Here is a 71,390-nt window from a genome sequence, read left to right on the forward strand (position 1 = left end):
GCTGTGCAAAAACCAATTCAAGTCCATTTTGGTGGCTTTTTGGGCCATCATCTTTTTGTCTCATATTTGATTACCACTTTTTGAGCAGCCATGGAAACTGGTCAAGGAGTAGCTTCTCTGTCTTCTAGTCCCACCTTTGCCTTCAGCCATCAGCTTTTGTTCTGGTCAACTGTTTATTTGTTTGTTTTTCCTGCCTTTGTTTGGACCGCAGATTTCCTGTGTAAACTCAAGGAAACTAGATCTCTTTGCAAAAAAAAAAAAAAAAAAAGAATTCCCCTTCCAAGGTGTTTGAATGCATCTTATTGTGATTTTTTCTCTCTCCATATGTTTGAATAATGTACCAGGAATAAGTGATTAAAAGATATCTCAAATTGAAGTTGAGGGGAATATCTGCATGCGATATGTTTATGGGGCACACAGTTTCCTTCTCTGTCTCTTATTCTCATGTATTCTAATATGTAAACATCCCAGTAGGTTGCAGGAAGTCATAACTTGCATCTCTGCAAAATAATTTTGCATAAAATAGACAAAACATGAAAACGTGAGCCACTTGATTAAGACCGTGCTTACACTACAGCAAATCCTCTCCTCAGCCATTCTTGCAACCGCACAACAACTATAATGCTGTTGACTTGTGGTCGCTCTAAATAAAAACTTGTACTTTTTCAGAAACTTAATTACTGTAATTTCAGACCAAAAATCAAATAAATCTAGTTTTATGCTCTTGAAAGTATGCCACTGTTTACTGCTCATCCAAATGCATTTACCCCTCAAAAAAACTATGCATGCAAGTGGGATTCACTGCAGCCAAACACAGAATTCCTGCAAGCATATAGAGCTGGATCTGTGGTTTGATTTTGCGACATGTTCAGTTATTATTTGTCCACTGAACTGAAAGTAAAGAAAAACAAAATATAAGTGGCTGCATATTAACAACATGAACAGTATGAAAGATCTGAGGGCTTCAGTTTCTTTAGTTCCTAAACTTGCTGATCCTATCGACACATGAACTGCTCCTCCATCACCCAAAAAAGGTTTTACATTACGAAAAAGTCAAATGTCACATCATCTGAGATAGTACCTGGAAAGTATGACAGGCATCTTTATGATCCACTTAATAAAGTAATGCTCCCTAAAGTGTTTTGTTTTAATTTTTTTTTTTTACAACACCACCATAAATATCTCATTATCCTCTAAATGCAAAGAGATATGTGACTGAAACAGGCTTGAACATTCAGGTCTAGCCAGTCCAACATTTTTGAACTCAGGCAAAAAGGCACTTCAAAAACAATTAGTTGGCTGAGATTCTATCGATCGGCTCTGGTGCCGGGCTAACAGTGGAAACGTGCACGCTGTCTTCCTCTCACGTGTTGTGCTGTAACTTGTGCTTTCTTGCTATTTTTTCCTTCGCTTTTTGGCCTATTCTGTCCTATTTTCAAATCAGTTTTAAATGAGGGAGGAAAATATGGACCAGAAATAGATCAAATATCTCTAAATACATCTAAAACTCTTAAAATGAGCACTGATGCTAAAATGAGACACATCACAAATAAAGATAAGAAAGAAAAGTATTTTAAGGTTTCTTTTGTATAGGGACTAATTGGCTAGAGTGAGATCATGTGATACCTCATTTAGATAAGCTTCAATCTATAATATGAAAACACATGCAGCTCTGATGGACAGACAAGCGACTGTGGAAAAGGGTGACATGAGTGTGATCCACTTGAGCTCACTGTGTTGTGAGAAGAAAGGTTGACCCGCTTTGAGCTCCCTAAACCTGTTCTTACTTTAGATGCTGTCAACTGTCAGAGCTACGTGCTGGTCACTGGGCCATAACCCTGGTTAGCCAAATATATAGTGTCAATTTGAATAAGAGCATGAGCCATAAAGGTGATAGGGCATGGAATTAAATTGATACAAGCTGTTGCATTTGTGTGTCATGTTTCCAAAGCCTCTCTAAAATATGAGCACTTTTAAGATTCAAATCTTTTTTAGGACTCATCAGTTAAAAACCATGTCATAGTTCATGCATTAACATGTGTGAAACATAAGTATACTTAAAATTATTATTACAGTGATCAACCTTTTTGCATACTTTGAGCAGCACAAGCCTGAATTATTTACTGTTGTTTCATGCGTGTCCAAGCACCTGTGCATGGTTGGATGGCTAAGCAACAGCTTTTTGGGGTTATTAGGCTGATAGACTTACCTTCCATAAGTCTTTGTGGCGAGAAGGACAAACGAGTTTGTATCTACACCAACTTAAAGCTTGTACTTTTGAGTTGACTTACTTAATTATGTGCAGCACAGAAGTAGAGAAATTTAAAGGTGAGCTTTCTTGATTACTTAAAATAAAGACCAAAGTAAACTTTAGGTAAAGTCGACAAATCTTATTCAGTAGGTTTCACCCCCTAAACTAAGAGTTAAGGTAAGAGTTAAACTCCCAGGAGCATTTGTCCACCATGCTGGAGGGACTAGCCCGTCTCTGCTGGAATGGTGGGGGCTGCTCGTTTAAGCCAATAAGCAGCAAGCAACGCTAATGTCATTTTACTGTGACCGCTGAGAGGAGCACCGCAGCGCACCGCGCGCCGCTGAAACGACTGGGATGTGGTGACAGAGAAGTCAAGACCAAGCTCTCTCAGCGCTCCTCTCCAATGCATTCAGTATCTGGGGTTTAAGCTTATCGCTCTGCGCAGCTCTCGGTTCAGCTTTCCGGGACATCCTCTCTGGACTGTGCATCTAATACCAATGAGACGCAGCTTTTCTAACTTCGGGAATATTGGTTGTGGATACTTGGTTCACTGCGACTGAGCAATTTTGGAGGTGAGCAGACCAAGTCATTTAGAGCGTTTAACTCAGGTCTACCTAGTTTGTAAACAATCCCACCCACTCTGCTTGTTTTTTTGTTTTTGTTTTGTTTTTTATGATGGCTGTGTTATTTTTGCAGTTTTACGCTAATTACTCTAAATGCATCGGTGGAAAAGCTGACGATACTTTAATTTCAAACAAACAAACAAAAACTCCAACAACTTTTAAGCATTTGTGAAACACACGCACATACTCTGCAGAGACTATATGCCACTAGTGTCATCCACATAAAGTCAGCAAACCTGTTTTAATTTCCCTGCGCAGTTTTGGGGGCTTTTACGCAGCGACATCTCCAAAGAGACACGTTTCACTTTCCCTGCGCGTACAGTCACAGTAACCTCGTTTCTCTGACGCTGAAAAAACTTGACCAGAGACACTCGGACGTGGCGTCCCTTGGGCCTCCAGATGTATAGATTCAGCTGTCGCCTGTCACTTCGGTGACAACTGGTCGGCGCACCGTGACCGCTGCCTGTCCGCCGCCACAGGCTTCGCATAGCTGTCACGACTGTTGTTGAGTGAACCAGAACTTAGTCACACATGAGAAGTTAGTCCCACTTTTTTTTAAACTCCCCCCTCTTCTTTACCATGATGTATGAGGTGAGAACGTCAACATTTAGGGTATTTTAACTGTATTTAAATAGCTACATGAAAACATCTGGAAACTTATTCTTGATAGCTTGTTTTGATCTGATATACTTTGTTTTGCTCTGTGTGGGTTTAAAACAGAGCCTAAAATATCGATTAAAAAAAAGCTTGAACCTAAAAAAGGGGGAAAGGACTCCAACCTTCTTGAGTGAATTCATCACTCCTAATGGACCTCTCACAGAGATAAACATGCCATAAAGCCCTTCCTTTGGAGAAAAATGACACACCCTCAAGTTTCACATATTTCCATCCTCAGCTGTGATACAAAGAGCTAAACCTACGAGACACAGGAGAGCACATACTGTTTATATTTAACCAAGGCTGCCTGAAATAATAATTTGTCCTCAATGGACCAGGGGGGGAAGCCATTAAACCCTGAGCGTGTCTTTTTGAGGAGACCCACTTTCGACTAAGTGTAAAAGCAAGACTCAAACCTGAAATCTGTCACTGAGCACAGCGGATGAAAACAAAGCACTGCTGAGCTCGGGGCAGTTAGTCATGGAGAGCTAGGTGGAAGAGAGTGGTGTGGTCTTTATTTGGACACTAAATTGTTGGTTTGTGGACGTGATTTGAGACGTTGCATGGCAATTTAAGTAAGACTGGATTTAAAAGAATGGAGCACTTTGACAACACAAAGCAGGTATGTTTACTCCAGACTCTGGACAGTATCATCACAGTATGATTTCCAAGGTCATTTCCTGCTATAATTGTACCAGAAACTGTTTTCAGATATAACCCCACCCAGCCATTATTACCGCACTTTAAATATTTTTTTTTCGCTCGCCAGTCCAGAAAAACATCAAACAAAGAAGTAGTTTGAGAGAGAACAGATATAAGTAGGAATAGAAACGGCAGCACAGAGAGTTAAGGTGGTGGTGTCACCTAGTGGCCAGATTGCAGGTTGACGGCTTCACTGCCTTCACTGGAGTCAAGAGTTAACCAAATAAGGCAAACAATCTTTTGAATTTACATATAAATAAAAGTTTATTAGCACTTTAGTGCTCAGCACATAACAAAGACATATCAGTGTCACCACAGCCCACGTTTAAAGAAATTCAGGATCCAGTAGCTAATACATATTTTCATACTTTCACATTAATGATTTACATTGTATTTCACTGCACATGGTACTTAATGTGTCAAATAATGCTGCATAGCCACTAAAATCTCTTACTTTACCGTACTGCAGGCATCAGTGTTTACTTGATTGAGAATGAAAAGGGGGCATGTGAGCTTATACTTTGAATGATCTGCTAAAGGTAAGAAGTCTCTCAGAATATTAGGTTTATTTATGGACTAAATGATTTACAAAGTGGTGCTTTTGGACCAGCACCACATGCCACACCATGCTTGTTCACGTCTCATTTGCAAAGCCTCGAGGTGCTTCAAAGGTGCCATTAATAGAATCAGAAGACTTTTAAAGTGCTTTGTGCAGGATTGTGTGTGAACATAAGGGGTGGGGGGTGTAGTTGGCCTCATCATCATTTTTGGACTCAGGAATGGGAACAGATTTGATCCTTCACAGCAAGCTTGATGTTTATGTGCACTTGCTTCATAACAGTAGATTATGTTGATGGTTTATTTTAGTACTACAATGCATTGCTAAGAAAAGGTGATGGTTTTTAGGAGAGAGAGAGATTGTAAGTAGGTGTTGGAGAGCGCTAGAGTCTGCAGAGCTAAGTGCGAAGGGGCAGAATTTAAGTCCTGGTGCCCATATGTATACGTTTCCAAATGTTGATTTAAAAGCCCAGCACTAGTGAAATTTACACAGAGGCCTGTTTGTGCGAAGCTAGAATGAATCACCTTTGCGTCCGCGTAAATTGCCTGCAAGCCAAACACTCTGGCAGCCTTTTATCCCCCAGACGTGGTCCAGCTCACCGCAGCGGGGCTAAAAGCAGAGCAGGACAGGGGCCGTGTGTTGTGAGGATCTGTCAGAGGAGGCCAGTCTTTCACGGCTCTGGATGGGGAGATGTGGCACTGGAGTCGAGTTGCCATAGACAAACTCCAGAGAGCAGAGTCTACTGACTGTAAACTGTTTGTGGTAGGTTGGCAGGAGATTGGAAGAAATATGGCTTGTTTAAACGCCGGTGGTCCCTGAAGCTGTGGTCACTGGGCTTGGCTGAATTGGACGGCGGCTCAGATGGTCAAGTTTAGGGCCCTGTGACAGTGTGATTGTGGTGTTTGGGATAACTATTGTGGATCCTGCTTCCTGTAGGACAGAATATAACTTTGTGCTTGCTATACGGTACAGTTCCCCTTGTGTAATTTTCAAACGGCATCATGTATAAGAGTGGGAAATGTGCCCGAAGCGGTGGCGCACATTGGATCCACATGTTAAGCATTATTCTAAAGTGATTAGAGGTAGTTAGTGATTTAGCGCTTCCAGGCACAACTCTGTTTATTGGGAGCTGCAGGATGATGTTAGAGGAAAACGGGTTTGGCTCGCAGACAGGAGTTTAATGCCCCAACAGATCTTTTGCAACCACACAGCATAATTGTGCGACCAACCATCAGACCACCAAGATGATGAAAGTCATACTCCACACACACACACGTTTCTTTATCATCACCATGTATAGGCATGATGATCGGCTTTGGATGTATACTGCATGATAATCATGGTGCATTGCTAAGAAGCTGATTATCATCAACATGCCTGAAGGTGGAATAACAGATGTAAAGATACCAAATGTCAGCAACTTTTGTGGCTCTGGAAATTCATCTGCGCCAGACGGGAATGCTTGCAGAATGGTGTGATTTCTCTTTGTCCTCCACATCTATAGGGATCCATCCAAGCAATCAAAGCATCGCAGGACTAGAAGCAAAAGAAAACATATTACGCAGAGTTGTCATTAAAAAGCCCAGCTCACTTCCCCAGCACACAACGGGGGATTCAGTTAAAGCTTTCCGGACCCCCGGCTGAAAATATGCAAAACACACTCCCCCAACTCAGCCCCTTCCTGTGGCTCTTGTTCCTCCTGTTGGCATTGTCACAGGGGTGTAGTCAGTGAGCGTGGATGATATGGAAAAGGTCAGCAGGGTTTAAAAATGGACGCTGCAGGGCTGGGCAAGAGATTTTTCAGCTGACAACAAAGGTATTTCCGGGGAATTCCCCCCCCCCCCCAGAAAGGTTACAGTAGGGACAATCTGCCAGAATATTCCTCTAAGAAGGTTTAGTTAATAAAAGTTGCCATATTTTCCTCTACCAGTAATTAGGTTGGAAAATAAATGCATGCAGAGTGATGTATTCCCAAATTGCATAGTGCTGAAGTTGACTATAATAACTCATTTAAAACATTTCTTACAATATATCATACAAAGATTAAAAGGGACAAAAAGCAGTATGTCAATGCACTACCCCATTCCAGCTTTAGGCCTGTTTCACTTAAAGTTTTACATATTTTTGGCTTCAAAGCCGATCGTCCATTTACTGTAGTTTCAAGCAACACTATACTTCAGGGTGTCAGGGTTAGGGATATACATGGTAGCCAATTCCTAATCAAAGCCAATACTAAATGTTTAATAACTGAAAGTTCTTTGTCAAATAAACATGTAAGGTTTGAATATGGTAGAAACCCAATTACATTGCTATGCTAGATTCAATGCACCATACAATATTTGATAGAAACATAAGTGGATTTGAGGTTGGGTACAACATAAGATACAAGTGTCACAGCAATCAATACTTGCAAGGGCAAAAGGTCACCTAATGTATTGGCCAATCAAGTGCAACATTAAACCTGCCCAATATTGTGTATAAATCTTCCCCTAGCAAGCAAACATGTCTGGGCTTGGATGCAAGACCTCTGGGTGGGGGCCCTGTGCTGTATGGCAGTGGAAGCTTTGGGTCTTATGTGTTGCAGGGGTGGATCCTCTAAGCTATTTCTGGCATATCCCTCGCATTGTGCCATTGAAACAATGTGCAATTAGTGTCGATGTAGCATGGATATAGAATCCAGGACCCATAATTTCTCTGCAGAACATGCAGACAATGCTGATATTAATACTCTGATTAATTTTTGTTCAGTAAGAACTGAATTCAGTTGAAACATTGTATTAAAATGAAGAAAAAGATCCAGTATAGTTAAGCTGTGTAGCTTTAAGGGAGAAAAAAATGCCATATTCAAAGTTAAATCAAACTTCAAGTTGTTTAGCCAGACATTGTAACCAAAACCACATTTATTTTATATTTGTTAAAGAGTAAGAGCAAGAATTGCCTGATGTACTCATCATCCTCTTTATTTTGAGTCTGACCGCCATCTGACAGCTGTCATTTACGAAAATTCGATTTATGCATAATATGTGCTACCCGAATAATTTTCAGTAATCTGTTCACACTGAGAAAATGCATCACAGTAAAGGTGAGTAAATGTGGGTAACATACAAATGGGTTAATATTGGCAAAGGCCAGCTGAGGACATGTGTTGCAGAGGAGCAGCCTGAGGCCCGCAGTGGCTTCACCGAGCTGACGCAGAAACATTTCATTTCATTTGGCCACAACAACCCGATGGCAGCTCCTAGTGAGAGGCCAGTTCAAAGAGCCGGGTTTTTGTTTGCTGTGCTCACGCTGTCTTCCTGTTAGGGGCTGGGCTCCCAAAGAAAACAGAAAGCAGGGGCTCAGCAGATGTGCGCATCTTTGTATGTGACCTGTTTGTACAGAAGCACACTTCAGAGAGCTCGTTGGACATTTTTGGATCTGGAAAAGAAACATAACAGATATTATTAAATTCCTTCACGTGTTCCATCGCTGAAGATGGTTTGGTGTCATTAGTGACCTCAGTATTAGCAGCTCCAAAAATAACACGCTGATGCTGACAGTAACAGACACATTACATGCAAGGTTTCTAGGAATGGGATTTGCCCTAGAGGATTGGGATCTGTAATTTGGAGGGTGATAATGCAGCCAGTTTCGTCCCTTTTTCCATTCCACACATTTTGCCAACACACACACACACACACACATACACACACACACAAGCTGATCCCAGCCACTAATGTCTGGTCTGTATAGCTGATAAACTGACCGAGGCTCCCAGAGGGCTTCAGATTGGACCTCTCCATGTTTACAGTGAAACATTCACACGCTCCAACTCATTTGTTGGTAAGCTGGACAGGTCATTAACTACTGAAAAGTTATACTTGCTCTAATACTCTAACAACTAATTCAAACCACAGATGTCAGCCTGACCCTAAAGACATGGCGACCAAAAATGGGTGTAAAGAATAAGAATTGATTTAATTCAGGGATTTAATCAGTGAGAGTCTTTTTATAATGGAAAGCAACCAATGGCAATTTTTTCAATGGGTCATGATGCACCAGCAAAATATCAGCCACTATCCTCAACACCGCTTCACACTTGACATAGACATTACATCACATTTCTATAAAGAAGTAGTCAATTCCTGACTCACATTAAGAGGAAAATAGAAATGTAAAAAGCACATATTGAGATGGTATAATTAAGGTTTTATGATTCTTAAAAATTAGAGTATTGGTTTGGGACGAGTATACAGTAACAGCAGAAAGCTTAACCTGGATACATGGCTGGAAAGAAGTCTTTAAAAGTTTCATGCTCATTGTTTCTCTCTCCTCCTTTTCTGCCTCAAAAATGCAATTTTCTTGTCTCGTAGACTGAAAAAGATCTGTATAGTCGAGTGATCATCTTTATGGAAAAGAGCATCTTTCATGCTTTAAGACAGCGTATGTATAGAAAGCCGGTATAGATTATGTCAACAAGCAAGATCAGGTAGAAACACAATGATCAATAATGCACAACAAGCGGAATACTAATAAAAGCAGCCCAATGTGGCAAACACATGCAAAGATACTCGTGTACAACTTTGCCTCATAGGATACAGGACCTCCAAACGTGTATAACCTCATGGTCTACTTCAGTTTTGCAACTACATTATACATGCTTAACTAACAAGCCAGTATGGGTCTTTCTGGACTGGATTTAACTTCAGCTGTACATTTTTTCCACCCCTCTTTTTTAATGTGAGTCACATGAGAAGGTGAAAGGGTCAACAACATCAGAGCAACGGGGAGCCTTACAGGGGAGATCATTGGGCCTCTCCTTTGCTCTTTCTGCTGTTTTACTACCACCTTAATGACTTAAATTGTGTCCAATTAAGCCGAGTTGGAAAGAAGCATCCCCGCTTGCAGTTGCAAGTTCCCTCTGTGCTGTGGCACTGGAGCATGTGTTTAATTAGAACGCTCTAAAAAGACTGTAACAGAGCGTTTCTTCAGGAATGTTAATCATTAGTGGGATCCTGACTGAGCAGCTCTTAACTGTTTCAGAGTATTGTTGGATTCCACGGTTTGCCTTTTGAAGCCAGGCTCAGGAAAATGCTTCCACGTGTGGGAGTTGTCAGCCACTTCTTCTTTGCTGGACCGCGTCGTCTCCTTATACACGAAAGCGCTTCATTTTAAAGTGTTGCCCGTGTTCATTCAGGTGACAGTTTGAACTGGTGGGAAGTTGGGAAGACAGGAAATAGTTCCATTTCCAGAGGAAGGATATACTATTGAACTTTGAGGAGAGTTAAGGAGAAAAGCCCATCAAGTGTGAGGGGCCGTGGTGCGTGCACGTGTGTTAGATTCTCTGAAAAATTGAGGTCATAAATTAAACCTTTTTGAAATTGGGTGCTGTTTTAAGAGGAGTAATTAAACCTTATCACGTGTCATATAAATTAACAGCTTTTAAGGTCACCAAGATCATATCAAAGCTCAGCTGAAGAAACAAGACGGTGTTAAAGCAGAGATTTTTTGGCCGAACATGCTGGTTTGAGGTGTTAATAGGACTGTTTAGCTATTTTATGTACATACTCGTCACAGTTTGCCCATGGAGACCACACATGAGTGGCTTTGCCCTTTGCTGATCCACCGCTTTTGTTAGCACAAGTGTGTAGTCTAAGAGCAGCCCATTCATCCTTAGCCTGCTCTGTGTGTAGACAGCCACAGGCTTTTGTTGAGTTATAGCATCCTCAAATAAAGGGGCTTCCTCTCTTTAACAGCCCCAGGAGCTCTGTCGCTCCACTTTCCATTGTTCCCAATGAGGTCCGGCTTTTACAACTGTGTGAGAGGGTGTCAAATTGAGGGTGAAAAACAAGGCGTCCCGATCGTGCGCGTCTGCAACGTTTGGCAAAGCACTAACGATAAAGCGGAGAAACAATGGGCTGATGCAGCATGCCGCGTACTGCTTATTGCAACTTGAGAACGTGTTGCATTACATCATACATGACACAACACCAGTGTGGCAAATTGAATAAAGCAGAAATTAATGAGTAAAGAAATAGTGTTTGTTCATAGATTGGTTCCATGCAGCCAGGCCCATTCATAGATCATCTGTTTCATCACTATTATATTATTGGTTTTAGACAATAGCATTACAGTAATCTAATAAATAAAACCAGGTGGCCTCTATTATCGACATTTTTTAAGCATCGTTAACTTTTGTGTTTCTATTTGGTTGATGAGGAAATTAGAATTTCAGCTGAAGTGGAAATGTTCACATGTAGTTGTAGCTCATTAGCAATAGAGTCCAATAAATGTTTTCCAATTCAGCACCCTTGAGAAACACGGGATCTTATGGGGTCAAGTATCAAATGAGCAGATATATCTCTTTAATTTTTACAAATGTCTCCTGTCAGAAACGAAGCTTAGATCTAAGCTTTGCCCTCAGCTGCCTCCAATGTGTCAGACTGAAACAGTAAAAAGGGGTTATGTGAGGGTTATAGGGCTAACAAGCCCACAGTCTGACCTGAGTTTGTCAGCGCCAATCTAGCTAAGTCAATATCAATGCGCTGACTGCTCCACCAGTTGACCTTTTCCTCCCTCTTTCAAGGCGTAAAAAGGATTGTTGTTACTGTAGGGTGATAGGCTTTTATTGGTCTTTATAACTGAAGCTTTTGTTGGGCCTGTGTCCTGCTAATACCCCTTGGCAAGTCATTTAAACCTTGAATGCCTACTTTTTATAAGGTGGCTCACACACTAGCGAGAGCAACTCTCAACAATAGTTCAGCAATAGCTGTGAGTTAGAGACTGACCTTCCATTTGCCTCCTTCGCTGGTAGTCCAAAACTTGACTAATACAAACAGTTAATAATGTTAATTTGTGCTAATTCCACTATAAGAATCACTAGTGGTAGATATAGCAATAATGTTTGACCAGATTCTTAGTTTTGTGTGTTCCCTGCTTTGGGATTGTGTTAAGAATGCAGATTTATCACAGGTGATGGTTCTGATGATCATCTTCCCTGTCCTGTCATTGTCAGGGCGTGCTAGTTCAGAACTACTTTGCCAGTAGCACAGGATGCTTTTCTTGTTTTGTTCTTCTTCTTTTACAGCAGTGAGAAGATACAGACCAGGTGTGAGATGCTGTTCAGGTCATTGTAAATATGACAGAGGAAAGGGCTGTAAATCCCTAGGGCCATAGATTTATGGGTCATCTGATGTTCTCACAGGTCAAGGGTCGGGGATCCGTGACTTGTCCGACTTTATATTTTTCAGCTATCTGCGGCGAACCTTGAACTGTGCAGCCGGCTACTTCTAACTTTAGAGTGGTGTAATCATAAATCGATACTCGCCACTCTGCACGTTCCTGGGTAGATGTCTTTGATGAGATGTCTGCACATTCATATCTGAGTTTCTCTCTTGTGGGAAATAAGCAGGTTATTAATTTCTGTATGTTGAGGAAATGAAAAACAATCCAGGTCTGGTGTTTTGCCCACACTAGAGGAACCATCTTAGCTTTGCATTTCATGAATCCTCCTTTTGGGGGACGGGGGTACATTGTGTTGTTCCTCTCCTAAAAGACTTGCTAATGGAGCATGGTGCTTAGGTCTTTGGATTAACACAAAGGCCTGAAGTTTGCTGTGAAAGGGCTCCTCTCCTCCCCGGCCTTGACTGCAACAATGGCTTTGTCCCAGTGCTCGACTGCAAGAGCACTGGCAGGGGTTAAATCCCGTACTTTATAAACAGAATATTTACAGATATAAGCTCCATTTTTTTCCATTGAAATGACAGCCATCATTCACCACCCAAGCTGTGATATTCTGGCACATAATGGTGTAAAGTATGTAGGCGTGTGGAGGATGGAAAAAGTGCTACTCAGATGGTGTCCATCATGTGCTAGAAATGAGTTGTTAGCCTTTTTTTAATATATGATTTATTTTTTTAAACAACTTTCTTTTTAAAAGGCCAACTGAGTATTTCGCATGTAGACAATGATTCTCCGCTTGATTAAGTTCAATGCATTACATAAAACGTTTTCTATATTAATCCTCAAAGAAAAACACCATTCACAGAGTTAGGTCCCAACATTGCATCTCCTAAGAACAAACAGCTTCTAAAATGTTTAGAAAGAAAGCAATCTGACCAGTTTAATAGATTCCTTGCTTCCTAGTAAAATGCCTTACTGCTTTGTTTTACAGTCTAAGTGTTTTTATACTCGACAGCAAAACCTCTCTGACGAGGAAGAACTTCTAGTGCTCTGGAAGTTATGTCCACCGTAAACAAGTAACACTTTGATATTGCAATTAAACAACCACAAAAGGATGCAAAAGGTGCAACTGTCCAGAGTTTGACCTGAACCAGCAACTTTTATTTTCTGAGGCAAGAGGAAGAGGATCACATTCTGGCATTCCAGCAGAGGTGAAGGAGAGGCAGAGGTCAACAGTGTCCTCTCCAGGGAGTTTCACTGCGTGGGTGGATCTGTACGTTTGGGCTTTATAGATATCTGTCATTTTAATTCCTTCTCATTTGTGATAACGGAGTAAACATTAGGGTAATGATTGTTTTCACTGACAATACATATTATATTGCTAATATATAATATCTTAATTTTGAGCAACTATTAAGACCAGTTAATTCTGTTTATCAAATAGTGACCTAATCGTTTCATCTTGGAGATAACTTTGGTTACATGTGTGTGTTTAGTTTAGACAGTGTGAGGCTTTGTGGTTGGAGTAACTTGCATGGAGGACTCGTTTTGATTCACAACCGGATGACTGGTCTCATACAGAAATGCTGACATCACATTCAGGTAGTAGAAAAAGTTATTGTGATGCTTGAAACCAATCTTTCTATAGAATTAAAATACATATATATATCATTTGATCTAACAATAAGCCTACAATCAAAACTTTTGTTAGCAGACAGCTCTCTTTAACTTTACATGTAGGCACAAAGGAAATGTCAAACCACCAAATAAACCAAATCCTGACTCAACATTCACCGCCGTCCCCACATCTTTCAGCCGTTGATAGGGAAGAAGAAAGAAGAGCGTCATGTGAAAGCTGTTGTGGATACGGGGCGGTTAGCCTGGCAAAACAAGCTCTGCCATCACTGATGTGCTGCTTTAAAGCACGGTTTCTGCGAGCTCTACCAGCGATTCTCATTTGGGAGCATGTGTTTGAAGTACGAGAGGGGGGGGCTGACTGAAGCAAGAGACGCCTCGCTCTGCCATACCCAGCCATGACTCGCTGCCTCTGAGTTTAAGGGCCGGGCTGAGGTTAAGAGGGCCGGGTTGGAAGAAAGAGGAGGGGAGGAGGAGGAGGAGTGTTTGACAGAGAGGAGGGTGGGATGACCATCTGGTTGGGCTCCTCCGTGTACACGCACATGCACACACACACCTCGCTCACTCTCTGACTTTATACAGTCTTAGCTTTGATATGGGCTGTTACTGTGCTGACAGCTCCGGTAGAGAAGCCTGGCTGCTGCTGTCCTGGATTTAGAGTTTAGAGGAGCTTACATAGATATGGAGTGCAGAACAATTTAGGACTGGATATAGTGGCGACAAGATCCGTTTTCTCTATTCACGTCAGGAGAGTTGGCCTACACTGAGGTAAGACCTGCAGGAAAATGAATGAGATGTAAACTGGTTCCTCTGAGAGCTTTGCTTTGGTTGTAGTGAGGCTGAAAGAAAATGGAAAAGTTGCACCGTAACTCCTTGATTAAATGTATTTGAATGAATGTGTGGATGGCTTGATTGCAAATGCATGTTTCGCCTGTAAAACATGTAGCACATCCCAAATACAGGCAATTTCTGGTCTTTGTGGAAGTTGTCTCTTATATACGAATCAGACTTGATTTTAGGTCTCATGCACGAGTTAGTGCATTTGAAGTCTGCTGCTGTGTGTTGAATCTTAGTCCATGCTGGCCAGCACAGTAGTGTATATCTCTGTGGGGATGTCACTCCCATCCATTTGGTCTTGAAAAAACACTCCCCGGCCACAAACAGAGGCCTCCATAAGCTGACCAAACTCCAACTCCTTATAGCACCTTTGCATTGCGTAACTTATCCTCCCGTTGAGCTCTTTTTTCAGTAGCATTTTGACCTTGACTTTTTCTAATCTGACTGGTATCAAATTTTGAGTCGCTTTTCCGGGTTTTGATTTGATGATGCTGTGTAGTTTTATTCATTTTTGAATCATAAATACTACTCAATTACAAGTTCAGCTTTTTAAAATGTGATTTATTTATTTATTTTATAGGCACGAGGCTTCTAGTTTAGCACAGGGGTGTCATTTTTCTAATGAACTTCATCTGGCCCAGAGGTTGGTTTTTTTGCTTCTTTTTTTTGACACTACATTAACGGCCAAAGGCTGACAGGCAGTGATTTTTAAATATTTGCGTGTGTGCAGGGAGATAAATAATATGCTGCATATTTTTCAATCTTGTTGGACATGAAAAATAAACTGAGTTTGTCTGACTTCAAGCTTAAGTATGCAGGGACAGTGAACAGAAATTCTTGTTTTTCTCTCCCAACTACAGCCTATCCTGCATTACCCAGCTAGCAGAAGCCAAGTTAAACAAGTAGGGCCAGCCTAAACTGACAGAGAACACTGTGTTGGGTTGTGTGCCTGTCCATCATCCACTTCCTAAAGAAATAGACAGTAATTCAGACCAGAAGTTGCTTATTTTTCCTGTGCACTCTCTCAAGGGCTGTTAATCCAAAGCTCCAGTGTCTGGATTTTTTTTGGAGGGGGGGGGGGGGGGGACTATGGTTTAAGTGTTGTCGAACACTATTTAAAAATGTCACTGTTGATTGTATTTATTGGTCAGTCGCTGCATGGGGTCCTTCAAGAGTTCTGTATTCAACAAAGCGATAAATAATGCATTGCACTGTAGTTAGGCGCACCACTGCTGTCGGGCATTACAGTCAGACAGGACGTTCTTCAGGGTGAACTCAAATAAGTGGTTGTTTTGTTCTTTAATGAAACACGTCTGAACCCACACAGTCACCGAGGTCCTGTTATGCAGCATTTGTGGGAATGTAAGCTCCATTGTCCGCTTTCCGTAGAACACGGGGCTCTTCCCTCCTTCAGTAAGTCGTGGGATGTTCTCAAATCAGCAATCACTGAAAACATTTCAAAGCAAGCGCGTCTGTTAAAGATTTCCCTCTTTCTCCTGGCATGACTTAACTTCCCTCTCCTTTGTGGAAAAAGGACATTAACATTTTCATACATGTCAGTCACCCCATTTTATCCTCAGTCTAATAGCACCCCCACTACCTTCTGTGGGTAGATCAGTCAGATATGCAGACCTGCAGCTCCCAAAGCCATGTTAACAAGCACCTTTACAAAGGAGTGAGGGGCTGTTAAACATTCGGGACTGCAGGGGTCTGGCTAGTGTGGGAGGAGGGCAGGGCAGGGGCTTGGGGGGTGGGGTGGAGGGTGAAAAGGGAAGGGGGGCAGAGGGTTAAAACTAATCTCACAAACCATAGATCCCTTGTTAGAGGAAAAAACTATAAAAGCCAGCCTGAGTGATGAGTCAGTCAGTATGAGCACGGTGAAGTTAGCTGGCTCAGTGCTTCTGTCATTCAAAATGTTAAGGAATTGTTTCGGGTAAAGCCAGAGGAAATGAACTGCATGACAGATAAAGGAAAAATTAGCATGCAACCAGCTGTAGATGTATGAGAAACTTTTTTTTTTGCTTAACACAGAGCTGCGTGAACGCCGTATTGCTTTCGAGAGCCTGGCTAAAGTTCAAGCCTGACATTCCTGTGAGTCAGGTTTGGCTGTGTGAGACATCCTTGCAGATACCCAGCCAACATGTGAAAGCAAGAATTCCAGCAAATGTAGCACATGAGTGATTTTGTGCCTGATTAAAATGTGTGGCTCTGAAGTGAGCCTCTTGCCTCCTGACTGAACCTGCCTATAGTTAGCTATCTCCCACGTGAAACCCAAGCTGTTCTCAAACAAGGGCACATTTTTGTAGGTTATTTTGGTCTCATTTGCAAGTCAATAGATATGAATAGAACAACAGAGTGCCTTATTCCATCCCTAGCTCTCTCATCTGAAGACAGGTTATCTGGGTTCGAGGGCTTCGACTGTCATATGTGACAAGATAAAACGTGGCATCTTCAGGAAAAAAAATACTTGCAAAGGGATAAACAGACTCTTGATGGATAAAACCTTCAGTGACTTGACAAAGGCACCATTGTTTAGGGCATCAGAGGCATTTTAACGGGATATGTTATAAGCCAATCCGCCTGACCTGACACTTTATGGTACAAGGCAGCCTAAATTAACCCTCCCAAAAGCCCAGGAATCCTTTAACACCATTATCATCACACCTAACACTGATAGTCTATGACTGGATAAGCTTAAGGGGGGGGGCTTGTCAGTCATTAGTAGTAGCGATGCCACAGTGGCTGACTTGTCTTTGAGAAAGATGAGCTGATATGAACAGCCAGTAGCTGCCTGAACCTGCATGTCTCGTGGATCTGTTAATCATCAGAGAAAGGTCTGACATGCTAATATATCAGTCTTCACTAACAGAGTGAATCGACACGAGCACCTGATTTTGACAAGGTATTGATAGTTATTTCTGTATTCTATGTATTTGTGTGTAGAGTAGCCTGTGTCTGCATATTCCTTACAGAGGTTAAGCAACATAAAATTATATAAAAAGCTTGAAGTACCTGCTGGAATGACCTGGGTCTACTTTTTTACAACAGAGAGCAACGTTTTTCAAAGAGGTTCTGATCATCTTTTGTACTATGATGAAACATTTCTGTCGTGATGGGAGTGGTCTCTTCTGCGATGACAGTGCTTCCAGCCTCAGGACGGATCATTGAGTGGTTTGATGGACTATAAAAATGATATGGCTTTTGAGGTCAGCCAGCACCTACGGGAAATTTGAATTGTTAGACGGTGCTCTTTTACATCATCATCAAAACAAACAAAATATCTTGGAAAGACTGCTTTTCCATCCATCCGTTAGAGTTCCAAAGTCTCCCAGAATCAGTCTCAAACCTGTTGTGGTGGCACTGGTGGTCGATCTATTTATCATTTGAGCAGAAAGCACATTTTAAGGCCCCTATGCTGTCATCTCTATGTTCAAAGGCTTGCCCTCGAGTGTATTTGGTTTTCTCAGCTGTCTCTCTGTGGCTCTCTGTACCTTTGCTGTCCATAGGGGTTCAAGGCTTGGGTAGGGGGGAAGTGGTGCAAGGGCCAGGCTGCTGGATGCTGGCTGGGCTCCCATTTGATCTCAGTTAGAGCTCTTGGCTAGTGAGAAATTACCACAACTGCACAAGCATTCATTATGACTGTGTTTTCGTGGTCCTAAATGCTTACAGGAGTCCAGGAAATAAAGTTATGGGATGACTGGAGAGGGATGAATAAAGATCAGGGCAGATGGGGTTGCCTAATGATTATTCCAAAAATTGGTTTGCTTGGAATTTACATGTCAAATAATCACTTTAAAGTTACTCTGGACATCACTCCCTCCCTCCTTCCGTCCGGGTATATTCTGAACATTAAAGACAAATTAATAAATAAATTAAGTGATTTTATTTATTCGCTATTTCTTTAATTTTATCCAGCTTTGCACAGATTTAGTTTGTTTCTGCCTCATCACAACAGTCACGTCTGCAAAAGTTTGGATTTTCCGTAAGACATTAGTAACTGCAGACACCACATATATAGAGGTCAGTACAGTTCGAGTCTTTTATCTCCCTGCTCTGTTTGTTGCCTCAGGTTATAGTGTCAGTATCAGTTAGTCCTATCCATCCATGTCAGCCTCTATTCATCTGCATTCATCCAGCTGCTTCACCTGTCTGGCACTGCGCTCACTGTCCATCTAAAAGATGAAAGAACGATCAGGCGCTCACTGTTTGTTTTCCAACCTGCTGCAATCCAAAGAAAAAGAAGAGATGAAGGAAGAGAGCAGGCTTGTGGATGCTTCCCATATGGTGGCCTCGTCTTAAAGCCAGGCTTGTGTTTATACAGACCTCGGGCTCAACTGATCAAGCTAGGATCAAATCCCATGTGTTGAACTCCACCCCCCTCCCTTGGGGCATAGCATCATCAGCTTCTCAGTAAAGTAAAATGATGACTCATACAGACATAAACCTAACAAATTATTTTAAACCTGCAGAAGATTAATAAGAAATGGTCACAGTTATAAGCAACTTCAAATAGTTTATAATTCTGAATAGTTTGTTATTGTCACTATAATGAGATAGAACATCACCTCATGAAGCTTTGGGAATTTCCTAACAATCTCTGCACCCCCAAAAACCACATGAGGAAGGCACGTGTTTAACTGCTACCATAATAGCGGTGAAAGGATGGAGTTGTCTTTATGAGTGCCTTTATGTAGTAGACTCATCACTAAAAGTAAACCAAAAAAGCTTGCTTAAATACCATTATGGGTTTTTGAGGGGTGCTGTGAGCCTCATGAAAGAGGTGGCAATGGTGTGACTCAGCAAGCGGTTAACAATCAGCGGAACAGCACTGACATGAGAGAGCTGGATTAAGATGTGAGGACGTAGGAACTGATGTCATGGCTTGATGACAAACATTTCTATTTTTTTTTCCTTTATATTTCTATCCTCTTCCCCCTTCTGTCCTCTCTCAAATCCCGGTACTTCCCATCTTGCTATCCTTTCATCTCACCTGTCTAGTAAAAAGAGAGCCCGATGAGCCTGGTGAGTGCAGCGGGGCTGGTGGCTGGCTTCCAGGGTGGGGCACGCAAGCGAGATTTCATGATGGAGCAGAAAATCAGTAAACTGACATCTGGCTTCCAGCGGAGCTCAACCTCTGATGACGACTCAGGCTGTGCACTGGAGGAGTATGCGTGGGTGCCACCTGGCCTGAGACCTGAACAGGTAAGCACAATGTGGCTTACAAATGCACCAGTTCAAGACGCTCTGAGCTAAGATTAATCAAGCCTGCTCCGTTTGGATACCGGGACACTGTTCTCTATAACTGTGGTATCAATTTCATTGGTTCGCAAATCATTTCCTCCCTAAATCAACACCACGAATAATGGTGTATCCTCCAGACAGCGAATAAAAACAGCCCTGACCTGATTTTAACTCCCTTATAGCCCATTTGCCTGGCCCAGATAAACGCTATTCACTGTGTGTTATACTGAATAACACACCAAGTCTCTGGAAAATGGCACCTATGGGAAGGACAACATATTTCATTAAGCTTCCTTGTTCTCACTGCTTGTGGCAGATTTCTCAGACTCTATGAGGTTGCCACTAAAGGGCAGCATGAGTATACCGCAGAGTTAGAAGCAGGACTTAGTGGGTCGAGCTAGGAATCGGAGTCTTCGCCTCCACAACCACAGGCAGAGCTGTTAGCCGTGTCCGTTGAGCAGTCGGTGAGATATGGCACTTTCCCAGATCCTCAGAATTTTTAAACTCTGCTCTCACCACTGCTTGGTGTTCTTTTCTCTCTCTCACTCAGTCTGTAGCTGTCCCATTGCCCTTGATCAACAACACACATGGAAGCAATGAGTGGGTGATGGGCAAGAAGGGAAGCGAATGCAGCAAAAGCCTTAACATGCAGGGTCTCTTGTTTTAGGAACCACATAGATCAACTGTAATGCCTTTACTGCTGCCAATTCCCTAAATGGGCTATGTATTACAGGTCACTACTACAGGGTTGAAACACCTAGAGCTTGGGTGCTTGCTAGCTGTTCCTCGGGCCTAGTGAGCTGGATAAGGGGTCGTAGCAGCATCGTGATGTGCATAATTTATGATGGTAGAGGTGGTTGTTGGGGTCTGAGGGTGATTGCCAGGGTAAATTGCTGTGCTGTTACCCCTCCTCTAGACAGTCAAAGCTGCTGGAAGTCCCCTAACACACAGGACTACGGCATCCCATCTCTTTATCTAGCTAACTGTGATGGGCCCTCCCTCATAAAGTTTAGTCTTTAGCAGTCGGCCCCAAGGGTCAGGGTGCTACAATTACAGCCTGCTTTGTCCTGTCCGTGTAGAGACAACCATATCACTGAAAAATATAACCCTTAAACTGATTTGACCTGTTGACCTGTCTTGGCTTGTTCAGCACAGATTTATGTAGACGATGATTCCTGCGTTTTTCATCGTCAAAGAGGATCACTGCTGTGTGTTGCACTTTTGAATTAAAGCTGATTTGGGGATTAGGGAAAAGTCTTTGATTCCACAAAGTCATTCTTCCATACATTCTACATAGCGCTATCCCAGAATGTGTCTCATCACAAATTAATGTGCTTGTTCTCTAGTTTCTTGGAAAAGAATTTGTGTTAATATTGGCATATTGAATCCGAGGCAATAATGATAATATATGGCTGCAATAAGACGGGTGAAAATTTGGGTTTAAAATTACTTTTGGGGCGGACCAAAACCAACTCTCTGCTCCTGCAAATAATAATTCTGAGCCATTGCTCAGTTGTTATATTAGTTGGAATGCATTTAGTTGTCCAACCCTAACCCTTTTTATTCAACCAAAAACATCATGTGTTTAACCTAATATTTCCCCCAGGTCCAGCTATATTTTTCGTGTCTGCCTGAGGACAAGATCCCATATGTCAACAGCCCAGGAGAGAAGTTCAGAATCAAGCAGCTCCTCTACCAACTCCCACCACATGATAATGAGGTGAGAATTTTTGGTGCCTGTGTGTGCAAATGCGTGTCTCGTAAAAATTCAGCCCTCACATTTGCACCAAAATTGCAGCAAAAACAAAAAAACAATTGTGTTTGAGTAGCTGCATTTGATGCTGCTCACTCATCCTGCAGTGCTCAAGCCTCACCATCTCCATTGCTATCCCACTAATGTGCGCCCATAGCGTCTCCATTGACATCACACTGGGGGATTTTTGTTCCGCAAGCTTGTAGACGTCCAGAGTGGGTACAATGTTACTTTTGACTTGATAATTTTATGATGTTTGCCGTGAGCCCCCACCAGCAGGATTCCTGCCATAGCAGTGGTTTTTATGAGGACCGCTCAGCGAGAGAGAGAGTGAGAGGGAGGCTGGTTGAAAGAGGCTTTATGTGATGCCACCACTGCAGTGGCACCACAGTTCGCCTCGGCTGTCTGTCTTCCTTTGTTGCCCACTGTCTTGATTACACTCTAAACACAGGCCTTGTTTGTGTAAACGTCTGCTTTCCCCCTTGTTAAGGACTGTTGTAAAAAAAAAAAAACTAAAAAAAAAAAACAGGTTCTCAATCGGGGACTGTGGGTGGAGATATGTTGGGTGGTGTAGGAAGGGAAAGCTGGGGTCAAGAGTTCCTTTTGTTCAAACTGCTCTGATAAGCACTTCGCCCTCAATCCAAAAAGGTCACTTATATATACTATTCTCAGTAGCAGATTTTCAGGAAGCATTAATCATCCCAATTCTTATATCTATATCTATATATAGATATAAAAACCTGTGGTTGTGAAACTAGCCATCATATTCCTAACCAATTCCCTTCTTTCCCAGGTGCGTTATTGCCAGTCCCTGAGTGAGGAGGAGAAGAAGGAGCTGCACATGTTCAGTGTTCAGAGGAAGAAGGAAGCATTGGGGAGGGGCACAGTAAAACTGCTGCCTCGCAATTTTCTGAACAGCATTTGTGATCATGTACGTTGCATGCAGCCCATGTATTGTTTATAACACGATGATGACTGAGAAATAGACAGTAGTCTAGAGTTTTTGTGGAACTAAGGATATAAACAGTATTCTTATATAAAAATAATTATCCATGAATGGTATTAAACAAGGGTTTGCTACGTTTCCTATTTGCATCTCATTTTTGGCTATTTAGCTAATCTAGATCAGAAAGAAAGCTGGAAACGAGAGAAATGCTGTCATGGACTAAAAAGTGTTTGCTGTCTGGGCTGGAAAGGCTCAGTATAAAGTTCTTTTTTTTAAACAATAACCAGTGAGCAGCCAAGTGGGTGCCCATAAACTGATGAATCTCTGAGACTGCTGTTTTTCCTTTTCTTTCTCCTTTTAAATGACCTCTACCACCCACTCCTGTTCTTGTCAGTCAGAAGGACAGACATAAAATATGTTCTGCTAATCTGAGAACAACCTAGTGGGATTCCAGGTGCTGATGGAAGGCATGTTTTTTTGTAGCCAGACTCAGACTTTGTGTGAAGCTAAATCCATGCCCATGTAGGACTCAAACATTATTACAAAAGTATGACAATTGTTCAGTCTTAATGTGACTTGTGTTGTTTTTAAAAGTTGATAATTAGCGCTTTCAATTACAGTGCGGCGAAAACATCAACAGTGGAGAAATGGCCGTGTTTGCTTCAAGGGCGAGCGCTGGGCTGTGCTGGCACCCATCCTGCTTTGTCTGCTCCACATGTAGGGAACTCCTCGTGGATTTGATCTACTTCTACCATGATGGAAAGATCCACTGCGGGAGGCACCATGCTGAGCTGCTGAAACCACGATGCTCAGCCTGTGATGAGGTAGTACTAAGGAGAAAAAAACAGTGTTGCAAAGATAGATATTGCATCTGAAGCTTCTAAAGGTTGATGACCATTTTGTCTCAACTAATGCACATCTTTGTCCACAGATTATCTTTGCTGATGAGTGTACTGAGGCGGAGGGGCGCCACTGGCACATGAAACACTTCTCCTGTTTTGAATGTGAGACAATTCTCGGAGGTCAGCGTTATATCATGAAGGACGGCAGACCGTACTGTTGTGGCTGCTTTGAGTCTCTCTATGCAGAGTACTGTGAGGCTTGTGGAGAACACATTGGTAAGACAGTGATCTTCTGGAGTTAAAATACTATTTCAAGCAACAGAGAAATGTTAACTTGCTCTCCCCCTTTAACAGGTGTTGATCATGCTCAGATGACCTATGATGGGCTCCACTGGCATGCCACTGAGAGCTGCTTTAGCTGTGCCCACTGTAAGACCTCGCTACTGGGTAGTCCTTTTCTGCCATACCAGGGTCGTATTTACTGCTCCAAAGCCTGCAGTCTCGGGGAAGATGTGCATGCTTCCGATTCCTCTGACTCTGCCTTCCAGTCGGCGCGCTCACGTGAATCCCGCCGGAGTGTGCGCATCGGCAAAAGCAGTCGTTCAGCTGACCAGTGCCGGCAGTCACTCCTGTTCTCACCCTCTGTTAACTATAAGTTCCCTGGCTTGAGTGGGAATGCTGATGACACCCTGACCAACAAGCTTGCCCATATGAACTTATCAGATGAACACTTCTGGAGAGGCCGCGGTGATGAGAATGAGGCACCTGACGACCAGGAGGAAGAGTGGGCTGAGCACGAAGACTACATGACTCAGCTATTGTTAAAGTTTGGGGAACAAGGGGTTTTCCAGCAAGCCAGTGACTCTAGACCTACAGATTTCTGGATTGCAGAAAAGGACACCAAGTCAAAGCAGGTATCCTCAAAAGCTGGGAGTAATGGTGGGGGAGGAAGGGGAAGCCTTGCCAGCAAGAAGTACCAAGCTGACATGTACTGGGCACAATCACAGGATGGGCTAGGAGATTCTGCCTATGGTAGCCATCCAGGTCCAGCAAGCAGCAGAAAAATCCAGGAGTTGGAGCTGGATCATGGGGCTGGAGGAGGTTTTCAGGGAGAGGAGCCACAATGGTACACCGACTCTTTGGAGTGTATCACCGATGAATTTAAGAAGACAGACCAGAATGTCCGAGACTCTATGGACTCACTTGCTCTTTCCAATATTACTGGTGAGTAGATGGAACTCTAAAAATCAGATATGGAAAATAACATGATTTTATGCTATGTCAGTAGTTGGATTTTGATGTATTTTAGTGCAGAAATGTAATAAATTTTCTTTTCCTTTCTAGGAACCTCAGTAGATGGTGATAATAAAGAAAGGTCTATGGTATATTCCCTGCAAGGTTTCCATGAACTGGAAACAGAAGACTGTGAGAAAACCAGTAATATGGGAACGCTCAACTCTTCTATGTTACACAGAAGTGCAAATTCCCTAAAAAGTCTTGCATCTGAGCAGGAGGAGGTGGAGAATGTTCTAGCAGAAGCACCCCAGGAGGACAGACCCAAACCTCATGTCCCTGCCCTCAGAAGGACACGTTCACAGTCTAGGCCGCAGCAAGTCAAATTCTCGGATGATGTTGTGGACAATGGTTATTATGGTGACATTCAAGTGCGGCAGCCACCTATGAGTGAACGGACTCGGAGGAGAGTGTACCACTTTGAAGAACAAGGCCAGGACCTTCACTCTGGTCGCCAACAGCACCACCATAGGAGGCGTCGCAGCCGCAAATCCCGGTCTGACAATGCTTTAAACCTTTTGCCTAAGGAAAGGCCCCAGATGTGCAACAAAGCGGACCGCAGAGGGAATGCCCTCGGTTCCAAGGGGCACCAACCATTCCACGGTCACCCCCATTCTGCTGCCATGTCCGACTACAGGTTACAGGGCCAAGCAATGGGAAGGTTCTTGGGTCTATATGATGATGATGATGACTGGTGTTCTACATGCTCATCTTCCTCCTCTGATTCTGAGGAGGAAGGTTTTTTCCTGGGTCAGCCCATCCCTCAGCCCAGGCCGCACAGACACTATTACACTGATGACTTGCCAAGCTCTGTAGCAGGCATGTCCTCTGCTCCTTATGGCCAATGGACTAAATCCAAAAAGAAAAAAGGCCACAAAGGGAAAAACTGTATAATTTCATAGGCTTTACTCTGCTGAGCATTGGGCAACGATTTGCCACTCACCGATGCCCCTTTGTTCATCATTTAAAATATAAACAGTTTGCTTGCTATTAAATGCTTCACAGCACTCAATTTACCAAGGTGGTTGTGTAAGACACAAGTCCATATTTGGATTATTATAGGTGTGTACACTTGTATAGCATTACAAACTGATGGTAAAGTATAATACATATTTATAAAATATAATCTAAACTGTGTTTATTTAACAGTGCAGATATATTGTATATATTGTAGAAATTTTTTAAAGTAATATTTTTCTACCTTTGTCATTCTTTATACCAAATGGCATTAAAATTAAACAATTGGCTGTTGGTACAGAGTCATTTTTAAATATGGGTGTCAGAAATTTAAAGACAAACTGACATGACCCAGGCTCTGCAGATGTTTTTTCCAGGTTTGTGCAGCACCAACATAAAAGCACTGTGTATTAATAATTAGCCTGTTGGAACAATCTATTTATGGGTCACTGTACTGTAAGAAAATCATTGCAATCTGTATAAATGTATAAACTGGAATATAAGGCTAAAATAGGTATTAATTGCAATAAAAATCTCTATATATCATGATTTGATTGTGTTTGGTGTTGATTTTTTTGTGACCATTTTCTGAAAACACATTTAATTGATGTACTGTAATTGATGTAAACAAGGAAATACGAGACATCATTTATTTACAGGTCTCACATTTTATTTGCAAAAGTTTTAACTGCAAAGCAAAAAGATATTCACAAGCAGAAAAAAAGAAAATAAATGCATATCCTAAAAAATGCACTCTCCTGCACCAGTAAAACACATCATGAACTTGGACCCTTTGATAACTGGTGGATAATGCTTGTTTTTGTGTTGGTCTTAGCTGCACTTGTAGCCATAGCTAAAGGTAAAAATCATTCTATGTGCTACATTTCATGATTTCTTATTTTTTTTAAATTTCCTTATCAGAAGATTTTAGCAGTAATGTTAACCAAGCTTCCAGCTGGTGTAAATGATGACATGTTTAGCTTTACATCAATTATAAATGCAATAACATTTTATGTTTCTGACAACACAATTCATGGTAAAAAAAAAAAAAAGCACTATGTCAGTTCACAAACTTGATTTTGACCCAAAATGCAATAGGCATTTCAGTCATTCAGTCTAGTTTTAAACATACCCCTTTCTATCACAATGATCCTGTTTGCACATAATACTGTACATGAGTGTTTTGTGTAAATAAATTGCCAGTACTGTTCTTTGAAGAACACTGTAAAAATATAAAATAGTTAAACACTTTAGATAAACTTTGCACATGGAACATTTTTCCACTTTTTTCAAATGGAAAGTGTTGAAACTCTATTCTATCTCCTCTTTGTTTTAGTGATGTGCGGCTTACGCTTTGGTGTCCGGCTGCTCTATTACTTCATCCAGCTCCTTCACAAAGTTCCTAAGAGCATCTAGGCAACGCTGTTTGATCTCCAGCAGGTTTTTGTCTAGTGGCGCTTGCAGCATTTTATCCAAGCTGGGCTCTTTTTCCACCAGCATATTCACCACCGTGCGAAACGTCTCACAGTCCTGTCTGTAATGCTGTAAACAAAACAATCACATCAAGAATGTCATTATGTATGCAATATCATAACACAACGAATAAAAAACAAAACAAAATCAAAGCCACATTATAAAGACATAATAAATTGTTCTATTTGAATGTTATAACTGTGCCCTTATCTTAAAGGGCTGATTTGTGAGAAGGATAGCTGCAAGAATGAAAAGAAAGTCTAAAAGGCAGAAGTGAATCCTGTTCTGATCTGAAACAGTGGCACTAAGAAGGAAGCTGAGCTGAGGTGGTAGAGTTGAAGATGCTCAGGTTTATACTGAGAGAGACCAGGATGGACAGGATTAGAAATATCAGAGGGACAGCTCAGGTCGAGCAGCTTGGAGACAAAATAGAGGCACAAGTCTGGTTTGAGCAAGTGAGGAGGAGGCATAGTGGATATATTGTGCAAAGGATGTTGAATATGGAGTTGCCAAGGAGGAAGAAAAGAGGAAGGTTTATAGATGTAATGAAGGAGGACATGTGGAAGGGTTGATGTGACAGAAGAGGATGCTAGCAATAGAATGAGATTGAGACAGTTTTTTGCTGTGGTGAGTAGTAAAAAAAAGAATATTATAGTCTTTGATTCTTTTTTTTCTCGTTGCCTCTTCAAAATAAAATCTTGAGTCTTTTGGCTTTAAAAGCAACGGATCTTTTTTTTTTTTCAAATTACAAGAAAAGCAAAGGATGTCGTTTGGATGTGTAGTTACACAATGAAATCAATGAGAACTAAGCAGCAGCATTCTTTCACACCACATTGCAACAAGCTCTCATGTCCCATAGAGATTTTACTGCCAACCCAAAAGCTATTAAGTTCTTTATTGGAGTCCCAGGTGCACGCTGACAACATCTTTATCACCTGAGGGAAAATGGCAAAATGCAAGGCCCTTCACTGACTCTGCACAGAGGTTTAGGGCTACACCAGCCTGTTAAGGAGGACTATGGGACATCAGAGTCTTCCAGAGTTCAGCCGCAATCACATCTACAATCACGGTCACTGGAGAACTTGAAACAGCCACTCTGCAGGTGATCAAGCAGCAAATATATATCAAAATACAGCCAGTGCAAAAAAAAAAAAAAAATTATATCATTTCCAGCTAGTTTTCAATTTTTTTTGGTTATCTCAACTATTGATAACAACTTGATCAAACAGAAGACAGTCCTTGCTCAGTTTTGCACATGTCTGGAGACGTGACCTCTTTAAAGTAATGACTTAATTAAACAGTCTCAGCATCCTTATGTTAGAAGTACTACTTATCTGTGTCATGTTCAGACCACAAAGCCATTTTAGGACTGTGGGGTGTGCAGGCATTAGTTGCTGAACTAAAATTAGCCAACTGTATCTCATCTACTATTATCAGTCTGTTAAAATACAATAAAACACACACCATCAGCTTTGCTAACTTTGAAAAGAAAAAATGCTGCCTGTCAACTTAAATCAGTGTCCGTGCTTAAACAGAAAGTGAGGTTAACCGGTTAAACACTATATTCCAGGGTTCAGTCAGTGCTGGGGAAATTAAAAACCACAGCTGCTGTTTCTTTGCCTAGATACATATCATGTAATGTCAGGCTAACTCAAAATTGTGTATCCATCAGTCTGAAGCATTTAGAAATTTACTGCCATAACCTAACCTTACCCGCTGAGAAAGTTATGTGTCTCCAATATGTAATTTGCTAAATCGTTTAACTGTCATTATTGTAAATCTAGAATATTTAAAAAATATAAATTTACCACAGTCAAAATCTGAGAGGGAGTTGAGCCAGGTGGGGCTTTAAACACGCGGAAAAGGTCAAAGAAACAAGAATAACATTCACTCCTGAACAATATGGATGGAAACAGATCACCACATGGGAGCCATTTACTGTGTTTTCAAGCAAAAGAGGCTACTGAGCGAACCTGTTAGAGAGGGGAAAAAATCCCAGGCGCTGGGTCTGGTTAAAACGTTATGTGAAAATTACACACAAAACTTGGAGAGTGAAAATGAACGGTCTTCATTGTATGCTGTTCTTGATAATTACAATTAAGTTAAAAAAAAACTGCCTACAGCCTCTTTAGTTATCCTTTTTATATCATTCCTCTCTCACTTCACAGCTGAACCAGCCACAGCATGTTCAGATGCCTAATTCTCGCTTATTTGTTCATTCTCGCATCTTTAACACACCTTCTTCGCTTTAGACCATTTGAAACAAGGTTAAAGGAAAAATTAATCAAATATTAGGTGAGTAAATAACTATTATGAATGAATGTTGATGCAATATAGGTTATTATCACTGTATTTCAATATGCATTGTACACATACACACAAAGGGAAGGCTGTTTAGAATGAATCTGACAGAAATATCCCAGACTGTGGGAGATGTTTGGACTGCGGCGGATGTCTTAATGTCTGCAGATCATGTCATGTGAAATTTGCAACCCCACATAATGATAGACTTCAACCCGACCACAAGGAAGTGAGCGACTCACGACACGTGTGGCCACTAAGCTGAGGGTCAGCTTCATACAGCAACGCGTGGGCCCCTTTTCTCTGTCGACCTACAAAACCATTTGTCCTTCTAACAGTTGCAACTATTTTCTACTAACAAATTTATCTCCTAAGAAAAGATCTGTCCTCCTTGAACATTTGCACAAAGTAAAAATCATTTAGAAAAAAAGCCTGGTCCAAATGTGAGAGGAAACATGGGCTAAGTGAGACACAAACATGTGGTATAATGCCCAACGCACCAATCCCACCCCTTTAATCGCCTTCGGATTGATTTTGTTTGCCATCTTTCAAAACAAAGCCATGTCTGAGCTCTTCCCAAGTTACAGCCTTTCGTGGCAGTAATTACATTTTCACTTCATTATATCCCACAGACACTGTTTTCATGCTTGAAAGAATCAAAACAGACTTGAGAATGCTTCATTTGCTTCATTTTTCTGAAGGATTAACAACCGATGTATATGTACAACATACTGAACAACTGTGGGGAGACTATTATTTCTATAAGAAATGTTTCTATTTCGCATGAACTAATAGGAAGTGTGTTTCTGACCTCAGCATGCTCTTAATGTTGTGAGTAAAGGTTGCGGTGAGGTTCTGCCTAAGTTCCTTCTCTGGAGTGGGCGCTATGGGCTGATTTTTAAGCCTGATACTACGGGCCCACACAGGACGGACCGGAGCCCCAGGAGAAATGGCAACACTAGGGGCCTTAAGGAGGAGCCTTAAAAAGCAGGCTTCTGCCCAAATCGGATGTTTGTGGAGGTCCAGATTGTGAACATACAGACAGGAGTGTGCAGTGGAATAGTGTGTGGGGGCTGGGAAGTAAAGGCTTTGAGTGAAATTATACATACGGCTCTCACATGGATGTTTAGTGAGGCTCTGTTCAAATGAGCACTGATGCAGGCAGGGGTCCTGCATAATAAGGGAAGTAGGGTAATGACTTGAGGGCTGGTACACATTAGGGGATATTAAAAGAGCCATTTTAATCACTCAAGCTGCAAACCGGACCTCTCAATGGAGGGGCTAATAGTTGAAATGGATATGTTTCATTTGGGCTGATTGAGATGATGAATGTACTTCTAGGGAAAATCACTCCCAGGCACTTAGCTTTGGTGTGATATTGAAATATGGATGTTTTCTAAGTTTCTACTCTGTTGTTGTTATTTTACATGTTCAGACTTGTTCTGTGGTCACTTTAAAGAATAATAAACTGATCCTCTGCCCATCCGTTGCAACAGAAAAAAAAGAGAAGGAGTTATGCACTTTTAACTTAATGTTCACACACTCAGACTCTGATGGATGCAACTTGGTGTCCAGTATTTTGCTCAAGGATACTTCGACATGCAGGTTGGAGAATCCAGGGTTCGAACCACCAACCTTCTGAGAAGCACATTACCCACTCTACCTCCCAGGCCATCGCCTCCCTATGATGGCTTCAGACAGTATGTTATGGGATGCAATGAGTCACTGCATTAAATCTGTCTGTGACTGAATGAGCCTCATGCAGGGATGTCCACAAATGATTAAAACTTGTAGGAAAAAAAGCTCATTTTGAAACGACAAACATTTTTATAAAAAGAACACATTTTTTTAACCAGTGTATTGACTCAGTGGCCCGTCTCTGCTTGCTACCTGATCGGCTCATTTCGGCATTCCTTCAGAGTGACCGAGCACTATGTGGTTTTGACTGCGCCTGTGGCAGATGTTACAGTAAAGGCGCAGTTGAGGTTGCTGCCTCTCACCACGTCTTTAAATGGCAGGGTAAGCATGTGTGTGCTAATGCCAAGAGATGTACCACACTGTGTGTGGGCCGCCTGCATCCTGCAGGGCAATTCCTGCACTGCTTTAACTGGAATAGATAAGTAGTACTGTAGTGTAAAGTGATGAAGGGGATGGAAAAAGTGCAACTCCAAATAGCAGGCCGCGAGAGGCATCGCAAACTGAGGTGCTAAGCATTTTTCTGCTTACTCATCCTCTTTTTCTACAAGAAAAATATGATTCTCACATATAAGCTACAACAAGCCGAGGCATAGCTTGTACTTATTGCTCCATGACTTACAGTGATACATAAAGTCAAGCATAAAGTCACTCAAACATGTACAGCAACAGGCCACCACACATTGAGATGAACCTATTAGCACGTCCCAGCTAAAAAAAGTGGTTCAATACGTTTGGTATTTAATAACTTAAGACATCAGCTTAGTTTCTTTCCTGAACCTGTGCCTATGTCCTCTGTAACTGGCTGATCTGAGTGGTGTATAAGTCAGTCATGAGTTGGCCTTAAAAAAAGTGAGAGAAACGAGTTACAGTGAGGCGAGTCTGAAGGTTTCACTGGCCAACAGGCGGTTCAGTACCCTGAAACAATACGCAATTAAGCTAATTTCTCTATTTCCTGTAAAATCTCAGAAATATAATCTCACCCTTTTAAGGTCAAAAAGATTTTAGTTGATGTCGTATTAAAGACCCAGTGATATGATGAATGAATAATGAAGGGTCAGCCTGAGCAAAGAGCCATATAGGTAGTTGTGGTTACCCTTAGTTACATTATCCAAAGCAACATATAAAGTAAAGTGAATTCACAGAAGGTAGACAGTTTCATGGAGGAAATTACTACCGTCTCAATTTCCAGAGCCTTCGCCTTAATGGCCTCCAACCGGCGAGCCTTGATGTCCTGCTCTGGTGTCAGCTTTGGCTCCATGCTGGCAGCCGCCGCCTCTTCCGACTCCGCTGCAGATGCTGAAGTTTTTTCCTGGCGGGCCAAAGGTTAAGGGGTTAGAGCCGAGGGCACCGCGCTTAGAAACTGGCTCTGATTTCAAAGTCTTTCAAATGGAGACAACTTTGCTCTCTTACAGGTGTTGAGTTCTTGTTTTCGTGTGTGTCTAATTATGCATGCCACATGTCAACAGTAAACAGAAATGAGGTTACCAGACAGGGTATATCGCTCTGATTACAGAGATAACCTAAAGGAAACCCAACCTTAATGTCCGTGAACCAAAGAGCAAATTTTGCTTATTATTTTTACAGTAACATGCTGATGGAGCTGCCAGATTTTTGCACAATATGTTTCACCCATAATAATCCAGATGCACACTTTTTGAGTTTTCTGTTAACTGAATTGAAATCTATTACTAAAATCATCATTTATATATTCTTTATCCTCCTTATCTGAGTAATGCATCCTTAAGATTGATAGGTTTCATTAACGCATTCACAGAACTTTTATTTGGCTCAATGTCCAAGATAAACCAAAAGAATATGTAGATCGTAATGGATATAAATTGTGAAGGATTACAGCCCCGAATGCAAATATTTTCCTCTTCTGTATTTGCAATGCAATAGTACAAGTGATATTCTGTAACATCTTCTCATAGCTTGTGTTACCTGCACTTTTTCCAGCTGTTACCACATTTGTCAGTGCATTCAGTTTAAGAGCACAACTATTTGAATCTTCTCAAAAATGTTTCTTTTACCTTTGAAGAGGCTGAACTGTGAGGGGACCCTTCCACAGAGCTGCTGGGAGTGTGGCTTGTCACCAGATTGGGTTTATCTGCAGAGAAAAGTAAAATTAGAGTAAGAAAATAAGCAGATAAGCATCCTGAGATAACTATCATACATCTGACTAATGTTACACAGAGGGACCCAAAAAATACATGTTAGTACCCATAAATACATGATTTAAAATCTGGTTTTTGTTGTTGTTTAGTCTTCTTTTTCTAAAGACACCAAACTCTCCCTACTATAATGCCCAATAATGGTAAAACACCACAAAATATTTTTAAAAGATATCCTGGAGGAAAATTTGTTTTTACAGTGAGACATGAGACAGTACCTCACTTATCACAGTGAACAATTTACCACAGCCTTATGAAGCAGCTGAAAAGTATAAGTCACAGTTTTTTTAATACTCCCTTGTTGGAGCCTCCTACACAATAGTGGTCATGGAGTTCAGCTGTGCCTAAACTGAAATATTGCCGTCTTTGGCTCCAGTGTGTCTAGAAAAAAAAACAACAAAAAAACAAATAGAAGCTAGCTGTTTATTTTAATGAAGGATACTTCTCATTTTGATTTAATTGATCTGAGATGAAAGCTAATTGGTGTTTTGCTGTGGGACTATGGAGTCTCCAGATGGCACCAACTTTCGCCGCAAAAAGGTTAGATACTGCGATAATGTTGCTCAGAGCAAACAGAAAAACTACAGTGTGAAAGTCAAGCACTTATAATAATAATGAACCATGTTAAGTGCAGAGCTAGTTATAACAGCCTAAAGCTATTGTGGGCTATTACACACTCTTACATGAGCGCCAGTCTGCCATAATCCATATGCAGTTTAATGTTATAACTGCTCATATAAAAACACAGCACAAACATTCATGTAATGGAAGTAGTTTAATGCAGAATAGTTCTCATTTTTAGACTCACAGCCAAATGCTACATAAAGTAAGTGTACTTGTATTGCTTATTTCAGAATGTGAGAAAATTTGTTATATGTACCTGACAACAATTGACTGTAAAAATGTACTTGAACTAAACCTTTTGTGTTCATGACAAAGCCCAGTGTGCCCTATAATCAAACACACTTTTTGAGTACTTTGCTGTGCTGCTCTAATTAACATCCCAGATGGTAGTGGAGCAGGGAGGTGCATCTGTTTTCTCACTGTTTTATTACATTTTCAAAGGGCTGTAGAACATGAAGCTCAGCTTTTAACACATAAATACATTTAAGCCTCTCAGAAATCAAAGAAGTGGAGAAATTATTGTCCACACTTCTTGCTTTAAATTAATAACTCTGCTTGTGTCAGATCTCTTTAAAACATTCATAAATTTCACTGGCTCAGCACTGAAAATGATATTTCTGAAGCCTATAAAAGTCACAAAAGTGAAACTGAGTAAAATGACACACCCAGTGTGATTCTGAAGACAGTTTTAAGCTAGTGTATTTAATACATTCTGACTAAAAAAAGAGGTCAGGGTAGAGCCAAAGCCAAACCACCCCAAGCTAAGGGTACCCTTTTCCCAGCCTCTGAAAGTGTGTTTGGTGTTAGCCTAATTACCACCCTAACATTTTTCAGCACACCCTGACCCCACACATTACACACCACCTCTGAAAAACAGATGTTTCACCTGAAGCGGCTTAATTTGTTTAGACATTTTAATTATCTTTGTAAAATTGGGAGTGATTTCTAGTTTCACTTCAAAGGATATAACAGTTGCACAAAAAGTGCTGTATTAGGTAAAGCAACTTCACAACTCTCAACCTATCAATGGGCTTTTAGGTTTTTCTCATGCAAAATCAAAGAATGTGCTTTGTTATTAGATGTCCTACTATCTGCTGCCACACCGGGTCACACGAGCAAGTTCAACTTATAGGTCGAGGAGAAGAATTGATGTTGGACTATACACATAAAGTGGACTATGAGAAAGAGTTCAAATGCAAATGTGACGTTGAACAACCGGTGATCATCCATGTGAATATCAAGGTATTGTTTTCATAGACTGACCCTTGGTGACCAGTTCTCTCTACACACACTTCCTTTGGCATCTTTTAGCTAATCCCGCTGTGAATCGGTATGCGGGCATTATCAAAATCATTAAAATGAGCTATTTGGCATCCTCAGAGGATTTTACACTTACGCTTTTGCTGTCCCTGCTGATATGTGTAGCTTTTGTCCCCATCAGGTGAGAAGTTTTTGATGTTTGATCCGGAACGAAGAGGCGGCTGGCCTTCCCTTCTTCCAGGAGAGCGATCTCGCACAATAACTGTAGGCTGAGGGTTCCTGTACTCATCATGGTCCTTTCTATGGAGAGCAAACTAATGCCATAAATACTGGTGACCAAACAAACTGCTTACTGTATGCATAGAAAAGGATTACACAAAAGGCAAACTGGATTTCTCTTTATATAACTGATTGTAATGTATCCCACAAAGATATCCCAGATTGTGTTCATCTGGAAGTAGCACTTGGATAACAAAAAAGAAGCCACTTGGAAGAGTGACAAAATGTTTTTCCCACTGACAATGTTACATCCAGATGAACAGAATCGACTTTCTGTGGTTTCCTTATCTGAATAACTGAACATGCATCAAGACTGGATCGTAATTCATATTCCAAATTCAAGCTTTGTTTGCAAACAGTTAAGAGGATGTCAACACCCAGAAATGCACGTGAGGGCACTGACTTGGCTTTTCTGTCGCGCACTGACCTTTGAGTAGGGCCTCCCCGACCTCTGTTGCGAAAAGGGTGTCCTCGACCACTCTTTCTAAGACAGAACACAACAGGAAAAAAGGCAGATTTAAGCACTAGCAAATGAAGCAGTTTAGTTAGAAGCACATTTAACGTAATCTATGAAAGTTGAGTTCAAAATGCTGTTTTAGTTACGATTGCTGGTATTAAAAACAAATGTGCAGGTTATGCATCAGTGACTCCGTCAGATTGGTGATGGAAGCAGGAAAACTAATGAAAAAGACTTGAAAGACTCCGTGGGGTACTGATAAATTTCTGGAACTAAGGCAATCTTCCACTTTGGCAAAAGCAACTGTTGGCTGGAAAATGGACTGATTATGGTCTTCCCTCACTATGATCTGTCCTCAATTTCATGCAGCCTGTAGCTACGGTAAGAACGCACTGACACTAAATCTGTTCTTTATTTACCATTAAATACAATTTCGGAGCATTTTTGCAACATTTGATAGCCCCAGCATAATTAAATCACCATAGTTCCTTACACATCGACTTCACAATTCTCCAAACTCAAAGCTTGTGTTCAAATAACCTCCAGAACAATTTAAAGGCACCTGGCTGTCACGACCTCTGCTTGAACCCAATCCTCATCTCAAACAAAAAGCAGGTCTAACAAGGGCTCAAACTTTTACGACTCATGGCCTGTTTGAAGTAGCAGACTTAGCATGCCATTTGCCAAACACTGTCATTTTATGCCGTCCAAAACAAACATTAAAGGTAGAAAAAAGCTTGTGTATCTTATTTAGAAGTCAGAAAACAACAAAAGAGAGTAAAGCGTTTATCAGACATGCGTTCACAGACAAATGACATACATTCAAAGGTTCATGTCTGCACATGAGTGCTCTTCATTCTTATAGTCAAGAGTTAAATGTATAATTTCCAGTAAGTAATAATAGTAATTTGTATATTTATCCACGCAGGCAACTTTTAATTTAGAGAGCGACTAATTAGTGCCTGAGCTGTGTCTTTATTTCCCGTCTGCATGAGTCCTGCTCGGTCTTACGGAGCAAAGAGTACCTAGAGTTTATATCTTGTGCTGGGATTGTAAGAGTAATTTTACATTTGTCAGCTTGGCCTCGTTGGTAATGGCCAAGCTGACTGGTAATGATGAAATGACTCAAAAAAAATGAGCTGTACCTTGGCAGAACAACCAGAAGCATAAACTTTCTCTAAACTAAACACTTCATTTACACAGTTCTGATTGTGGAGCAATATTACACCAGTGCTGCTGAGGAACTGACAGAACTCTTGGCTATGCATTGTGACACAAATAGGATCAATACTGAAATTTTTAGTCATTGCAATCTTTGTTTAAAATACCCTCCTTTTCTACTCACAGAAACACCTGACAGATCCAAAGTTCACATAAAGGCTCAGTAATTACACAAGCAAGTCAAATTAAATGGGCGTCTTCGTAATTTTACAGTTAAACAGTACAGAATTCCTTCTTTAGTTGTTGTGCAGTGGGTGAGACTGATATAGGTGGGGAATCTGGTAATTAACTGTGAAAATATTCACTTGATTTTAAAGTATTTTTTCATTAAACAAAAACTATAGATTTAGTTTAGAATTACACAGAAGGCAGGTTGTACTACATACTGTATGACCACTCTGTGCATTCTGGGTTTTTACAATTTTACCAAAATGCCTCATTTTAAAGTTCATCTACAATGTCACTGTCAGCATTTTACAAATTATGATAAATCTAACGTGGCAATCCAGCAGTGTCAGCATGAAAAAAACAGAAGGGGCAAATTTAAAAATGTGATATATGAGCTTACAATTTAAGCTGGCAAAATGCTTTTTTAATGCCAGGCATTCCTTCACAAGCTTTAAATAATATGCACCTAACAGAATTACTGCATCATACATATTCAAGATTAAATGACAACCTGAAATTATCTAATATTCATTTAGGAATATTAGGAACTTTAGGAAAATAAGGCCAGAAATTAAATAAGACCTGCTGCTCAGAGTGTCAGAGACATGTATGTGTATATGGGTGTGTGTTTGTGTGGGTGGGTGGGTGTTTAACTGTGGACAGAGTGTCCAGCTGTTTTTCCTCTCAGGGTGGGGTTGTCTGACTTAGTGAGTAGACACTAGTGGCCTTTGTCCCCTTCTGTAGCCTGGTATGACTCCTTGAAAGTGAGGCTTGGGCCTATAAACTGGTGGTATGTCGAAGTGGCCAACGAGAAAAGAGTGTCTGCTGATGTAGCTGCTAAGAAACCACTTTTAAGGAAAAGCAATAAGCAGGAGAGATTTGTTTGGGCCAAGAAACACAAAGAAAGGACATTAGACCAGGGGAAATCTGTGCTTTAATCTTATAAGTCCAAATTTGAAATCTTTAGCTCTACCCACTGTGTCTTTGTGCGACGCAGAAAAGGTGAAGGGATGGTCTCTACATGCATGGTTTCCACCATGAAATATGGAAGAGGAGGTGTGATGGTGTGGGGGTACTTTGCTGACGACACTGATGGGGATTTATTCAAAACTGAAGGTACACTGAACCAGCACGGCTACTACAGGATCCTGCAGTAATATGCCATCCCATCCGGTTTACGTTTAGTTGGGCCATCATTTATTTTTCAACAGGACAATGACCCCAAACACACCTCCAAGCTGTGTAGGGCTGTTTGACCAAGTAGGAAAGTGATGGAGTATTGCACCAGATGTGCTGGCCTTCACAGTCACCTGACCTAAACCCCATCAAGATGGTTTGGGATGAGATGGACCGCAAAGTGAAGGCAAAAGGGCCAACAAGTGCTCAGCGTCTCTGGGAACTCCTTCAAGACTCTTCGAAAACCATTTCAGATGACTGCCTCATGAAGCTCATCGAGAGAATGCCAAGGGTGTGCAAAGCAGAAATCAACGCAAAGGGTGGCTATTTTCAAGAAACTTTTTTGATGTTTTTCAAACTTTTTGTTTACTGCATAATTCCATATGTGTTCATTCATAGTTTTGATCCCTTCAGTTAGAATCTCCAAAGTAAACAGTCATGTAAATAAAGAAAAACCATGAAATGAGAAGGTGTGTTCAAACTTTTGATTGAGCTTACTTTTTAAAAGACAGAACTCTGCCACCATCTAGTGGTCAATAGAATGGATTACACAAAGAATTCATCAGAGTTGAGATCTGACACAAAGTAATGAAGACGAAATATAAAAAGCAAAAATTGTTGACAAATTGAATACCTTAAAAAAAACAAAAAGAATGAACATACTACCTTGAGCTTAACTGATGCCTCAAATCATCTTTGCTATAACACTGCTGAGAATACGGTGCCTCCTGAAAAAAAGAAAAAAAATCACAATTTCAGTAACTTTAATGGCGAAAGGCCACAAATGCAGATTTAACACAACACAGATTCAGGTTTCTGAACCACACTTGCAAATCAAGTTTATCGTACACTTTGGTGGGGAGAGGAATTTCTACGGAAATTGCCCAAGTTGAGATTTTCATCAAAGCCTCGTTGATTGTTCGCTGGATAACTGCCGTCCTCAGAATAGCCTCTTCCATCATGGTAATCACGAGGACTTCCATACCATGGATCATCATTAAATCTTCTGTCTAATTCCACTCCCGGCCGTGGCATGTGGGACCTCTTTTCGACAATATTTACAACCCGCTGAACTGTCACCTGAAATAACAGCACAACACATTTGATATTTCAGAGCATACTATCCTTAATGCAGCATCAAATAGAATAAGAGAAACATGTCTAAAATTTCTGAGTGTCAAAAGACTTGGAAAGAACACTGACCTCCTAAAAAGTGGTCAAATACTCATCAACACATACATACTCTGTCTACAAGACTATAGTAATGATAACATCATAACACCAGAGATTCCTACTAATAAAATTCTTTTCACTAAATACAAATGAATTAGTCATGAAAAGCACATTCTCTCACCTCTCTTCCATCCACTGGTAAGAAGTGTTCTTCATATGCTTCTCTAATAAATGATTTTCGGCCATGTCGATATGCCACTGCAAAAAAACAACAACAAAAAAAAACATTTTAAAAAAGGGGATTAAATAGCTGTTTATCAATATAGACACTATTATAACATTGCTCTACAGTCAGCCAAAATAAAGACAACGTTTTAAAGAATGATCTTAATACATCAATGATCTCTCGTCATCACGGCCCTCACGGCCCCCCTCCTGGACCCCCTGCAGTTTGCATACAGAGCCAACAGGTCTGTAGACGACGCCATCAACATGGCCCTACACTTCATCCTGCAGCATCTGGACTCCCCAGGAACCTACGCCAGGATCCTGTTTGTGGACTTCAGCTCTGCCTTCAATACCATCCTTCCAGACCATCTCCGAGGCAAGCTTTCCCAGATGAATGTGCCTGATCCCATCTGCCGGTGGATCACTGACTTCCTGACGGACAGGAAACAGCATGTGAGGCTGGGAAAGAATGTCTCGGACTCCCGGACCATCAGCACCAGCTCCCCTCAGGGTTGTGTTCTTTCTCCCCTGCTCTTCTCCCTGTATACTAACTGCTGCACCTCCACCCACCAGTCTGTCAAGCTAATCAAGTTTGCAGATGACACCACCGTTATTGGACTCATCTCGGACGGGGATGAGTCTGCCTACAGGAGGGAGGTTGAACGTCTGGTGTCCTGGTGCAGCCACAACAACCTGGTGCTGAATGCCCAGAAGACAGTGGAGATTATTGTGGACTTCAGGAAGCACACAGCTCCACCCCCCCCCCCCCCCCCATCATCCTGACTGACACCCCCATCACCTCTGTGGACTCATTCCACTTCCTGGGTACCACCATCACCCAGGACCTGAAGTGGGAGCCCACCATCACCTCCGTCATTAAGAAAGCCCAGCAGAGGATGTACTTCCTGAGGCAGCTGAAGAAATTCAACCTGCCAACACGGACGATGATGCAGTTCTACACTGCAATCATCGAGTCCATCCTCACCTCCTCCATCACCGTGTGGTACGCTGGAGCCACTATCAGGGACAAACAGAGACTGCAGCGTGTTGTGCGCTCTGCTGAGAAGGTGATTGGCTGCAGACTCCCATCTCTGCAGGACCTGTACACCTCCAGGACACTGGGGCGTGCAGCTCGGATCTCAGCTGACCCTTCTCACCCTGGACACAGTCTGTTTGACCTGCTCCCCTCAGGCAGGAGGCTCCGGTCCATTCGCACCAGAACCTCTCGCCACAAGAACAGTTTCTTCCCCTCTGCTGTGACACATGAACAGTAACCGTATGACTGTTCCCACCACTAACACATGACCCTACGCTGTGTTCACTGCATCATTCCATGTTTGGCACTGATCACCACCTGCACTCATGTATATATCATGTATATATCTATCTATCTACTTAGCACTTTTAATTCTTATTCTCATTTTTATTTTCATGTCTATTTAAGCTTAATTTATAACAGTATTTATAACAGTATGTTTGCACTGAAGCACCGCAGCAATTTCCTAATGTTGTAAACCCGCTCAACATTTGGCAATAAAACCCTTTCTGATTCTGATTCTGATCAGAGATATTCTACTCTTTATGTAAGGCAGGGGAAAAAAGGTTTGATGATTACACACACACGATTCTTTCACCACTCCTCTTAAACTCAGGGAACCCAGCCTGTAGACAACCCTTATCAGGTAGTGTGATATGAACAGGATATAGAAAACTAAAATTTTAAATTTTACTTTCTGAGCCCCGTTTTGCTGTTAGACACGAACTTTTCGGGTCATTTATGTGTGTGACATTGGAAGGATGTCCAAGGGAAGGAGACAAACTGAGAAAAACCTTACTGCCGAGAGTTGTGCTAATGCTGGCGCAGCAGAGGATGCTAGTGCATTCCCCCCCCCTTAATTTTTTTTTTTATGAGTCTGTTTGTTGTTGTTTTTTGTTTTGTTTTTTTCTCTGCATTTTGCATTATTGTATGCTTTGCATTCAAACCTTTGTCTAATAAAAAGACTTTTGATAGAAAAAAAAAGAAAACTGAAATGGATGCCTGATGATCTCTCAAACTATTCTAGCTAGAAAAACTAGACTAGAACAAAAACTTCACTTCATGGTGTTTTGTGAGTTCTCAAAAGTGATGTTCTTGGCACAGACATCATTTCAAGCAGACTCTACAATAGGGCTGGGCCATATTATACCGTTCACGGTAATACCGGTATAATGTTAGGCAACGATAGGAAAATGAAATATCGCGATAGAATGGGAGTAAAACGCGCACGCGCAGTGCCTTTGTTTTCATACGCACATGGCCGATTGTTGAGTGAAACAGATGAACCAGAATTGGTTTGTAAAAATGGTGCAACTTCCGTGATGTGGAACTGGTTTGGTGTTTGTCCGTCAGATACACGACAAAGCACATTTTTTTGCAGAACATGCAAGCGGCCGTTGTTATTGTCATATTTGTCGGACTAAGATGCTCTTAAATCTGGGAGTAATCTGGGTCCTAAACTCCGTAATCTTCAGGTCAAACAACACTGCAGCATCACTTAGAGTTAAAAACTGTCTAAATTCTTTCATCTTTAATAAAACGATCAGCATTGCTGCTTTACCAGGTGTAACTATGAAGTTTAACTTCCAGGCATCCATGAAAACTAAAGTTATTACATTTAACGGAGTTAGACGTTAGCAGGAAGCTAGCGGAAGTTAGCTCGCTAGTTTCGCTAGTTACCTAAGCATGATATAGCATGTTCTGACTGAGAGATTTCTGAAAAAATTCAAACGTACAGCTCTGCTATCACTTCCAACATAAATGAAGACAGGAAACTAAACAGCAGTGACGTTTGTAGGGTTACTGAAGTTGGGCTAGCTGGTATATAATGATGTGCTACGTGATCGCTAGCGACACAGCTATGTTAGCATAACATAAACAGTGAAGCTGGAGGACGAACACTAACACTTTTCCACTTATAAAAGTTAACGTGAAGGTTCTTCATGGTTAGAGACAAATGCAATCGCATGGCAGGATGCTGTAAACGGACCAAACTTCAGTCAGGAGAACAACTGAGATAATCCATCCACAATAGAAGGTTAGTCATTAATAGACTGCAACAACATGGGAATAGAGCAGCTGCCAGAGAATTCAACATTAATGAATCAATGGTACAGAAGTGGAGGAAGCAAGAAGAATGAGTTTAATAAAGTTTGATTTATCTGACTGCTTTGTTTCGCTTAATGTGCCTTATAATCCCGTGCACCTTATGGTCCGAAAAATACATACTGCACACTGCAGTTTAATGTTGCAAAGCACCTCTTTTTAACTTCAGTGGATATTATACATGGTTATGCTCAGGATATGTCAGCCCATTTCTACTGGAAATGCCTTTTGGTTAAACTTTCAGCAAGGAATTTGCATTTGCACTGTTACATTTTTATAAAGCTTTAATGTACATAAAAACCAGCTTCTTGTTTAAGTGAAAATAAATGGAAGGTTGTCTTTTTGCGCTAGTAATGTTGTGGAGTTGTATTTTGTCTCGCATCAATTATATCGTCGGTTATATCGTTATCGCAAATTTTCAAATATATATCGTGATAAATATTTTTGGCCATATCGCCCTGCTCTACTCTACAATATATGTCTGAAAACCACACATGTAAACATTTAGGGTAGTTATAGCTCAGGAGGCAGAGCGAGTCTTCTGCTAATCAAAACATTGGTGAAAATAGGCTTTAAAGTCTATACTGATTCATGCAAATGTTCATTGCTTATGGATTAGATTTTATGGTTTTGATGGCCAAAGGGATGACTTATCACATAATGAGAATTTGTGCTGAAGCCTGCAGCTGCCATGCACAAGTGTCTCTCTTGTCTTCTCTCTTGTCTTTTTTTTTAAAGACTAGAGTGCTTAAATCCAGAGATCTGATGGCTTTAAATCACTACTTGATGTTTGGCAAAATCCCATCTCATCAAACTAGAGGAAATAACAAAGGCATGTAAGTTAACACAGGGTGGCACTGTAAGTACTCTGGGATAAAACCCCAAGCTCAGCTCGAGCCTTTTGTGTGTGGAGTTTGCCTGCTCCCCCTTTACACCGGTATCCTGCCACAGTCAAGTCATCTGTTGAGTTAGTTGGAGATTAGTAAATGTGGATCTTAGAGTGTTTTGTTATCTGTAAATCTGTGTTACTCCTATTATGCCTGGTGACCTGTTCAGAGTCTCCCCTGCCTCTCATCCTCTGTCAGCTGGGACAGGCTCCACCCACCAGTGAATTGGTCAAGGGTTTGATAAGAGTTTAAGAAAACGGATGAGGGTCTACACAGACAGAGACAAATGAATCCATCCTTGGAAACTTAAGAGATTGAGAAACGCATAACAATATATCGCAGTCTCAAATGAACTTGCTCAGGGCACTGAACACAGTAGAAGAGCCAAAAACGTTCCCTTATGAGCTCAGATCTGTATTACAATGTACCAGTAACGCACCGAAAAGTTAGTATATTTACTTACTACCAAAAGAATGTTTTTGGTTCTCCGTCTGGTATTTTCAAGATGTTTCAGTTGCGAATGATGAACCTGTAAGAAAGAAAAAAGTATTTGGGGAAAGCAAACCATGCGAGACCACATCATAAGGCCATTTCTGTTAAATACTAAATACGTGACTCTGCCAGTTTTTTGTATTATGCTGCTCTAAATCAAGGACATAGCTGTTTTATCTATGTTATTACCAATGCTAACTAGCTAAGCTAACACATGAGGCGAGGTCTTCAGAAACTCACCAAGTAGTGATTTCTATGTCTCTCACCGCGACGTCCACATTATAGAATCCTCCTATCGCAAAAAGGCTCCCATAAATAGATACAAATTATACGAAAGTCCAAACTATTCAAAAGTAAAACCAAAACAACCCCAGCAACACTGCAAAGCACCACCCTGCACTGATTCTTGTTTTCTATTTTGAACAAATTTAATAACAACGTTCATGCCATCTCATAGCGCCACCTAGCGCGCCGGAGTATACAAATCAGAATACAATTTACGTTATATACAGTATAATAAGCCTAGTCCTACATGATAACCGTCTTTAATGGTCATTGATTTGTTTTATTCTTAAACTCTCTGCAATGTTTAATAAGAAAAATCATTTAAGCTATATTTTTGACTAAAATAAGACTAAACCAAACTTGTGACTAAAGAGTGTTTACTTAAAATGATACTACCCTTCCTTGAGTTTAAAACAGCTCCTCCTCTTACAGTAACCTCCAAAATCTCATCCTTACCAAACTCTTATATTTGTTGTTGCAAATATAACCTTCAGGACCCTACTTTCAATTAACTCTTCATTTTCATTTCATTTTCGTTTCATTGTTTTTTGAAAAGGGTTGTAAGTGTAAATGTGGATAAGTTCTAATGTTCTCAAGAAAACAACTTTTGGGTTGTTGTTTTTTTAACTCTGAAAGAGGGGACAATGGAGGTCTCCCCTCAGTTGTTATTATAATCACTTTTTTAAGTGTTGAGTTTTGAAGAAACTACTGAGATGTACATCTGAAATAATGTTTATTATTGTGTTGCTGCAGGAAACAAAATACGAGATGTATTACTTGACTTCGATGCAGCTGCTTTCATTTTGCCTTTTTTTTTAAATGTTTTTTTTATTAGTTGTGTGCATTGACTTTGCAGACTGGACGTGTGAAAAATGAAACAAAATCACAGAGTACAGTAACATAAACATTCACAAATACACTAAATAGATAAGTAAAACAGCCATTTACGAAAATGCACACTTATTTTGCCAACATAAATCATCATAGACGATGGAGATCATATTTTACTAGGGTTTGTGTGTGTGTGAGTGATTTTAAGAGATCATTTACTTCTAGAAAAAAATCAACCAATAATAAATAATGTGATGTATGTGTATTTGTACGTATGTGCTCAAGTACATGTCTATACTTATAGATATCTATTACTTACATAGTAGTAGAATAGTTGAAATGTATTACTTGCATATTTCCACAACCCTGTATCCATAATACATACTGTGTATGCGTGTACATAGAACCTCAGCTACCGTTGTATATATTGTATTGCATTGTATATTGTATTATCTTATTTATTTTGTATTTCTTGACTTTACATTCTTGGTTTACTCTTTTTATTCTTCTGCTATCTGTACCTGAGCTGTGGTAAAGTACACATTTCCCCGCCGTGTGTATTTTGTAGTTTGTGGGGGGGGGGTATAGCAAAACAGATCGACAGGCTTTTTGGTTGAGTTTTATCTCATAAAATATTAACATTAAAGTGAATTACGCCTAAATATTTTTTTAGTCCTACTCTAAAAGATTCTATTCTTACTTAAAATCCTGTCTCGTACTATATTGAATATACCATAGCATTTATGCATTTCCATGCGGTTTACTGCAGTAATAAGACTTTTAATCACATTTATAGCGCTTGTGATTACATTTAAAGTGATTGGGTAAACCCGCAGCACGTGACCGCCCTTCGACAGGAGTTTCTCCGACAGCTGAGCAGCAGCTAAATGCGTCTTTTCACCTGTAACATCGATCCTTTTCAAGTCCTGTAAGACCGCGATTCTCAAAAAATGGGAGACAAGAAGAGTCCCACGAGGTAAAACTTTCACTAGTGTGTTTGAATTTAGACTTAAACGGACAATTCGTGAAGGCAAAGCACCGTGAATGGATGAAGCCGTTTTACTGAAGTGTTCATGGCGGCTGGCTGCTGGTTTAATACGGGGCAACTGCCTGTGTCAAGTGAAGACTCGCTTTGCTTCACTGACTGCCTTCTGAGCAGAAACTACTTCCTCGAAGGGTTAATTTCCACCAGCGGTAACCTTAGTCGCACACGTAGTTGGTAAAATCACCATTCCCGCTGTAAAACTGCCACTGTCCCTCTGTTTTTGTTTTGTTTCTGTCTGAAGGCCAAAGCGGCAATCGAAGCCCTCCTCCGACGATGGTTACTGGGACTGCAGCGTGTGCACATTCAGGAACAGCGCTGAGGCGTTCAAGTGCATGATGTGTGATGTCAGAAAAGGCACGTCAACTCGGTAAGAAAAACTGGACCTACCCCATAACTGCTTTAATTACCCACAGCTGTGCGAAACCTCATTCACGTAGTCGCTTTTCATTCTTTCCTTTTTTTCCCCAATTTTTTTCTTTTTTACATTTGTGATGTTGACGCGTGACAACTTTATTTAGGCGTTTTTATTGGTGGCTGGGCTTATGACCTTAGTATTTCCCTTTGTTTTGTTTTATTACATTCAATTGAATTATACTTTAATTTGTAGTTGTAATATTGTGTCCACCTCATTCATAGTACAGAGGACACACCAAATTTTAATTATCTCTCATTATGGTACAGCTCTACAGCCTTACATAACCTTCCAAAATACTTAAATCAGAATAAAGCCAACCACTCTCCAATCAGATCAATATTTAACACATTGTCAGACTATGTCATATACTATATGACATATAGTATAATATGTCAATGTCATAGGCCCGTATGAGGAAGCAGGATTTCAATTTATTGGGGGGGGGGTTGGGTAGCTTTAAATAGGCTAAATTTTATTAGTCCTTTTTGTTCCAGTCTTTTTGACCAAAGCATTTGAAATCTTACCTATTGTGTCTGGTAGTCTACAGTTATTTTTTTATCTCACATCGCTGATTTTTTTCTAAAATTATAGTCTACTCTTCCTTTTGTACATCAACCGCTCAGTTGAAGTGTGACTGCCAGATCACAATGCCACCCCTTTCATGTAAGCACGCTTATACCTAAATCAGGAAACCTTGGACTAAATTTAGCAAGTTGATAATCAGTTTCCTGTGACCACTTATCTTGATCACCATTGTTAGGATAACTGAAATTAGGTAACGGATGGATACCATGGGTATGTTGAACTTGCTTCATAGTACTTTCCAGTTTCTACACTGGCCATGTGTCTGCAGGTGTAAACATAAAGCATAGGGTTTGTTCCTTGTGGGAAAGACTACAGAGGAAGAAAATTAATTGCAAAGGTGAGACTGTAAATGTATTTGCTTGGACCAAGAGTCAGGTCAATCCATTACTGAAGGTTACATAGAAGTCTAAAGACATCATGGCAAAATTAGATTGAGAATTGTCACAAAACAAATTCCAGAGTGTATTAGAATTGTAACAAGTGCCTTTTTCACTGCCAAATGAAGCCATGGCAATTTGAAGAAGTAGTGAGAGAACAGCAAAAAGTCACTAAATTTTCAGAGATTAAATTCTGTTGTGGGCGTGAACAGACAAGTCGTCATTCCTATTATACTTCTTAGAAGTCCACCTGATAGGGTGCAAGCGTGCGGCTGTCTGTGTCATTATAGTAAAACTAAAACGTGGCTGTACCATGAGAGCAAAACTCTTTACACGTTTTCCCAGCTGATGTAGACTGAAAGGTTCTTGGTGGAGAAGGAGGGTCTACAGTTGTTGCTCTGTAAAATACATTGCAGAGTTTATCAGAAATGTATATGAATCTGTGAATTCAATCACTGTCGTTTATGTAATATTCTATCTTTTTGTTCCAATGCTCCAGTTAAGCTTCAGTAGTTTAAGATTAAACCTTTGAATGATTCTACTTGCTTGGATAACATCAACTTGTGGAGCCCATTTTAACACACTGATGACAAGAGTTTAACACAAATTTGTTTTAATTACCTAATACACACAGTCAAGCAGTCTAAACCTCTCACTCACCCGACTTACTGGTTGAGTGATCTAAATATTCAGTTTAATTTTATTTATGTTGTACCAAATCACAACAACAGTCACCTCAAAGCATAAGAATATTACAAGGTAAAGACCCTACAATAATACAGAGAAAATCCCAACAATTAGGTAATCCTCCAGGAGCAAGCACTTGGCAACAGTAGGAAAGGAAAAACTCAGTTTTAATAGGAAGAAATCTCAGACAGAACAAGGCTCAGAGAGGGGCAGACATCTCCGTCGACAGGTTGGGGGGTCAGGGGAGGAAGACAGGGCATTAGTGACACTGTGGAAGAGAGGCAGAGATTAATAATTGATATAACTCCAAGTTTTGTTTTTTTTTGTTGTTTTGTTTTGTTTTTTTAGAAAACCCCGGCCTGTTTCTCAGCTGGTTGCACAGCAAGTAAATCAGCAGTTTCCCCCACCAACACATCCCAAAAAGGAGAAGAAAGAAAAATCAGAGAAAGACAAAAGTGATAAAGAACCTACACTGAAAAAGAAGGGCTATAAAAAGATGAGGTAAAGAATTTGTTTTCCAAAGAAATCAATGAATGGGTCACTCTATTTAGTAATCCTTGATTTATTTTCTTTTTTGCTTTTCCTTTTCTTTTGCTACTGAAATGTTTTTTTACCCTTTAAGCTGTACTTAGACCCCATTTGTTTTGGGTTGCTTCAACAGGCCAAGGTTAAAAAACATAGACAGGAGCAGCGCCCAGCATCTGGAGGTCACAGTTGGAGACTTGACTGTAATAATCACAGACTTTAAGGAGAAAGCCAAACCCACATCCACTCCAGTAACCACTGCCTCAGGAGACCAACACAATCTGAGCGGCTCAAGTTCTGATAATACTGAACGAGGTGTCTCCAGATGCTCTTCGCCCCGTGGGGAAAGCTCGTCAGTTAACGGAGAGACTCACTAACATCCACAGCCCTGGTCAGCACAACCCATTCTCCTGCACTCTCAACAACCTCAGTCAGAGATTAAACTTCAAAATGCACATTATTTTAATAATACTATATATGCCACTATGATAGCATTCACTTTTTTTCCCCAGTGCCTTCCAATAGTAAAACAATTCAGGAGTCAATATGTAAGGTGTCTGCTTGGTTCAAAGACCTGTTGCAGCAAAATCTATCATGATGAACTGAGAAAAGGAACTGTAGCATTAAATCCTGGACGTCAGAGGAACTGCGCCACGTGCTGTGGCAACTTGCGTTTAACACCTCAGTGTCACACAAGCATCGCTTTCAGTTTGTCGTTACAGCACAGATTAAATGATGTATTGTGGAAGAAATGTGTCTTCATCTCACAATTGTAGCTCATCCTCTGAAAATTGTTGTGTTTTGCACTTAATGTCAACCTTTGTTGATGAGAATGTTTCTGGGTTTTTTTGTTGTTGTTGTTTTTTTTAAAAAAAAAAAAAGCATTATAATTTTACCATTATCATAAATCATAACACTGTTGGTTTTTCTGGCCTTATCCGGCTGTCATTGTTTTTAATCCCGTTGAATGCAATAAATGTTTACTGTGTAACTTTTTAGTACAAATATTGATGAGCTATTCTCGGTATGCTTCTCCTTCACTTGGTAGAGTTGAGCATGATCTAATCTATAGACTGGTTTATATTGTAAAATGATGTTGAATAAAGTAAGTTGTAGATATTTGGCTATTTTTGTTTTTAATGATCAAAAAGAACTTAAATAAATTTCTGCAGTTAATGAACACAAATGCAATTTTGAGATGCTTTCATCTTTCCACCTGTTTATTCACACCCGCACGCACACACACGCCTCCCTGCTTTTCAGAGAAGTATTGCACATTTGACACGGATATAAAATATGGCGCATTAATGCATTAAAAATACTGCTTATACACCAGTAACTACAGGAGATTTAAATATGTACCACCACTTCATAAAGGAGACTATTTTGTCTAAGCTTTTAAGTTTAAAACTTCATTATTCGTGTATTCAGTTGGCGCTTTGAGCGTTCCCTGAATTTCGTTCAAGAAGGAATGATACTGATTGTAGAATCATTATGGGTTTTTGGTTTTTTTTCTACAATGTGTGCTGTAATTGTGAATGACTCCACCTCTGCCCTGCATGTGCCACTTACTACTGTAAACTGTGGCGCAGTGTGGGTACATGGCTGATAAGACAAAACACGTGTAACAGAAGTGGGTGGGGCTGAAACTGTAAACACCAACTGTGCCTGTCTGCTTACTTTCTGACTTAATAATGCGATAAAGTAGCTAGCTGGTGATATGTCGTGTGATAGCTAGCTAAGCTTAACATGAAAATGTTTCTTTAACCTATAAAATCTGAAGCGCAAGATGCGATGCTATCTTCACACATTTCTCCTGTGCATGATCTTCGTCTTCTTTTCCTTTTTGTATGTGTTCAATCAGCTAGCCTCCACCTTAGAGGACAGAGACGGGTGGACAGTAAAAGAACACGGAATACCCGGCAGGAAAAGTCATGACACCGGGCACCTTCTCAGGAAAAGGCCAGGCCTGGAAGGCCTCCGAGACCGCGAAGAAGGGCTTGACAGGTAGCTTAGCTAGCTGTGTCAACCAATTTTACACTTAAACTACAAAAATTAGTAGAAGTTAGCTTTACCTGTTTGTTACAGCTTCATTTGCACCTTTAGCATATCGCTGCAGTTTAACGTTAGTTTACTTGCTTCAGCTAGCGTGTACGAGCCGATACATGTATTGTAAAACCTAGTTTACGTTAGCCAGCTACCAAACAAATAGTAATTTGGCGTGTTTTGGATAAGTTAAAAATGTTCAGTGTTTTAGTTGTGCTGTTTTTCACCACATAATCTGAAAACAACCATTAGCTACCACCTGTTAGCTTGCTAGATAACCGATAAGCTTAAGGTTAGCTTTAGGCTGGATTTAAAGAACCGCCACATGTTAAACAAATCTTAATGAAAATCGCAAAACACTACTGATATCCGAGAGAGAGATTTGATTCTGAGGATCCAAAAGATGATGTTTCTATTCTGTCAGGTGTAAGTCACAGTCAGTTTCTTACTGGAATCCATATTGGAGACTGCCTGCTGATGTTTGTGGAGTGAACTGCTTATTGGAATCATCTTTTAGGTATGCCTGATTTTGTGAAACTATGAATGATACATGTTGCAATAATCAACTGCCTCCAGCTTTACACTTTTCACCTACTTCGTAGATCCACAGTTCAGAGTACATGCTTGATAACTGCTGCATCCACAGTGTTCTGTGTGACTGTTTTTGAGTTTTTGCATTCCTGCTACTAGCACAGCATTAAAGCATTAAATCTTTCATTTTATGTATAATAAAAGGTTTTTTGTGGTATAATTTAATCAAGGCTGGAAACAACCAGTTCAAATTTGAGGTCTGAATAAAATATAACATTTTGCTTATTGTATTTGTGTTAATGGGCTTTCCATACAGTAAACATTTCTGTGCATACATGGAAATGATTGAATATGACAGGCTACATTCATTATGTCCAAACGTGAAAGCAGTAATTCACAAGAAGCACTTGAAGGCAGCAAAAAGTATGAATGACTGTTCTCTTCTGAGTCCCTCTGTTAAATCTAATGACAGTTCCAATCCTACAGGGCTGAGTACCAGTCAGCCGAGACTCACTTTTTCTTTTGCACTTGCCAGTGTATCCATTCTAATGTAAAAATAAACACCTAAATTTTTTTCTTCTTCCACCTCTCTCTTGACTCTTAGTGAGCGGTCAAACTCTGCAGTGAAGGCAGAAAGCAGGGATGAGAGGAGTCACCTGGCTGTTGTGGCCTGTGGCCCCAGGCTAGAGGAAACAATCACCATGTTGAAGTCTGCTGTTCTCTTCAGCAAAAAGCCTCTGCACTTTTACATCTTTGCTGAGGATGAACTTCACAAGAGTTTCAGAAACACTGTAAGCATATGTGGTTTCATTTGCTATGTTTCTCAACCCATCTCAACTCATAGCCCAACTGTTCCTTTGGAGTTTTTTTTATTCATGCTGTGCAACTTCACAACAATGGTCATCTCAGGCCCCTTTACAGTACAGAGAAATCTTTAATTGTGTTTGAGAAAACACTTGGAAACCAGCAAGTAAAAAACAAACAAACAAAAAGGATTAGCGTTACTAAATGTATCTTGAAAGGTATCCTAGCAGCCTTGGCCTGTAGAAACATACCTGAGGATTAATTCAGAGTCACCTTAGCGAGCTATAACAATACAAGGCTCAACAGATCTATGGCTTTTTGGCAGCTTAGCTACAATGCTATAAAGAAACCTGAGGTTGGTCTTGTTTTCCGGTGGAAATACCAGGTTTCCATGGCAGGTAACTTTTGTCACTTTCTGTTCCTGTTTTCAAGATATCTGCTTTGAAACAGCAGTCCCCAACCGTTTTTGCGCCACAGACTCGTTTATGTCCAACTATTTTTTTCACTGAGTGGCCTTTAAGGTGTCGTGGATAAATACAACAAAATAAAACCAGTACCAAAAAAAATTTATTCATAACACATGGGAAAAGACCCAGGGAAACAGAGCTAATGATAAAAAAAACATAATGATAAAAACGCGGAAAACCATAAATTTCACACCCGAGCCTCAACTCTCGCAGCCCAGTACCAAACAACTCACAGACTCGTACCAGTCCGTGGCCCGGGGGTTGGGGGCCGCTGCTTAAAAACACACATTTGCAAACTGTATCAAGGAGCTAGTCTTCTACAATTCATTGTTTTCAGAGGAGAAACAGCATTAAGTGTCCAGTTATGACTAAGTAAGGAAGAAAGTAAAGTCTTTACCCAGTTTTTGGTGCTTTTTGTTCTAAAGACAAAGATGCATAATGAATGAAAGAGCTCAAAAAGAGATGCAATTAAACATTAGTGCTTTTCTGTTTTTTGTTTGGTTTTTTTTATTTTTTCAGCTGGAATCGTGGCCTCGGAGAGTTCGGGCAAGGTTTAATTCCAGCATCTACCCTATCACTTTTCCCAAGGAGAATGCAAGAGAATGGAAGAAACTCTTCAAACCCTGTGCCTCTCAGAGGCTTTTTCTGCCAGTAGGTATCTTTTTACATTCAGATAGCTTAATACAGTAATGCTTTTTCAGAATATACTCATCTTTTTTTTCTATATGTCTTTTGCAGCTGATTCTGAAGGAGGTAGACTCCTTGCTTTATGTAGATACAGACATTATTTTTCTGCAGCCAGTAGAAGACATGTGGGCTCTGCTTTCTCAGTTCAATTCAAGGCAATTAGCTGCCATGGCTCCAGAACATGAGGAACCACGTATCGGCTGGTACAATCGTTTTGCCCGCCACCCTTACTACGGCAAGACAGGCATCAACTCAGGGGTCATGCTCATGAACATGACACGCCTCAGGGAAAAATTTTTCAAGGTAAAGATAAATCTGTTGCTTATTAACCAGCCTAATGGTTATACCGCATTGTGTCATGATATATGTGAAAGTGTATCAGCTATTAAAAAGGGTTTGGTCATGATATACATTTATTTGTATTTGTTTTAAATGTTATATACCTATGTGGTATGTGACTTTTGTTGCCATGATGCCAGCTCTCTCTTGGAAATGAGATTTTTAATCTGAATGAGATTTTTTACCTGGATAAATAAAGGATTAATAAAATGGCCTTTAATATACAATATCTAAATAAGTACTGTTTTTAAAACAAGGACTGCATTAGGCATGTTTTTCTCAATTCCGTGTTAGTTTTGCATTTTGACTGAAACCTCTAGAGCTGTCTAATGTTCTTAAATCCTTAGAAGTAGCTGTTCTGCACCACTAAAATTGACCAGCTGAGGTCACTCTTGTAATTCAATGCTAAAGCTTCCTAGAGAGCTCGCTGACAGACAGTCCCTTTCCTTTGCGTGGATGGGAAGTGTTCCCCAAATGATTGATTGGCTAAAATGGCATGTTTATGGTTTCTAGAATCAAAATGACACACATCCCTTCTGCGTTTTGTCGTTCCAGAATGACATGACAACAGTTACACTAAAGTGGGAGGAAATGTTGATGCCCCTTCTCCAGAAGTATAAGCTCAACATCACCTGGGGTGACCAGGACCTTCTTAATATCATATTCCACCATAACCCAGGTTAGTGCAACCACATACATGGCGTTATTGTGTGTCATGATAGTTAAGTCAGACCAGCAGACAAAGATTAATTAAAGAAGCTTCTTCTTTTGGATGTTTACTGTCAAGTACAAATTTCAGGGATTTCAATGGTTTTCTTTTGAATCATTGTCAACCCACTCATCTTACTGTGTTACAGAAAGCCTGTATATGTTTCCCTGCCAGTGGAACTACCGTCCAGACCACTGTATCTATGGCAGCAACTGTCAACAGGCTGAACAAGAAGGTGTCTTTATTCTCCATGGTAACAGAGGAGTTTATCATGACGACAAACAGCCAGCATTTCGAGCTGTCTATGAAGCAATTCAGAAGGTACGGGCATCTTCACAGAAGTCTACCTTACCTTACAAGGGGAACAAATATTCAAGTGTCCTTCCTTCTTACGGAAAACTCTGTTCAGTGAAGTATATGAGACACAGCATGCAAGAAAGTCAGCCAAAGACGCAGATTGAGAATCCAAGCTGTACACTAAAGTAGCTAAGAAATGTTGCTACAAAGAACAGCTGCACTTATTGTCAGTGTTTCAGTGGTTCACAGTTTGCAAATATCCCTCAAAACTATGTCAAGAAATGTAATTTATTGAACGGTTTCCGAAGCACAGACTCCAAATAAACAGCAAATATTTTGCCCCGAGTCTTCATCAAGGAAACCTCTCGGCTGCGAGGGTAAACCCCCTGCTCGGGACAGCCGCACACGCCTGGGGGTGGGACCTGGCAGTCAGCCAGTGAAATTTGCCCGTTCAGTGATGCTGCCGACTCTTCCATCTTTGGCTTGGGGCGTTAACGTTGTGTGGCTTGTGATCGATCAGTGGTTTCTTGTAAACCTAATGGGGTTTTTATCAGAAGTTTAATCATTTAGAAACACGTTACAAGTGTCTGTTTATTTCTTGGAATCTTTAAACCGCAATCATTCAAAGAACAGACACAGTTTTAATTCATAGAAAATAAACAGATCATGAAATCATTTTTATTTGCATGTTAATTTAGAAGTTTTCAAATGTAAGAAATATTTTAAAAAATCAAATATGAAAATTAGTCACATATCTGAAGGTATTAAAACATTTATTCTTCCAAAGGTTTACAACACATTCTTGAAATAACTGACTGGAAAAAGTTAGAAGATATTTAATATATCATGGGACATGTTTATTCTTGTGAGAAATTGCTTTTTGAGGGCAGTTTTGTAGGAAGACCAGATTATTTTGGAGAAACATTTGCCAGTTATTACATTATCAATAAGCACTGCAGGTCAGTGCTTTTCTCTTATAGATGCTTCCATCCACGAGTGCTTAATCAATAGCCTGTTAAACATTTTCATCATCCTGTCTTTGGTCTTCCAAACCAGGCATGTCGGCTCCATCCAGTTTTAGTCAGTGAAACGGTTGCTTGGTATCCTATTAACTGCAAGGTTAAAAATTCAAGCCAAAGTTGTTGCTTCTCAACATTTAAGGCATTTATTCAAACATTTTCACATGCAGTTTAGACAAAGAGGTCATTTCACTTAGATTTTATACCACTGTGAACACAAATGCCTGACAAATCTACGCAAAGCTGAATTTATTTAACTACTATTGAATGTGGCTGCTTTCCAGAAAAAGGCTTTTTGTCACTTTGTCCACAAATTGGGTGAAAGGACTGAAACCAATTGTCTGTCAATATTTTTCACTTTGTTAAGACTGACTGTATATCTTTAAATACAGGTCACAAACATGTATTTTAACCATCTAGATCATTTCTTCAGGGTTGTGAAGATTTACAGCTCCTCTGGCTATGCTGTGTTTGGGGTTTTTTATGTAATGGAAGACTCATGTCACAGAGTGTGATTTTTTTTTTTTGTTCGGCACTGATGACACAAACAGTGTACACCAATCAGGCTTTAACACTGTGAGCACTGACAGGTGAAGTGAATGACACTAACAGTTTCTTTCAAGCCAGCAGAGGCAGTGTGATGCTCTGTGCAATGTTCTGCTGGGAAACCTTGGGTTCTGCCATCCAAGTGACTGTCACTTTGACATGTACTTAAGCAATACAGCAGACATTGTAAGCTCGTCATGGAAATGGCATTTCCTGGTGGCTGTGTCTTCTTTCAGCAGGATAATGTGCCCTGCCACAATACAAAAGTGGTTCAGGAATAGTTTGAGGTGCGTAATGACTTTAGGGGTTGACTTGGCCTCCAGAACTCAATCTATTCGAGCATCTGTGGGATGTACTGGACAAACAAGTCTGATCCATACAGGACCCACCTTTTAAAGGATGTGTTGCTAACATCTTGGTGTTAGATACCACAGCACACCTTCAGGGGTCAAGTGGACTCCGTGTCTCGATAGGTCTGGCCTCTTTCTGGCAGCAAAATATTAGGCAGGTGGTCATAATGTTATGCCTAATCAGTGTATGTTCGTAGGATTAGTCTGTTTTTGGGTTTTTTGGTATTTTTTGGGCGTTTTGATGTAAATAACATAGGTGTGATTTTTACCCGTTTGAAACAACTGGCTAGGTCTGATTTTGATTTAACACCTGTAAAAAGTGTCAACATAGCATCTTTAAGTCTGGACACAGGACACCACCTGGAAATAAAGACTGAACAAAAAAGCACCTGGAAACTTGAAATGTGTTTAAGCTTATAGGCCTTGAAAGGCTAAAATGCAGCACTTGTATCATAAGTGAGCAAGCAGAAGAGCCTGAGAGCTCTTTCACTGTTTTGCTGGCAGCTCCCCTGCGATCTGCTCATTTTGATTTCAGCTTACCGGTCAACATGCAGGCAGCTATTGGGGGGAGCAAGGGAAGCTTCATTAGCTGGTCTCCATCCATTACCGCCACAGGGCCGAGCCAGGCCGCTATCAGTGCGGGCAATGTTCTCAGCCATTAAGAAAACGAGCAGGCTTCATTATGGGGGCACTCGGTCCTCATGCTTCCATCAGTCTCTCAGACAGCACAGAAACACATACAGCACATACCATATCCACAAGGTTTTAGGAGGCAGAGGAGTGCTGCGGATTCTCGTTAGTAAGCAAAAAGTTGAGAAGATGTTTCTAAGATAAAGGGCCGTGTTTCACAGTCGCTGTATTGGAAGAGAGATCTGAAGATCTTTTAAAAATGATTCTCCTTTTGTTTTTATCTTTAGCTGTTCTGCTCAAGTTTTCTTTTCTTTTTTTTTTATCAGAGCGTTCAGTTGCTTCAGCTCCACAGTCTCCTCCCACTTTGTTCCCACTCCAGTCTTTTGAGGCTATCATCCCAAAGCTCGGCGCAGGCAATTCTCGAACAAACTCTAATTTCGATCCAACCGAGACCCCCTTAGTCAGCCTAGTTCCCAAGGCAGGCTCTCTCTCAGCCAGCAGAGGAGCTTGCAATAAAGGGCACTACCATTACCCAGCCAAGCCCACAGAAGAGTTGTAAAATTTTTAGTGCTGATGCTAGTTTGAGACATCATGATGGCTGTGTGGACAACGCACCCGCCACATCCACATAAAAATCAATAGGAGGCTGTTAATGGTATTTTATTGCCTTCTGCACTATATGAAAGATAATAAAGAAAGTGCGCTTTGAGTAATGTAATACTTTGCCAAACTCGAGTCAAATAAGACATTGTAAAATAGTGATTTCCCTTATTTACTCGAGCAGTAAAAGATTGGTGCACCTCAATATAAAAGTGAAAGGCACACATTCTTATTTGTATACCGTACGTGACAAAAGCCTTGGCTGCCAATATTCATTCACAGAGGAGGCTGAAAGTTTCTTTTTAAATTTTTTTTCTCCCCCCCTTTGCTGTTTACTTGGCGATACAAAAGCGTACAATAATGAAGCATATCTGGAATGCAGCAGCTGTAGTTTTCCCCGACGCTGTCACGTCTTATTAAGCCCATTTGCGAATAGTTGGGGTAATAGATATTCATCACTCGAACACACTCTGAATTGACAGATACGAATCAAAAACAGAATGTTATTTTGTCTGGAAGTGACGGTGATAAATGTGGCACTTAATTCATGTGAGATGAATGTAGTTGTCATTGTGCTTTTTCTTTTCTTTAAGCTGTCACAGGAAACAACAGGTATTAAAAACAAACACTTGTGCTGCTTTTATTTATTTATTTTAAAGGCATAAAGGCAGGAGAACGAGAAGAGCTGCATTTTAAGTTGGTGCAGCAGCCGAAAACGACGTGGGCATGGAAAGAATGCAATTAAAAGGCAGTTTTTATTGTTTCATGTCTGAAATGAGGAGTAGGAAAGCTGAACATGTTTACTTTTGATCCTAGTACCAATTCGGCGACAACTTGGAGACGTCGCTGCTTCGACCGCTGGAGACGTCGCTGCAGACAACCACCCACACCTACTGCGGCAGAGCAAGTCACTTGCTTACAAAGAGGTTAAAACAGAGCATCATGTCTGTTCAACAAGACGCCACACAGAGAAGAAGGTGATGATGGGGGTCAGCAGGTGTAACATCAAAGAAACGGTGCCTAACATCTCTTAGGTGAGACTAGCTCTTCCTTTGTTGACAGTGAGCTGGATCAAAAACAGACTCGGGTTAACAACGAGTCATCATTTGTTTACAAACAGTCTATCAAGACACTGGGAATGCAGAAGGGTAACCTGTTTTGAGATTGTATTTATTTTATTTTGTCATTTTATTCTAAAGCCAGTGTTGGTGCATATCCATCAAATGAACACAATGGGTGTTAAATGTGGTATAACTGTAGTGGACAGTGCACTGATGCCACTTTGCCCTGCAGAGATTTTTGGACTTCATGGCCAAAAAGAAAAAAATGTTTTCTGTATGTCAGACAATCAGTTTGTATTTTTGTTTTATTTTAGAAGCTACAATCACTTTTCATTTCTGTACTGATTTTTATGAATAAAAAAAGACTTATCAAGAGTATTTTATTAGATTTTTATATTCATTTCTACTCCAGTTTATTTCACAGAAAAGGGATGCTGTCATTTTCAGGTACTATTTTCCGCTACTGTAGATGAGAATGTTCTTCTGAGGAAAGCACTCATTGAGAATATTTTAAACATTTTCATCAGTATTTATTTTTGTTGGATATGTGCATCTGGAAGAAATTTTGATGTCTGTCTTAAGTTTTTAACAGGGGTCTGTCATTTCATGTACTTTGATATGGTAGTTTTCAATACGTCGTGTATTGTATATTGTCATAGCATATCTTTCTTTTCATTAACTTTACAAGTAACGACACATTGTCTTATTACGGTACAATATATGGGACTGTTGTTTTTAATTAAACCAGCTGGCATGAATGTGTATGTTAAAAAAAACCGCACAGCTGATTTAAGAAAGCAATGATTGTAACAGATGTTTGAACATTTTACTGCAAAACTGGAGTAAATATTTTAAATGCATCTCAGTTGTATGCTAAATAAATGTTTTATAAATAACACCCTAATGGTGCCCCCATTTTATTTAGGCATATATAACCAAAACACTACAGTGCTCATAAACACATTACTCATAGAAACCTAATGATCCAGTGGCCCCCGCTGAGCAAGCTCTTGGTGACCATGGTGAGGGGAAAAAAACACTCCCTTTTATCAGGAAGAAGCCTGTCGCAGGACCAGGCTCGGGGAGGGTGGCCATCTGCTGTTACTGTTTGGGGTAAGAGGAAGGAGAAAAGAAGAACCTAGAGAGAGGACAAAGTCTTTGTAGTATCTGTGCTTGCGGTGGAATTCAATTGAAAATGCCATAACATTTTCAGTGTGACAAAGATTAATGGTGTGCGATTTTTAATTTGAAAGAGCCTATTGTTGATTTAAAAGTGCACAGTACACACTGTGTAAAGTATCGCAGTGAAAACTTTTCGTTTTTGTAATATGACAAGCTAATTCAGGTGTAAGTACATGACTGTGGAAAAGACGAGGCTCACGTTAGGACATTGGCTGCTTTTTCACTCATTTTCAGTTCAGACCTCATATCTGATCTTTTTCAGATGCAATGCAATTTAAGGCAATGTATTTTGTATTCCACTAAACATTGACCAATAAATCATTCAAGCATTGAAGAAAGCCACGTAAACCCCTTGGTTTACGTGGCTTTTTAATTGCCACAGACAAAATAGAAAGTTAGCAGACTGATGCTAAACCACAGAATCTGTTCAGATTATTTTAGCTGATTTACTGAAAAAACACAGTTTGACAACCATTAATTTCAGCCTGTGGTGCTTGTTGGGGATTTTGGCAAAATTAATGAAATAATAAATGCAGAAACATAACATGCATTTCCATTTGCAAAGCAACTGGTTGATTTTTCAGCGCGACAATCATCCCAAATGCACTGCCAGCCAGGAAAACGATAACTGGACAGAAACTAGGTGAGGACACTGTCAGTCATGGATTGGCCTCTCCAGAGCCTCAACATCATTGAAATTGTGGGATCATCAGAACTGCATAAAAGACAGCCAACATCCCAAGAAGAGCTTTGAAAAAGCCTGAAGAATTATTCCTGAAGAATATGTAAGAAATGACAAGAACGCTTGCCTAAGACAGTTCTGTGTGTGTTAAAGAATAAAGGTGCTCATACCAAATATTGATTTTAGAAACATACAAATGCTGTTTTGCCAAATAATAGATCAACATATCAATGCATCCATTTCCCATTTTCCTAGAAATCTATATAAAGAAATGAAGGGTGGCTCAAGACTTTTGCACAGTACTATATGTTCGTAGCAACTGTACATCCCAAAGGTTTCATTTAAAAGATAAAGCTTTTCACTTTCATGCATTTTATTTTATATTCATTATTCAAAGTCTGTTGCATCAGCCATCATAACCACTTTGTATAAACTGTACTTGTTGCCCACTCACTCCACACAAAAACTGAGCCGTGTCCTCGAAGGCAGCAGCAAACTGAAAATAATGAATCAATGTGTGAATGTGAAGACTTCAGAAAGTGTTGTTAGAGGCCAAAAAGGAGCTGATGTGTCTGGGTCAGTAGCCCCTGGCTCTTCATTTCACAGGCAGATTGACAAACGTGCACGGCATAGGCAATAGGTCTGTGTGATGAATTTAAAGTGGTCTCCATGCCAAGAAGCGGTGAGATATATCCATTTTCTTCTGAAGTGCGCGCTGAGCGGGCAAACGTTTTCTGTGTTTAAGGAAAGAATCATGTGTTCACAAGTTTCATCAGTTAACTCTGAAGCTCAATGTCAGGATGTGAAGCTAGCTGGAACCATCAACAGATTTGCATCTCCACTGTAAAGTTGAAAGGTTTCGTTTATTTCTTTGGGAACTCATAATTGGTAGATCACTCATAACTTACTTACTTGTGGTCGATTAAAAGCCTAAAGCCTATAAATTGATTATTTATATTTTCAATATAATACAAACACAAATCACTCTCAGCATTACTGAGTTTGCTTTTTCATGTGGATGAAAGTATATATTGCACTTGGGCCTGCAAATGAAAAGAAAAAAAAAAGTCTCCAAAACCCATTTCTTTCATGAAGTGATTATACATTCGCAGAATATTTAATATTAAATACCCCAAAGTGCACCTATTAGTGAGATGGAGTACAACTTCAAAAGGCAAAGTGTGATCAGTTTTTAGTAGGAAAGGCTAATGCTGCTACAGCCTGGTTGCACTCCCCCTGAGTATAATGGTGATTGAGAATGGCCTCATTCTGTTTTGGTCTAACAGGAACTGCCAATGGATTATTCATGTTATTGCTTGGAACACTTGGCCCCCGTGATGTTCAATAGCGATTTCAAGCCTGGGCATAAATTAAAACAGTCAGCGGCAAACTGGATCAACACATAGCAAAAAGGTTTATAAAATAAGCATCATGCACTCTTGGGAACTGTAAAGTTATCAATTTCATCTTTACAAGAATAAAATGTGGAGCCTGGATTAGCAATAGTTAAAGTTTTTGCAAAGTGAGTTTCAAGAGGACAGTTTTTGTGCTAAGATAATTACACCTGCTGTTGATACAGTTTATACAGCATTCCCCACTCCCAGAACTACAATTCAGTGAAATAGTCACTTAAATGTAGCCGCAAATGATGCCACTTCTACACATGCTTGTGTTATAATACTTAAAGGGTGCTTAAAGCAATGTAGAAATGAGACTGAGGATTATTTGGTGGATAAGCTACATGTGAAGATGTAGCCTTACATCTGGGACTCTCCACTGGTTGAGTCGCACGCATTGTCGCCTTTATTGTTTTAGTCATTGAATGCTTCTATGCAAGAGTAACAAAGTGGTATTAAATGAGTGTATGGGTAGGCACTATCTGGTTAAAATAAAAAGACATTAAATAAACATGTTTTAACATTTTCTTCTTCACATTGTAATATATTTTTGAATGTTTTAAACTGTTTTTAAAACAAATCTATACACATATGTATATATATTTAAAAAAATCTTATTGTTAAAGTTCAGACTCTCCAGTCGGTACTGTTGGAAGGCCCGTTTGCCTGTGTCTGAACTGCCATCTTCAGGCCTCTCTACAGATATACTATGGGGGTCCGTGTTGGGGCTACCTAGCTACTCATGTATAAACAGAAAATTGACCTGCAGCTATTCCAGCACTGCCGAAACTGCATGTTTTAGTTTGCAGTCATGCTGAAAGATGAACTGTTGCCTAGTGTGGAGCAGCGTCCTCAATGCCCTTTCCACATTAGCCAGGTGATGATCTGGTATTCACAAAATACAGTGTTCAATTTTTTGTCTTAGATTTGAGAATTTTTACTATCACAACCAAGATTGATCAGGAGCTGCTCAGGTAGTTCTGGTAGGCTCTCCTATCTCTGCAGTAGACGTCTGGAGCTGTTAGAGAGGCAGTTTGGTTCTCGGTCACTTCACTGACTGAGCGCCTTTAAATGATTATTCTTTTCCAAACTTTGGGAAGAGTGCTGGCAGTTGGAAACTTATTCCATTTCAGAATTAGGTCACTTGCTAGGCTTTTTTTGACCCGTATCATGATCTATGCATGGGTGCAGTTTTATACTAGCGGTCTACAGAGAGTTACTTGGCTTGGTTTTTGTCTTGGACTTGTTTAATGTATGACCTTATGGACTGAACTGTGTCCAATAAGTTCATTTTGGCACACACTAGGAGAAACCAGTGCAGCTCCTCACAAGGCTTAAGGATAATTTCGGTGTACACAGTGATGAGTCTTAAGGCTTTCAAAAATGACAAATTTCAGGGGGTTTTCCATATTAAATGTTTGAACAAATATGTAGAATGCACAAAAGTAAGAGGCTATAAATACATCATGAATGCACTGTACAGTATAGATTTGTTAGAAATATTAGCATCAAACTTCTTGCAACGACTGATGAGGCTCTCATTGCAATGAATGTTGCATATTAAGGGGATTTTAAGGAATGTTTTTTCCTTATTGGATGCAAGTTACAGGACAGCACTTCAGTGAATGTAAGGATCCAGTTAGTCAAGAGAGGAACTTGAGAGTCATTCATGTATTTTGTGAGTTTGTTAAAGTGAACAAAGTGACCTATCAGAGCAAGAATGAGAAGTTTATCACAGCTGAATGGATCGGGTAGAAAATCAGTTTCTTCCCCATGCATACATCTCCCTTGCTCCCTACCCTTCCTGCTGCAATAGGATATCATTTAACGAGCGAACATTTTGATCAATAATACATTTGCCTGCACTGCTGAGACAGGTATAATTGTGCCGGTATGTCAGGGTTTAAAACAATTAGTGTAATTTACCGTTGAGCATTAGCTATGCATGGATCCTTCAGTATCACGCTGAGAAGTAAATTTGCCACTGTAAGCAGAACAAGATGAGAAATACGCATATGCAAATACAACGGAATTGCTAGTTCAGTGCCTCCAGTCAGAAGTATGGATATCACCTTGTCATGAAATGAAGTTCTGTTTATGACAAGGTATGGCTTGGGTGCTGACTAAGTCTTCCAGTGCACTTTGTTAGGCACAAAGTGACTTTTGCAAGTATTGACAAACGGAACTATGAAGTTCATTTAAGCTTTGCCTGAACATGGCTACAGATCTACAGTCAAAATCCCCAAAACAGAGCATGTGCAGTGCTTTAAGCAGAATGCTAACTGTGGCATTATAACATACATTTAGCACGGTGTCCATCATCACAGGTTAGCGTGTTGGTATGTTAAGTTCTGGCAAATAATGGAGATGTACTTGTACTTCATTCATTTTGTTAACTTAAGTCAGTCTTAACGAGTGTTATGTTCTTCAAATGTCTTGCATCACATAAGTCAGTATGTACTAAATGTCCACACACGTTTATGCTAATCTGTAGAGTGGTTGTTAAGCTAGCTATTAGCTAGCAAAAGATTATGCCTAGTTTAACTTCTCTAAGCTAATCTCGATCTTCTAAATCCCTTCAATCCATTCCTTACTGAACATAAGGTTATCTGCATGGATCAATGTTAAGACAAATAATCAATACCACCATCTACCCAAGCTCACATTTAGGAGCCATAAACAACACTTGAACAAAGACCCCAAAAGGGCTGTCACCGTCATATGCAAGACAGCAGCGCATGTTTTATAGATGCTCAACATTCAAATACACAAAAATAAGGACGTTATTGTTATTCAGTCTCACTCCTATATCGTTTTTTAATGGCCAGGTTGTAGTAAATGTCATTGAGATTGAGCAGTCAAAGTGCACAACTAATATCGTCCATATTACGACTCATAAAAGAGGATATCAATCACTCGGGCTGACCTTTTCCCTGATAAAATGTCTCATCAATGAGCTACATCCTGCTGCCTGAGGGCTAAAGGACTATCGGCTAAAATCAATGCCTGCCAAGAATGGTTGGCGAACAAAGTCCTCCGCGATTCAATACTCAGCACTTTCTCGATTGTTGACACTAGTGACAAGCAGCATTAATGAACTGAGTGTTTGATTAACTGAGCGACCGTGCACGGGCATCTGGAAGGCCACTTTCGTGCACCGACACAGCAGCGTCATCTGTGGCCATATTGTACATTGTCTGTGACTTGACCGAATGCCAAGAATGTGCTTCTGCTGGCTGCTTGTATACAAATTAATGTGTAGCTGTGTCTGTGTGCATATCACTGACCTTCAGGGGACACTCCAAAGTCTTACAGTTCTATATGCTGAAGTTTTAACACCCTCTAAGCTCTTCGATCACCATAATGACTTCACTGTCAGTGTCTACCGTTTTCCTTTTTGACCCAAATCCCTATAATTGCTTAATAATTACAGTGTACTGTGCAAACTTTGTTCTAGGAACTTGTTTGTTGAACAGTTGGCTTTTCCCTTCATCTTTTTAGCCCCCCGAGTCCTCAGTCCCCTCCAGTGTAGGTCATTTAATTGTCTTACACATCCACCCCTCCTCCCCTGGCATTTCCTAATGAATCTATCTTTTCTAGGCCCACCCAGAGAGGTTGCCTTCATTGACTATCGGAGCAACTCGACCTGTGTGTGGAACCTTTAATTGTTTTTCCCACAGTCTGACAGCAGGCGGCACATGATGGATTTGCCAGAACACTTATCTCTGACATGAAAAAAGACAGTCTATGTATTCCTCAAAAAATATTTGCTATCAAATGAGACCTTCTGCAAAAAATCCAGCTCAGTCAGCACAAATCAATTTTTTTTGTTTTAATGTGTGCATTTCTTGGCTTGGTTTTACACCGGTGTCTCATTTGAAATTAAAAGTACATTCAAAGGAAATCCCTGCGGCTACCGTTCCTCAAACTCCACAATTTACCACAAATCTCTTTCCACCTCGTGAACAGATTGCCATGATGGAAGTGTTAAATGAGCTAGGCTCTCCAGGAAAAGACGTAGACATGCCCCTCATGTGAAACCTATTATAAAAATCGAATCTCGGAGTAATTTAGCATTATATTTTTTTGCACTCTAAGGCATTTGTAACAGCGAAGTAGATTGATCAGGCACATTACAGCAACAATGCAATTTAAGGTTACCAAGCTGCAAAAGCCATATTGAGCTGTATAGTTTCAGCTAACGAGCAGAGCACAAGTACTCCAAGAAAGACATTTTTCAGGCACCGTTATTTATGTTCAAGGGCACTTTGACCACAAAAACACAGAGATGGTTCCTCATCAAATCTCCTGTAAGTCATTATCATTATTTATGATGCTTGGAGGATTGAAAAGCCTAATTTATCAGCGATATGACTGATAGTCAGTGAAGGCGTATACTATTAAGACATGAAAATTTTACAAAAATATTACTCACGAAAACCACATTTTGACTGAAGCCAGTGTGACTTCTTAAGGTCAAAATCGCCTGCATTGTGAGTACTTACATTCAGATCCCGTTATCAAAGGCAAATTTGTTGTCCTACACAGTGCCACAGAAAATGAGCTGATATCTGCCAAATAAGTTTAGTGGAGAAAAGTTAAGCGCACTTAGTTCCCATAACCTCAGGATTAAAAAGGACTGAGAGCAACTGCCTTCATTTTATAAGCTGTCCATCATGAGCAGAGAATAACTAGATTTCAGTTAAAGGAGAAAATCTTTACTGTTACGGGACTGAGAGTGAGTTACTCGTACGTGTCTTAAGATTTGACTTAACTCGGTTTCATTATCTCTGTCCTGAATGCATGGATTTCCTTTTAGCAGTGCCTGGCAGCCATTCAATGTTCCATTGACTCGGTACGTTCTCTATCGAGGTATCCAAGGAAAATCAGTCTAATGCCCTGATGCGCAGTCAATTCTAAAGAGTTACACTGAGTAAAAAGTTTCCATTTTGATCCCTGGCTGATCATTCCTGCATTAACACTGCATATGTAAAGCACGTTATCAAATTGCATTAAAAGTCTTTAGTTGTACTCTTGTCTTATTCCAAAAATATTGAATGAAGAAATGCACAATGTGTAAATAAAAGTGTGTAGGTAGAATGTCTTTATTTTGTAATAAAGATTTGAGTGATTTTGCAGATGGATTGCGTCATTATATAGCACATGAATGACAATTTAATAAGAAGATTAAGCTCTAATCCTGTTTGCGGATCACTGAGGTTTACTGTGTGACATTGGAGGATAATCCAGGAGGCTTCTCAAACAATTATTTTATCAACATACAAATACTGATAAAATAATCCTTTGTGCCATTAATGTGGCTGGAAACATGAAACAAGGTTTTTTTGTATAAGCTTGTACATAGGCTAACAATATCAGTCACCACAGCTATAGTTACCTAATCATGCTTCTCTAGGATTGAGAGTGTGAGGAAATGATTTGCTCCAGCATCTTAATGACCACTCATTTTTTTTAAAAATAATAATTTTCCAACTCAATACAAAATAAGAGAAGAAAATCTTATTTTGTATTTATTATTCTGTTTAAGGTGAATGGCAATTGGACATCAGATAGATAAGCTTAGCAGTCTCTCCCAAAGAGAAGCAGGTGCAACAGTTGCATTTTGGATGGATGGATGATAAATTTAGCAAGCATCGCAGTTACTCTAAAAAAGTGGCAAAATGGGGCACCTGTTAACAGCTGCTTTCTCATTACAGCTCTGTGGCAGTAAAACCAATTCCACTGGCAAGACCTTTCTTATGATCCCCTTATCAAATTAAGCTTCTGAGCAGACCTGCAGAAGCGCTTAAATTGCTTTCTGACCTTTATCTATATCTCCCTGATTTAAGGTGAAAATCTCATGGGGTCACTGTTTTAAAAACTCTTACACTGGTTACAGGCTATCTATGTGCAAGAAGCTTTTTTGTAGTGAAAACTTTTACCATCCTTTGAAAACGCTCTTAGGAGAACGGCTGTCTTTCATGTTATCATCCCGTCAGCAATATAATGCTACACTACATAAGTTTGATAGTCTTCTAATGTTAGTAAGGCAGGTTGTTTTCACTCTGTGTAGCACATCAGCATCAGTGATACTAGAGCTGGGCGATAGAACGATAACGATATGTATTGCGAAATAAATTTTCCTCGATAGAAAAGTTAAACTATTGTGATAGGCCTCATCTCTGTTGTCCTCTTTAAAAAAAAAAAAAAGAAAAAAAAAAGAACAACAGCCAATCCAAATTAAGTAGCGCAGAGCCGAACCAATCACAGCCGCAGCGTCACGTCACGTGACTTGTTACGTGCCGCACATGTGTATTTGTTTGGGAAGCAGCCAACGGTAATGGAGGAAATGAGTGTGCCGACTAGAGAAAAATCAACCGAGCATGACCGAAGGTTACCGAAGAGAAAACAGATGATGGTTCCAATGCCGGAGAGATTGTCGAACGGAAGAGCCATAGAAGTTCCGTAGTGTGGAGGTATTTCGGCTATTTCAAGTCTGACAAAAAACAGAGTAGCTCGCACTGTAAACTGTGCCGAAAGCAAGTCTGGAAATACAATAGACCAGTGCATGCTCAATCTCTGACTGGAAGCGCTAATTCGTAATTTGGCTTTTGTCAGACTAAAGTAACTGTTAAAACTGTTTGAAAAGCTAAGCTATACAACAAGGAGAGATTGAGAATTTCCTTTTAGTTCTCAGTTTATTTGATATTGACAAAAGTTCGTCAATTTTGTCTGTTCTTCTGTAAAACAAACTAAGATTTATTTTTAGAATTAATATTTTGTTTCTAAGTGGAACTGACAATTTAGTCGTCTGTTTCGTTTGTTCTATTTTGAAACTTAAACGCTTTAGCGGCTGCTTTTGTGTAGTTTGCAATATTTGCCTTTATTTATCTGAAAAAGTCTCATGTTCCTTAAGTACATCTACCCTGTTGAACTTATTATGGGAAATAAATATTTAAATCAAAACAAGCTGCTGATTATTTCACATTTTACTTGTGAGCAACGTCACATTTAAATCTTACAAATATAGTTATTTGGCTTATATCGTGATATATATCGTTATCGCCTGAAATGAAAAAAACATATCGTGATATGAAAAAAATCTTATATCGCCCAGCTCTAAGTGACACTATTATGACAATGCACGTATACATTTAGCAGTGTTCGGTTTTATGAGCATGAATAGCCGCTGTTTGCAGTGAAATGTGTAAAAACAACCAATCTAGCTTGCAAATATTGCTTGAAAGCAACAGTAGCTCCATGGATGGTCACATAATCATTTATAATGGATGTGATCAAGCTCACTGGCAGAAAATAGCTCTCAATTACAAGTAAACACCTGACTGTGTCTTTATAAATTAAATGCACATTCATTGAGATTCAGATTAAAGATGTAAACATCCTCCAGGTGCCTGTCTGGAAGGGGACTGGCTTGTCAGCCCTTACAAAATGATGGCACTTCCACTGATTACTGGTAATATAGCAGCGTTTTCTGCAGTGCTTTCTGCTGCAGTCTCCCCCGTTTTGTTTTATAATGAATGGTACTTTTGAGCAACAGAGCAGAAAGCAATAAAACATTTGGCTTCATACTACCACTCTGAGCAACCTTTCACACCACTGCACTTTCCTTTAATTTCATTAGAAAAATGTATAATTGAGCAGAGATGGGAATGAAACAACTCAGCAGCATGATCTATTTAACATACCCGCGATTCTGACCAAATTAAAATCAGCATTTTTACAGCAGAAACAAGTTTGAATCATCACACATTCATCTCAAACTCGACAGAGCTCTATCTGAATTCCTAATTCAATTAACATTTATTGGAGATTCCCTCTAATCATAATTATATGGTCTGGCATTTATATGACTTGTCCACAAAGAGCACCGTCGCGTTTAATCCTCTCCAGCACGTTGTCACGATTGTTCCCTGACTCCAAGCGATAGCTGTAATGGAGCTCCACACATGTTAAGAGCAATGATTCAGCTGATATAATATGATTGTTCTTTCCATCAGCCGGGCTGAAGGTGTGAAATGGCAAGAATGCGTGGCTGAAACGAAGCCAGATCTGGATGACAATCAACAGTGGAGGCTTTATTATTATGTTAAACCTCGTGTGACATATATTTCGCTCTCGCATTTCATTTTGATTTTTCACACTTGAATTATTCATGAGGCCACAAATGACTAGCTGGAGAAAACCATCAAGCATAACAAAAATGTAAAAGATACGTAACTCAAGTTGTGTGTCCACTCGTTTTATTTTATTTTCATGTGGAGGAAAGAAGATCCAAAAAATTAAGACTTCAATTCTACTCGTGCTGCCTTCTGGGATTTACCAAGTCTTGCCACAGTGACTAAAGTAATGATCCCCTTTACTCAAAATACCACTATTCTGGTCTCTGTTGTGACAGGGTTGGTTCACAGAAATCCCTCCTCTCCTCTCAGTTGTGTGTCATTATTATTCCGGTTTCACATCCCGAGAGAAATTCTCCCACCGGAGGCTGCATCTCCAGTTTTTCACACGTACTCTTCAATCATATACAGTGAATTTAATTTTTGTTGAAAAAACAACATCGCCCTGGTTTGTTTCTGGCCTCTGCTGAAGTCTGTGACGACAACATGTAGCTGAATAGAAATCTACTTCTACTGGAATGAGAGTATGTCTTAAGTAGCATCAGAGAGTCAGTGGCCAGGCATAGGTTGGAAATAACTGTTTGACTAAGTCAAAAAAAAAGAAAGAAATTGCATCACGCTTTAAGCATTCATAAACAGTGCCTTAATTTGGCTAGGGTCAATGTCATTACTCGTAGCATGAGGCAATACCTGGACCCTACAGAGCTGTACAGGTAGTCCAACTCCTCCTGGATACATCCCATTAAAGGTTTGCTCTTTTGTGCAAGGAGGAACGGTATGAGCACTGTCGGAGCGCCACAAAATGACCTCCCACAGTCCACTGGTGTGAATGACTCTGACCAAACAATCAGAAACAGACTTCAGGGTGGCCTGAGGGTCCACCGTCCTCTAGTCAGCCCTGTGCTTACTGCGTGTCACCGTGGAGCCCGATTGGCATTTGCCAGTGAA

The 71,390-nt window shown here is 40.3% G+C and overlaps 4 protein-coding genes across 5 annotated transcripts; 3 read left to right on the forward strand and 1 right to left on the reverse strand.

Moving 5' to 3' along the window:
• Positions 1-2,564: 2,564 nt before the first annotated feature.
• prickle1a (prickle homolog 1a) lies at positions 2,565-26,006 on the forward strand. Of its 2 annotated transcripts, none has more exons than XM_080870299.1 (8): positions 2,565-2,823; positions 19,424-19,627; positions 21,273-21,386; positions 22,213-22,350; positions 22,986-23,189; positions 23,297-23,483; positions 23,562-24,431; positions 24,552-26,006. In XM_080870299.1, exons 2-8 carry the CDS (start codon positions 19,439-19,441, stop codon positions 25,400-25,402), a joined length of 2,553 nt encoding a protein of 850 aa, XP_080726425.1. In that variant the 5' UTR covers positions 2,565-2,823; positions 19,424-19,438; the 3' UTR covers positions 25,403-26,006. The 2 variants fall into 2 exon arrangements, with proteins under 2 accessions (XP_080726425.1, XP_080726424.1); XM_080870298.1 differs by lacking the exon at positions 2,565-2,823 and adding an exon at positions 14,078-14,356.
• Positions 26,007-26,105: 99 nt separating this feature from the next.
• On the reverse strand, positions 26,106-44,635 carry LOC308389133 (uncharacterized protein). Its single transcript, XM_080870309.1, has 10 exons — positions 44,448-44,635; positions 44,179-44,244; positions 39,640-39,716; positions 39,135-39,365; positions 38,952-39,013; positions 35,691-35,747; positions 35,121-35,284; positions 32,960-33,036; positions 32,104-32,238; positions 26,106-26,999 (listed from the first exon to the last, which is right to left on the reverse strand). Coding segments are annotated over exons 2-10 (999 nt in total). The 5' UTR covers positions 44,180-44,244; positions 44,448-44,635; the 3' UTR covers positions 26,106-26,804.
• A 1,510-nt stretch (positions 44,636-46,145) lies between these two features.
• Positions 46,146-49,820, forward strand: LOC308390831 (YY1-associated factor 2-like). The gene is made up of 4 exons (XM_080873137.1): positions 46,146-46,299; positions 46,610-46,735; positions 48,781-48,933; positions 49,094-49,820. Exons 1-4 carry the CDS (start codon positions 46,274-46,276, stop codon positions 49,332-49,334), a joined length of 546 nt encoding a protein of 181 aa, XP_080729263.1. The 5' UTR covers positions 46,146-46,273; the 3' UTR covers positions 49,335-49,820.
• A 738-nt stretch (positions 49,821-50,558) lies between these two features.
• On the forward strand, positions 50,559-59,938 carry gxylt1a (glucoside xylosyltransferase 1a). Its single transcript, XM_080873122.1, has 8 exons — positions 50,559-50,964; positions 51,428-51,520; positions 52,139-52,325; positions 53,325-53,456; positions 53,544-53,795; positions 54,387-54,510; positions 54,689-54,861; positions 58,799-59,938. The coding sequence occupies exons 1-8, from the start codon at positions 50,747-50,749 to the stop codon at positions 58,961-58,963; spliced, it is 1,344 nt and encodes a 447-aa protein (XP_080729248.1). The 5' UTR covers positions 50,559-50,746; the 3' UTR covers positions 58,964-59,938.
• The last annotated feature ends 11,452 nt before the right edge of the window (positions 59,939-71,390 follow it).

Source organism: Rhamphochromis sp. 'chilingali' (genome assembly GCF_963969265.1).
Source record: "Rhamphochromis sp. 'chilingali' genome assembly, chromosome: 2".
NCBI lineage: Eukaryota > Metazoa > Chordata > Actinopteri > Cichliformes > Cichlidae > Rhamphochromis > Rhamphochromis sp. 'chilingali'.

Excerpts from the sequence above, each read along its gene's own strand:
- prickle1a (XM_080870299.1), top strand. The coding sequence starts at position 19,439 with ATGAGCCTGGTGAGTGCAGCGGGGCTGGTGGCTGGCTTCCAGGGTGGG. Across the intron at positions 21,387-22,212 it reads TCCCACCACATGATAATGAG|GTGCGTTATTGCCAGTCCCT; the intron begins GTGAGAATTTTT and ends CTTCTTTCCCAG. Across the intron at positions 23,484-23,561 it reads GGCTTGTGGAGAACACATTG|GTGTTGATCATGCTCAGATG; the intron begins GTAAGACAGTGA and ends CCCCTTTAACAG.
- LOC308389133 (XM_080870309.1), bottom strand. Across the intron at positions 35,748-38,951 it reads AGGCATCAGTTAAGCTCAAG|AAAGAGTGGTCGAGGACACC; the intron begins GTAGTATGTTCA and ends GTTCTGTCTTAG. Across the intron at positions 35,285-35,690 it reads CGGGGAGGCCCTACTCAAAG|AAAGGACCATGATGAGTACA; the intron begins GTCAGTGCGCGA and ends TGCTCTCCATAG.
- LOC308390831 (XM_080873137.1), top strand. The coding sequence starts at position 46,274 with ATGGGAGACAAGAAGAGTCCCACGAG. Across the intron at positions 46,736-48,780 it reads AGAAAAGGCACGTCAACTCG|AAAACCCCGGCCTGTTTCTC; the intron begins GTAAGAAAAACT and ends TTGTTTTTTTAG. Across the intron at positions 48,934-49,093 it reads AAGGGCTATAAAAAGATGAG|GCCAAGGTTAAAAAACATAG; the intron begins GTAAAGAATTTG and ends TTGCTTCAACAG.
- gxylt1a (XM_080873122.1), top strand. The coding sequence starts at position 50,747 with ATGCGATGCTATCTTCACACATTTCTCCTGTGCATGATCTTCGTCTTC. Across the intron at positions 51,521-52,138 it reads TTATTGGAATCATCTTTTAG|TGAGCGGTCAAACTCTGCAG; the intron begins GTATGCCTGATT and ends CTTGACTCTTAG. Across the intron at positions 54,862-58,798 it reads TCTATGAAGCAATTCAGAAG|TACCAATTCGGCGACAACTT; the intron begins GTACGGGCATCT and ends TTTTGATCCTAG.